The 69,261-nt window shown below is 41.2% G+C and overlaps 7 protein-coding genes across 13 annotated transcripts; 5 read left to right on the forward strand and 2 right to left on the reverse strand.

Annotated features, from left to right (window-relative positions):
• Positions 1 to 13,980: 13,980 nt before the first annotated feature.
• Positions 13,981 to 18,050, reverse strand: cks1b (CDC28 protein kinase regulatory subunit 1B). The gene is made up of 4 exons (XM_069693441.1): positions 17,959 to 18,050; positions 17,659 to 17,725; positions 17,422 to 17,549; positions 13,981 to 16,271 (listed from the first exon to the last, which is right to left on the reverse strand). The coding sequence occupies exons 2-4, from the start codon at positions 17,715 to 17,717 to the stop codon at positions 16,222 to 16,224; spliced, it is 237 nt and encodes a 78-aa protein (XP_069549542.1). The 5' UTR covers positions 17,718 to 17,725; positions 17,959 to 18,050; the 3' UTR covers positions 13,981 to 16,221.
• A 1,578-nt stretch (positions 18,051 to 19,628) lies between these two features.
• pbxip1a (pre-B-cell leukemia homeobox interacting protein 1a) lies at positions 19,629 to 30,750 on the forward strand. Of its 4 annotated transcripts, none has more exons than XM_069693456.1 (10): positions 19,629 to 19,789; positions 20,544 to 20,672; positions 21,825 to 21,909; positions 22,311 to 22,378; positions 23,058 to 23,697; positions 24,930 to 25,163; positions 26,012 to 26,055; positions 26,229 to 26,324; positions 26,482 to 26,662; positions 27,614 to 30,750. In XM_069693456.1, the coding sequence occupies exons 2-10, from the start codon at positions 20,601 to 20,603 to the stop codon at positions 28,654 to 28,656; spliced, it is 2,463 nt and encodes an 820-aa protein (XP_069549557.1). In that variant the 5' UTR covers positions 19,629 to 19,789; positions 20,544 to 20,600; the 3' UTR covers positions 28,657 to 30,750. The 4 variants fall into 4 exon arrangements, with proteins under 4 accessions (XP_069549557.1, XP_069549582.1, XP_069549566.1 ...); XM_069693481.1 differs by having other exon boundaries at positions 19,629 to 19,781; XM_069693465.1 differs by lacking the exon at positions 19,629 to 19,789 and adding an exon at positions 19,822 to 20,039.
• Positions 30,751 to 31,911: 1,161 nt separating this feature from the next.
• s100a11 (S100 calcium binding protein A11) lies at positions 31,912 to 33,609 on the forward strand. The gene is made up of 3 exons (XM_069700067.1): positions 31,912 to 32,007; positions 32,114 to 32,253; positions 33,277 to 33,609. The coding sequence occupies exons 2-3, from the start codon at positions 32,125 to 32,127 to the stop codon at positions 33,409 to 33,411; spliced, it is 264 nt and encodes an 87-aa protein (XP_069556168.1). The 5' UTR covers positions 31,912 to 32,007; positions 32,114 to 32,124; the 3' UTR covers positions 33,412 to 33,609.
• Positions 33,610 to 34,981: 1,372 nt separating this feature from the next.
• On the forward strand, positions 34,982 to 42,785 carry s100u (S100 calcium binding protein U). Its single transcript, XM_069693495.1, has 4 exons — positions 34,982 to 35,252; positions 38,045 to 38,175; positions 38,508 to 38,789; positions 38,826 to 42,785. Exons 2-4 carry the CDS (start codon positions 38,056 to 38,058, stop codon positions 39,090 to 39,092), a joined length of 669 nt encoding a protein of 222 aa, XP_069549596.1. The 5' UTR covers positions 34,982 to 35,252; positions 38,045 to 38,055; the 3' UTR covers positions 39,093 to 42,785.
• Positions 42,786 to 43,012: 227 nt separating this feature from the next.
• Positions 43,013 to 45,825, forward strand: s100s (S100 calcium binding protein S). Of its 2 annotated transcripts, XM_069693522.1 has the most exons (4): positions 43,013 to 43,075; positions 44,213 to 44,259; positions 44,604 to 44,757; positions 45,066 to 45,825. In XM_069693522.1, the coding sequence occupies exons 2-4, from the start codon at positions 44,246 to 44,248 to the stop codon at positions 45,255 to 45,257; spliced, it is 360 nt and encodes a 119-aa protein (XP_069549623.1). In that variant the 5' UTR covers positions 43,013 to 43,075; positions 44,213 to 44,245; the 3' UTR covers positions 45,258 to 45,825. The 2 variants fall into 2 exon arrangements, with proteins under 2 accessions (XP_069549623.1, XP_069549633.1); XM_069693532.1 differs by lacking the exon at positions 44,213 to 44,259 and having other exon boundaries at positions 43,028 to 43,075.
• Positions 45,826 to 50,454: 4,629 nt separating this feature from the next.
• Positions 50,455 to 61,245, reverse strand: LOC138618043 (SH2 domain-containing adapter protein E-like). Its single transcript, XM_069693509.1, has 6 exons — positions 60,565 to 61,245; positions 57,591 to 57,717; positions 55,199 to 55,435; positions 54,433 to 54,751; positions 53,906 to 54,025; positions 50,455 to 52,175 (listed from the first exon to the last, which is right to left on the reverse strand). The coding sequence occupies exons 1-6, from the start codon at positions 61,081 to 61,083 to the stop codon at positions 51,992 to 51,994; spliced, it is 1,506 nt and encodes a 501-aa protein (XP_069549610.1). The 5' UTR covers positions 61,084 to 61,245; the 3' UTR covers positions 50,455 to 51,991.
• A 1,193-nt stretch (positions 61,246 to 62,438) lies between these two features.
• On the forward strand, positions 62,439 to 68,071 carry pygo2 (pygopus homolog 2 (Drosophila)). Of its 3 annotated transcripts, none has more exons than XM_069693574.1 (4): positions 62,439 to 62,636; positions 63,568 to 63,631; positions 64,329 to 64,381; positions 64,547 to 68,071. In XM_069693574.1, the coding sequence occupies exons 2-4, from the start codon at positions 63,580 to 63,582 to the stop codon at positions 66,335 to 66,337; spliced, it is 1,896 nt and encodes a 631-aa protein (XP_069549675.1). In that variant the 5' UTR covers positions 62,439 to 62,636; positions 63,568 to 63,579; the 3' UTR covers positions 66,338 to 68,071. The 3 variants fall into 3 exon arrangements, with proteins under 3 accessions (XP_069549675.1, XP_069549684.1, XP_069549667.1); XM_069693566.1 differs by lacking the exon at positions 62,439 to 62,636 and adding an exon at positions 63,052 to 63,338; XM_069693583.1 differs by lacking the exon at positions 63,568 to 63,631.
• The last annotated feature ends 1,190 nt before the right edge of the window (positions 68,072 to 69,261 follow it).

A 69,261-nucleotide genomic window follows, 5' to 3' on the forward strand; every position in this document is an offset into this window, starting at 1 on the left:
GTTTTCAGTGTGCATAAACAGCTCCTTTATCAAAGTATACACTTGGAAAATGAGCTGTTAATTGAGATACAGAGTGTTTGTATTGGACTGAATACACTAACATCATATCGACCGCAAGACCTTGTTTATGTCACATTTGACTGAGCATGATCAATTCTGTCCTGGCACTTTGATTGATCACCAATATGCTGTCACAGGTATTGATTGGGGCTATGGTTAGAATAATGCCACCATCCTAAATGGGGTGGATGAAGAACATGCTGAGCTGGCCTGATTTGTTTCTGAACGGCTCCTTCTCCTTGTAGATTCTCAATCTGCTTTGCCGTACTCTCGGTTTCAGTTATTGTCAGAGTGTTTTTCTGAATCTCCCCCATTTTTGCATTTCCTCTGCACACAACTCTTCCTCCCCTCTCTGAATTCTCTGCAATAAACTTCCCTTTTGTCTCCCTCTTGGCCTTTGTCTCTCCCCTTTGCACACAAACACACACTTCCTCCACTCTGTCTCTGCTCATTATCCCTTCTTCCCCAACTTTTTGACTTGTCATTTTTCCAAAGCCTCTCCCAGATCTCCTCTGTGCATCTGTGAATTGTCTCTCTCCGTAGCAGTGCCCCTGTACAGCCCAACTCTTCACTCCATCCATCTCTGTCTCTCTCCTGCCTCTCCCCACTCCCCTCATCCATCTCTCCTGCTCCTGTATTCATATCCTCTGAGCTTTCTCTCCTCTCCTCTTTGTTGCGTGTCATGGCAACCAAGTTTCTCCTTGACCCTGTGAATCGAAAGCACATGCACATATTACTGTGAAATGTCAACATGTGAGTACATCGGTTTAAGAGAGTTTTTCAGTTTTATAGTACATTTTAATCCAAAGCTATGTGTGGACTATCAGAGTTTTCAGCCTTGTGTTATCGTAAATTAAATTCCATTAAAATTTCTGGGAGGACACGATTCGCTTCCACTCGGCCACAGAAGCATTTGAGGTTGGCCACTGATGTTGGGAAATGAGGCCTGGCTTGCAGTCATTGTTCATCCCCGAAGGTGTTGGTTGGGGTTGAGGTCAGGGCTCTGAGCAGACCAGCCAAGTTATTGCACACCACACTGGGAAAAACATTTCTTCAAGGACCTCAATTTGTGCTTGAGGGCATTGTGCTGTTGAAACAAGAAATGTCCTTCCCGACAAAATTGGAATAGACCATTTGGTAAAAAAAAAAACTGTATCTTGAAGCGTTAAAGGATAATTCTTGTTTATTTCCCACAAATGTGGTCATTATTTTTCCTTGTGCTAACTTTGCACTTGTCACCTTTGTTCTAGTGATTCGGGCGATATTGGGACAAGCACCACATGTTTTCAGCTACAGCTTTCCAAATAAAGCATGGGTTAGTGCCAGAGAGGTACCCTAAGATTACTTAACTAATAGCCCGAAATACTTCCAACAGGGTCATGAAAAATGTCCTTTACCTTAATTACAGTGGTACAAGTTAGGGTTAAATATTTAGAGATTATGATGGTGGCGATAACTGACTGAATGACAATGACGACCGTCATAAACATCCCTGAAGACTCAGGTGCTATGTAATGGTATGATGGTCTCATGTTGGTGTTCGGCACACCTCTTCAAGTAAAATGTCACCCAGTTTTCTCATTTAACTCTGCAACGAAGCAAAAAATATATTTTGAAGTCAAACTATTCATTTAAATGCTGTACATAAAGAACAATGGTCATTCAAACTGAGATAGCTTCAATTACCATAATACATTGTAAGGCTTAATTATACGGCAGACGTGAAAGATAAACTTAAATTAGAAGTAATAAGTACAGTAACAAAGGTTACATATGTCTGTGGACAAATGCATATACAACAGCTTGCAAGTAGACAAAAGCCCAGTCATTCCTCACGCTTTTCTTCTCCTGGCTCATGTGTCTGTTTCCTCCGTTTCTCGCTTTTCCTCCTTCCCTCCCTCTCCACAGAGCAGGGCCAATTAGAGAACATCCCATGTTCCTTCTTGGCTCAACGAAGACACTCTCCAGGGTTGCTAATTAAACACAACCCTTTCCCCTCTCTGTCTCTTTCTTTCTCTCTCTCTGCACTGTCACCTCTCTCCATCTGCCTCATATCCTCTTGCTCTCTCTCCTCTTCCTCCCTGCAACCTCTTTCCATCAATTCAACCTAGCTTCCCTCTTTTCACAACTCTCGCCTGGCCCTTCATCCCTCGCCCCCTTTGCCTATTTGTCACGGTGGAGGTTTGATATTCACATTGGGACAGTCTTCAGAGTCAATCTGTACAAAGCGCTGGACTTGTTATTCTCTTCTGCTAGTGTTAACCACGCTCCCTGTGACCCCATCTACACTTTAGGAAAATGTCCAGATCTGACAGCGCTGTTCCTTTTTAACAATGTTCCTCCAGAACTACTGTTGGCGGCCGTCCGCAGCTCAGTCCACCGACACTGACAACCAGCCCCGTTAATAGGCCAGTCATCCCTATCATCCTGCTCTCCCCGCCAGTCTCTATTTTTTTTTGCCCCCATCACTTCCTGTCAGAGCACACCACAAAGAAAATATATGCAGCTTCATGGAAACATTCACCTGGCTGGGCAAAGCATTTGTCTGTTCTCACTACATGTTGGCACAGAAAAACAAAGAACATCTGTTGTCCCCATAATTTTATATAAAGGATTTCAACCAAGAGACTTGATTAGGCAAAGATACAATGCAGCCACGGTGTTTATTCCCATGAAGCAAAGATATTTGTTCTAATTTTGGAAGCTATGCAAACTCACGTAATAACCAGGGAGCTAGTTAGCAGTCTTTTATTCTCTCATTTCTTCCTCTTATATTTACACAACTTTGAAGAAAACATCAAACACCACAAATGTTTTGTTATTGTATTGTTTTCTTACCCTCTCATCACAGGAAATAATACCCATTTGACAACTATTTCTATGTTAAAAACTCCCCTGATGCCCTCAATAAAAGGAAAAAAAACCTATATCACAAGAAAATCTTTCATTTCCAAGGCAAAACAGGAGCAACAAGAGATTCCTGCCAACCGCAAAAAGAATAGCTGTACATGCTCATTCTAATTCATGTGCTGCAAACTAGTTTTCTTGTTTTGGACTGACGAAGTATCATGATTTCTAAGAGTGGCCTACCTACAAAAAAATATGAGAAATTTGAATACACTGATGAGGGTGAGTCACACTCCGTTTACTCACAGTTCTATAAGCAGACACAAAAATTAATGTGTGACATTGGCTGCCAACCTATAGGTCAGGACATGATAAATATAGATGTGGATGGCCATGAGATGATTAATGGACTAGTTAAATCTGTTACGTGAAATTTATGTTTTAAGAGATGAAAACATAAAAGACCATTGACTAATGGACAAATGTAAACTTCCTACGGAGGCGGCAAACAAAAAGTCAGAGGAACGCAAAGTGCGTAGCATTCAGTCATTTAAGATCGTCAACATTTTTGCCATACGACCGGTACAGCTAAAACAGTTGGGGAATTACTGATTTTTAGGATTCATGAAAATTCACAATTACAAAATGTTCAATATTTTTGGGGAAAATAATTAGTATTATTTTCTATAGTAACTTATAGCTTTTAAACACTTATTTACAGCTGCATCATTATTTGTAAAAGTGAGCTACTGACTCCAGTGACTGTCCAGTAGGTATACACATACTAGAGGGCTGTAAGTGGAGGGAATGAGAGAGAAAAGCTCCGGGTCTCACTTTGTCAACAATTGATTGATAAGAGGTTTTGTTTTCATGACGCCAACCAGATCACCCAACTCCCTCTCCCTCATTCAATCCCCAGTCCCTGAAGCAAAACTAATCCTAACTAAACTCCCAGGATTCCTCCCATCTCCCATCCCACTCCTCTTTCTCCCACTCCCCAATGTTCTGTCATTCCTGAAGTGGCACTAATCCTTCACCCTTCTCTCTTTTTCATCTCCTCTTTCCTCCCCTTCGTGTTTTTATGATCTGTCGTTAGCAGACCAAAACTAATCTTCCCCTCTCCTCCGTCCCAGTCCTCCTTGCCCCCCGTCTCAGCAGCACTTACCCTTCCTCCTTCCCACTCTGGCTCCCACTTCTTCCCTTTGACACCCTACTGTTATTCACCTCAGACCATAACTGTATTTACCTTCCTGCCTGCTCCCTCCATACCACAGTGCATCTCCTCTCTTCTCCACAAAGTAATATTGACAGTCAAGCCTTTGGAAGGAAAAAAAGGTCTCAGGTGAAAGCTGCCGCCATGTATGTGATGTTCCTCCCCAAAACATCTTACACAAATAGACTTCATCTGACACTTTGTATCCAAGAGCTGTACTAGAAGGAAGAAGATGTACCGTGTAATAGTGTTCTTTCACCTTTCAAATTGGAGACAGTGGCAGTGCAGTGGGAATAAAAGCAGAGCCAAAGATTTTTCAGACATACCTACAGCCTGGTTGGATTCAGACATTTCATTCATAAACTGAGATACACTCACGAATCCTGACATATACACACAAATACTCATGTATCTGTATTGAAAGAGGCCCTCCAATTTTAGCTGTGTTTCAAAGTCCACAGACGGAAAGTGGACGTAGAGGGAGTAGGAGGCTGTCAGCCCATTCTTCACAGCTCTGCTGCAAATGTGTATATCTGCTGTAGCCGCATAATTACAGAGTTATCAGAGCCTTTCTCAGGTCCTCAGCTACCGACAGCATATGAAAAGACCCCAATTAAGCAATTATCTTTAAAGGTAGAGCCTAATTCAGTCATTTGGGCTCCAAAGAAGCATTGAGAAGGAGACCACAGCGGATGACAGCTAATTCAGAAAGTGGGGCTAAAAGCATTAAGGCTCAGATAAAAAATGGAGTGGGCTTGTCATCATGTAACGCTCTGAAAAATTGCTATAACAGCACTGAAATGTCAGACTCTTGTCAGAAAAGATTACAGTTTTTATATGCATGCGGTGGACATTCATGCTACTTTATCACACATGTCCATTCTTCCAGTGGTTTTAATAGCATGGCAGCTCTTATTCATGAAGCTTAATTCACCTAAAACAATCCAGCATGGACATTTTTTTTTTTTTTTTACTTTCCAATGGCTAACGTCTCAATAAAACATCCTTTTTGCAGCATGCCACCTTTTAGTTCTGCTGTTTAATAGTGGCTAAATGCCACTGTCATTTTTACAATTACTCGCTTTCACTCCGTTCATCACTACCGCTGATGTGAGAAGTCCTCCTCCTAAACACTGGTCTGTCGCTGTAATGATCCACACAAATCAGCAAAACACTTAATTCTACGTCCTTTGAAGCAAAATGTGAAAATAGTTACACACGGTCGCAGGTTTTACACCCAAATACCCCTTTTATAAAGATATTTTACACCTGTCTTTATTTTCACTGTGCACAGTTTTATATTTCTTCTCCATGTTGGATCACTTGAGCCCAGTTGTCCATAACTGTTTGGCGTTTTGACGACGTTGGTGCTACAGTCTGCTTTGTTATGTCAAGAGCTTTCTGTGTGTCTCTGCGGTTGTATCAATCTCAATTGTCAGTGTTATACACTTTGTCAATGTGTCTCCTAGACTACGGCAAAGGGAAGTGATACACGACTTGACTACCTTCTCGCCTCTTGATCTTACAATTTATGGGAATGAAACCGACAATTACAGTTCTGCCTTTTCTCATACTTTTTGATATTGTGGCGCATTAGAGTATTTTATTTGCTACACAGAGTGGCTGAAAATGTATATTGTGCCATTGGATGAAGCTGTGCTGAACGTCTTTTCATTTCAACAACAGTCCTTTGGCTCATTCTGACAATAATCAACACAATGATAGCCAGACATACTGTGATGCATTATTCATTTTTTTTTTTCCTGTCTGATTACCCGCAACCATTTGACAACCATCACACTCAAATGTGTTTGGATTACAAGCAGTGAGAAGTGCAAAGGGGTAAAATTTGCTCATCTATTGCCTATCTATCATGCAAAGAGGGTCTTTTGCAGCAGCAGCATGGGAAGTAAACATTCACCGACTCACTGTAGCTATAGTTCTTAGACACTATGCGCTAGTTTGACACAATGTCTATCCTGAGGGAGGATAAGTAGTCTCACGAGTGGTCAATAAATCAGACAGTGCTCCATAAGCCGCAAAGTAATAAATCCACAGTGCCAAGGCAATTCATAACATTTGAGTTGTGTAGGGTCATTTAACCATTTCCATTGATTACTGTCATTTTGGAAATGGTTACTGCCAAGGGCCCCGAATGGAGAGGCTACTTAAAACTCGACGTGCTGATCAATAGTGCAGTCTCCAAGTCCAGACAGCATCTCACACATCACGGCCATGTGGAAATCCTCTCTAGCTCTCCTCCAGCCAGATCAATATGCCATGCATACGCACATGCACTCCATTTGCTCTCTACCCCCCCATCAACAGGTGCGGTTTAATATGCCTCATTTATATGAGCGAGTCATTGAATCACCTCAGATTGAGTCGCCTTGTTCTACATAAAGAGAGCAGTCAGACGCTTCGACCGCCGCTTGCCAGTGCAAGAAATATACTAATGTTTAAAAGACCCCTAAAGGATCTGCCAAGGTTGAAAATCAAGATTAAGCGCTCAGTCGAACCTAAAATTGATTTATAACCGACCTTTCACAAAGAGCTCTTGAAAATACATGAGCCAGTGCCACAGTGTTTAAGGCTGATTTCATTGTGAGTCTTTTCCCTTTGAATAGAGTCTCAGGACATAATCCAAAAATATTGCTGGATAATACCTCTGAGGAATGATGGAGAGGAAACCAAGAGACCCTGAAATGCTGTGTCGTGTGTTTACAGTGCCGCATTTTAAGGACAGGCGGTTTGACCCCTGCTGCTCATATCAACAGACATTACTGATTTTTCTGCTATAGGACGCAGTGTGCCACTAGCAATCCCAAAAGGCCAGCTCATGTAGGAACTCTCGCTGCCAATTTCATTATCTTTTTCAATAGCCCAATTCATAGAACAACACCTACACAAACACACCATGAAGTCCAATGAACAGAGTCTGCCAGCTTAGATCAATACAACTAAGCTGCAATGTGCCCAGGACCAAACTTCTTAAAATCTGTACCACCAGGGGTTCCCTGGTTGCGTCACAGACCAGATCAATGTCTGACCAGTCCATTAGAGGACTTTTTTATCAACAGGAGTGATTGGTGGAAGTGGATGAGTTGGATGAGGCTTTAACCTCTTGCAGTAATGTTTCACTTGCACTTAAGTGGATGAACTCATTTGAGATCTTGGCCAAATTCTTTCTCGTTTACTGACGATGCTTTGAACAAGGTTCAGTGAAAAAAAGACAAGACTGAGCAAGATTTGAACCTCCAGTTGGTCACCCAACTAATTTTAGAGTTCAGGCTGAATATAGTACATTCACAGGACTAAACAGCACATACACGAAGTCAGAGACGAGCTGGTGAACATTGTAGAGCATTATACTTGCCTAGCTCCGCCTGCCTATTGCTCACTAGTCTGGAAACACTGTTTGTATGAAGGTTCACTGAGCCACTATCAGGGACGAAACAAACAGCGACCAGTTGTTAAGCGCAATGATTCTGAAGTCAAGCATCTTTTTCAAAATATACAGTATAAATATTATATATAATAGTTCCAACAGTGTCAGCGAGCTGAAGATGAAGCGATACGGGCAGTTGTGGCAATGCTAGAAAAAAGGTGATGTTGGATGAAGCCAGCTCTCTCCGTCACTGTGAATCATGTCGTAAATGGCAAAGTTTGGTACTGCAAACATTACATAAATGATACCATAGTACTGTTTCAGATCACATAAGTGTCACTGACTTTCCTCACAAGTCTCGGTTTATGTGGTTATCTCTTCCTCGCCTTCTTTTATGACTCTTCCGCGGTTCAATAACAATAATGGGATGTTTAACATGGCTCCTTGGATTCTTAATTCATGTCCTCATTAAGTCTTGCAGCACTAATTCTCAGTAAAACTGGAACTGTTAAACACTGGACTGAATGTATGAGTATTTTAGATCACAAGTTCATGAGACGGTTGCCTGAATAACTGACTTACATCATATTAGATCATGTAGTTTGTCCTACACTTATTGAAACATTGCTGTGACATTTGGACTGTTATTTAATAAAGTGTAAGAACATTGTAATGTGGTTGGTGACTCAATTTTGAATATCCTAATGTGGTGGTTCTCAATTACAGGACCCACATTTTTCTTAAGGGATTCAGTTGCAACCCAAGTGTTTGAAATTTTTTTAGCCAATCAAGTTTTTTTGAATCCACATTAAACTCTATAAAAATATTAAATAAAAAGGCAAACTAATCTTGAATTAAGTAAAAAAGGCAAACGTATCTAATCCTAAACTTGTTTAATGGTGGAATGAGAGCTAACTAGTGATGTGATGTTTGTTTTTGTCTTTATTGTCGTGGCAAGCAGCAGCAAACGGCGACTGCACGTTTACTGCGTCGTGGGCAATGTGTCCTTCAAAATAAAAGGCTCAGCAGTAGAAAATCTGCAGGCTTAAAAATAAATGTTTGAATGTTTTTGTCCCCTCAACATTTTTCTTCCCACAAACATTCATAACCCACTTTTGGGGCGTGACCTGCCCGTTGAGAACCATTGTCCTTCTACAACATAATGTATTCAAAGGGATCTGAAATACAGTGTGTTTTCAAATGTTAGAGCAAAGTGTGACAAGGTTGTGTGAAACTCTGCAGGCGAGCCAAGAAGCTGTCAAAGTGAGTGATGTTCACTTTTTTACTTTTATACTGTGAGGTGCGGGTGGGGAGGACCATGGCATGCAAGAAACACACAGTGGGGTGTTTCATATATTGTATTAAAACCAAAAATAAGTTATTTTCCATTTCTTTTTGTCTCATAATGTGCTCAGCCGCGTGCCTCTGGCGCTGAACAAATCCCACCAGGATCTTTAATTTTAATATATGATGCTCATTTGGCCAAAATTGCCCTTCTAGCCTGAAGGTCTCTTGTCAAGTGTCTTAGGGCGTGAGGCGATCAGTTCATATTTTCATTTTCCTTGACAGTATCAGTCTGAGGCGATCGGTAAATCCTATTAACTAAATTATACATTTTCTGAAATGTATTATTCAAAGATTAATTTATCACAGACAGTTTGTTGTTTCACAGAATATTACCCTTAGAATGACTCACAACTGAGTGAATTTTTTTTTTTTGTGTATACTTTGATAGATTAGTCTGATAAATTATTTCGTGCCGTTCTAAAATTCACTTTTAGACTATGATTCTCTGGACAGTCTAATGGAGCAATTTTGGGCTCTTTGTTCCATCAGCCGTTTTTCAAACATTATCTCTCTTATCTCTCGCACTCTGTATCAAACTTGGCTTCTTTTTAGGTGGTGTCCCACTGCGCTGGCGACACTCAGACATAAATATCCCTTCTCGCCAGGGCAATTTTCATCTCCCCGTCTGACCTTCTTTCTCATCTCTCCCACTTTTTCTGATCTCCCTTTTTGTATTTCTTTTCTTATTCACCTCTCTCCCTCCTTTACCAGCTCCTGTTCAGTTTGGCTGTCTCTTTGTGTCTCACCTCTTTTTTTCAGTGTAAAATGTCCCTCCTCTCGCCCTTAACACAGCACATCTTCACACCCGGTCATCCACATTCACACTTTCCTCTCACTGATTTTCATTTTACTTTAAATTATTCATATATCTGCTGAACTTAATAACAGTTTGGAGCTGTTCAGGAAGTTCTCTTTACTGAATGGAGGTGCAATGTTAGTTCGTAGCAGCAGCCTAGAAGAGTCACACAGAACCAAACCGCTTTGCCATGTTGTGTAAATGTTCATAATTGGGTGTTGTAACCTTGAACTTACAATACTAGACAAAACTATAGCTATAACTGTTTTTGTATAAAATGAATGTCATGTTTTTTTGTTTGTTTTTAAATCAGTGACGAGTAACAGAAAAATTGTGTTTCACTGCCCTCTCTGGGTGAAGGTTTTACCACTGACCACACCCAGCATCCCTGACAGGTACGGATGGGTGTGGACAGGTGTTCTGTTGCGCCTGTAAGCATCACTGTGTTGGGTTTGGGCCGTGGAGCACTCCTGTGCAACGTTACAGCAAAATGAGCAATTAAACCAGTGGAGGTCAGATAAAGCAGGATTTTTGCTGGGTTTTAAATTATTCATTTTCAAATAATCTCTGGATTAAAAATGTAGATTGGGTCAAGACAGCACTGACACAGTACTGGATTATCTTTAATTAGTAGTCATCGGTTGTTTGGACACCGTGTTTGTGTGAATAACCCAACAGCAACAACAAGAAAAATTAAATTATGCTAATCTTTACCCAGTGTTATGAACAATAAGCTCAAGAATTCACTTAAAATTGTAACAGATTTTTTTTGTTGGTTGTACAAATTGATGTGCATACGACATTAAAAACACAGAAGGCAAGACATTATTAACAGACACAAAGAGACATGAAAGCTCAAAATTAACTTAAGTAGATCATAACAGTTTATAATCATACCATATTTTAATTTGGGTAAATAACCCAAAAGCAGTTTAAAAAGGGGTTGGATTGTTTGGCCCATTGAATGAATCTGACTGATGAACAATAATTTCAGACCTCTAAGGCGGTCAAGTTTCAGGTTAGCGAAACTTATTCAAACTGCAGAATAAGATTTAAAGGACACGAAGAAAAATTGAAGTTATTAGGAAACAAATGCTGTCTCAATCTACAAAGGCTAAAGAGATCCTAAGAATTTATGGCCTTGTTTGTAAAAACTTTAGGTTGTGTTTCTCATCTGCAAAAGAGAACCTAATAACTATAAATGAAAACAAAAATGCAGCTTATCAGCCAATGGCTGTTTTGTACATATGCAATAGTCACATTTAATTTCTTCGTCATGTTCAATCATGTTCTTTGGTAGTTGGTCAATATTCTTGGCAAACATGGGAAGGAATCCTGTGGTCGTTTCCTTGTTTTGTTTTATTGTGAACTTCCAGGAGGCCATGACAGATGATGCCAAATTATTTTATCTTTCTAATATTTTGAGTGTGAAAAGTCATATTGAGAGGCAGCATCAACAATCTTTAGACCATTTTTCTGCATAACATGACCAGAAATTTCAAATTAGGCGAAATCAATTTGCCAATTAAAAGATTAGTTGATCATCAAAACATTAATCTACAACTTCTTTGATCATCAACTAAGCTATTTTTCAATAATAATAATTAAAAAAACAACATCTCTCCATCTCCAGCTACTGAAATTGGTATACATGCTGCTTTTCTTGGTCTTACTTCAAAGAGCATGAGATATTTGGGGTTTTAGATGTTGGTCGGAGAAAAACAGGCACTGTTTTCTGACATTTCATTAATGATTAATCCATTATTTGAGCTAAAACTCCAAATCTTATTCAATAATGCAAACAATTGTTGGTTGCAGCTTTAATTTCAACCAATCAGTGTTTGCGTCCTAGACTTTAAATTAAAATGAAATAATCTCTCAACACCACTAAAACTCTCCTTTGAAAATAAGCAATTGTATTAATAATATAATACAATGCTGACAGGTTTCAGTAAAAGGTCATCTGCCTGATAAACTGGTTCCCCATTATATAGTTTAGGTTATTATTCACCTCAAAGTTTCCAGCAGGAGCCAATTTTCAGCCTGAATCACAGATTCCACTGGCACCGGCTCAAGCTTTTTATATTTCCCCACCTTAAAGCATCAAAACATCTTATTCTGCCCACTTTACACATCTCTGAATCTCAGCAGGAGGCTCAGATTGCTGACCATCACAGACTTGTGATTACCTCTGCAACATTTTCCAGAAATTGTCAGAAATCTCCCTGTGATTCACAAAAACATTTTCTTCCCTCCATTACCCGTGACTTCCTAAAGTTGCGTAGTTACTACCGACAGCGTGTGACTGTCACCACGAGCCGTGTGCACCCACTGTTGTTCTGTCTGTATGCATCTGGGACACAGACTAACACCTTTGTTAGTGTGGTTTTTTTTTTTCCCCCAATCAAAGTGTTGCCTAATTACAGAGACGGTTTTACAAATATGAAGCAGACAAACAGAAGATGAGGATTAAGTCTAAATGTGACCGTTTCTGTTTCCTTTTTGTGTTCAATGCAGCATGCAAGCACAAAGCCAGTTGACTTAATGGAAATGAGCTCATTTCTTGCAGTTGTGTTGTACTGCCCTCCACAGACCAAAGGGTGAAACTGTGGATGGCAGCAGAAACGTTTTTATGGGGTGATGGTGGGTATAGTGTTATCATACTACTGTATTATTTTGCATTTGCTACTCAGTGAATGGATTTCATTTGGTCTAACTTCATAACTAAAACAATTCAGCTTTTAGCAACTGGATACAATAGCAGACAACATTAATTGACATTTTCTATGTTCACAGAAAAAAAAACAAAAAAAACAGCCACCAACTTGAATTGGACCACCTAAATGAAAATAACATCATAATCTTTCATTGCTATACTTGTGTTCAACAAAGAATTTATTACACTATTGGACTGCAAGACTATTTAAAAGATAGATATATATTATAACAGTTTCAGCTGTATCCTCTTAGTCAAATGCATAGATATTTATATAACTTCATAGTACTATCACATAAAAAGACGACCTATTGCTTATGTCCCAATGGCAGGACGCTGTGAAGTGACAGATTAACAGGTATCTCTATTTTATATCATGCTGATCTACACTCCGCAAACTTAAGTAGAGTGTCACCTTTTCTCTCAGCAGCCTCCTCCAGCTTCGAGTTCAGTGAACATGGCACCTTCCAGCTTGGGTTTTCACATCATATTTTATGTGACAACCTGGAGGTGTTGAAGCTGAAGCGATTTAAACTACATTAATCAGTGACACCAACTCCCAAAATGCTGTAACTAGACCTGAAACAAATTGAAGTCCACAAATTTAGAGACCAACAAGGGTAAATATTTCAATTCATTGACTCCAACTTCCTAAATGTAAATATTTTATGACTCTCGGTCTTTAATGACAGTATTTATTCAACTATATTTAATTGAAAATGTATCTGGGCTCTAAAAATCGAATAATTTACAAACCAAATTAAAAAGAAATCACCAGATTGATTGCCTTTCATGAAATATTAATGCATCAGTAAACTTTATATTCATGTTGTACAAGGTGTAATTTGTTATCGTTTACCATGTGCATCTATAATGATAGTAATGCACATCTCTCAGTGGAGGCCTTGCGCTCTCACTAAGCAATTGCTGCATCTAAAGTTAACTCGGATAGCCAGCATAATATTTCCTCCAAATTATCCAGCCTCATTTAAACTTTGTTATTGCCTATTTGTTAAAACCCCTGTGCAGCAATAATCCACTCACCTTTTACACACACGGGTATAACTGCTAAATGTGTGACAGATGCTGCGCCTGCCTCTCCCTTTAGGCACGTACACCATCATAACGACATGCCCGCTCAGCAAAACATTTTGTCCATTACGCTGACAGAGACAGCTCCCGCTAGACGAGACCCACATTACACATGGAAGGGGAGAAACTGGAGGCTGATTACATGCAACTAATAAGACAAACAAGAGTCTAGTCACAATGCCAGACAAACAGATGCCGCATCACGGTGGCACTGGATGAACACCGACTGAGCACCATAATATCACACCTTTGTTAGGTCGGCTGTCCGGCAGTCCATTTTGTCGGCTCACACCTTTATCGAGCAGGGCTCGTCACATTAAACTGCGACAGGTAAGGCGATGTACCCCGCCACCCGATTATTATTGCACACGTGGCAAATCTACAGCAGTTTTGCTTCACACTAATTCGTGTCACACATGGTGAGTCGTAGCGGTGCGAACGAGCCGCTGTTCATTTCTCAGGTCAGGCTGGAAAGTACATCGAGTCCAAAAAAAAAAGAACTGTACGTTATAAACCAAAACTAGACTTTACAGTAGATTTATTTTATGGCATCATCAATGGTTGGTCTAGCCAGAAAGAAAGAAAGAAAGAGGGGAATACACACAGAAACATGAAGTACGAACTGTAACGCCAAACACTGCATTTGTAAAGCCAGCGTGTTTGAAGCAAGTTTAAAACATTTGAAAGCATAGGAATCACGCCTGGTTGAATTTCCAAGATGAGCGAGCCCCTTTCACAGATTAAAAAGAAACAAAATTAAATTAAAACGTATACACATACGAAGAGAATAAAATTATTTTTTAAAGGCATCTCATGGCATGTGTGACAGTATGATTCATTCAACTTGCACAGCAGCTCCACGACATTATCATGATTATATGGTATTAACTTTGTGTCCTGCATCATCCTGTGCGGGTCACTTGTGTTAGTGTGATCTACTCACTTGAAAACAGGCGGTTGGGAAGAAGATAAAACCGAGAGGGGCTGATTTAAAGTGTGGGCAACATTTCCTTCATGGAGATATTTTGTGGTGTTTTGTGGACTGGGTGTTTTTAAATAAGACTGATGTAGTTTTCCAGTTATTTTATGTCAGATTTGAAAGCACCGATTGTTTAGATTTAGGGCAGTAAATAACATTTCCATTGATTAATTTTGGTAATTTTCTCAATCAATCAACTCTTTAAAATGTCAGAAGTTCTTTACCACAGTCCAAAGTGCAGATAAAATGACATACTTTGTTCTGACCTGTAATTCACAACTAAAAGATATTCAGTTTATTATAACGGAGAACTAAAAGAGCCAGAAAATATTCACATTTAAGAAGCTGGCAGCAGAGAATTTTAGCATTTTCATGACATAAAATGACTCAAAACAATCAAATAATTTTCTGTCAATCAATGCTTGGGTTAATCAACAAAAGAAATGTAAGCTCTAGTTTCAATACCAAAAAAAAGGGTATCACCAACTCCCCGCTTAATCTGTATTAATATAGTATTCCAAGGGAAATATGAAAATTACCAAAGCCCATCTCAAAATAAAACTACAGGGATGTCAGTCAATACAATTTCAGTGGTTCCATGAAGATGCATCAGGACTTTGCCAATACTGATTTTTTTTCTTTAATAATTTTTAAAGGCAGAAAATCTTCATAACTACACAAGTAATCATAAAAACTAATTCTGTCAAATGAATATTTCACAAAAAGGCACCAAAAACGCATTCAAGGCAACGTTTTGCCTCGGTGAAGACAGAGCAGCTCAATATGTGATAGAAAAGAAGGACAGGCTGTAAACAAACATGTTCGAGTGGGTGAAAGTATTCAGAAGAAACATGACATTGAAAACAAAGTTCCTTAACTCATTCAATACCAAAACATTTGGTCCTCCAACTTCTGATACAATGGTCCGGGTTTATTCCAAAAGTGTCTACCACCTATTTTTTTTTTTTTTTACTTCGATTTCCATGTCAATGTAAAGTGGCTCTGTGTACTGCCAAAACACAAGTCCACAATAAGTTTACATTTATTTCAGAAAGGGCAACACATAAATACTGAGCAGCTCACTGGTACAATCAGACCCATCAGAGAGATTTTGTCTTAAAGCAGGCCAAAACTAATATAATATGCTCATATTAGAACAGGATCAAAACCACTTTCTTTGACTCGGATGCGGATTTTTATGCACATGAAAGAAAAAGAAAAAGAAAAAATAAATTGTTAAATGCCAATTTACAGTGTCATTTAAACCAAGCAGCAACATGTCACTTAAAACCGCAGATCGATGTTTCAGAGTCTAACATAATTTAGGATCCAACTATTCTGTCCGGGTTGTGTTCTGACCCGAGCTTGACCCAGAATGTACTTTGTTAGAATAAAATCCTATATTTGATCAAGTTTCACGCCCAACATCTTATATCAATCACTCTAAAAAGCTGGAATATCCAAGCAGTTTCAGCAAGGTCGGACAGACGGGTTAAGTCAGGAGGACAGTTTAAGATGATTTGAATGTTTGTGGCAGATGGTGTGTCCCTGTTAACACATGCAGAAGTCTTTTCCCCAAGTGAAGGGTGAGCTTTTTTTCTTCTTCTTCAACACATTCCACAACCACTGTTCATAAGTGTGATAGTCCTTCTCAAGGTCCAAGGGAATCAGCCCGAATCACAAGTCACCTACCACACAAAGAGCTCTGTAACCTGCATGTTGTGATGAGTGGATCTGTGGCACGTAGGTACGACTGATCTTCCAAGGACCCAGAGAATCTCCCTTATGCTTTTGGGCTGGGCAGAGGACGCCGGAAGAGCAAGATGTGCGGCTCTGGAAGGCGAAAGAAGAAAAGGACAGAATATTAAGTGGAAATAATCATACTAAAACAATCGTCATGTTTTGACTCTTATGGGGAAACTTGACTCCTGTGGCTCCCATGCTATCATTTTTTTTTTTTTTAAATGGAGGGTGTGACTGGGTTTGACACCTATTCCCCATATGCCACCAAATCTATTGCAGCATTGGCCAATCATCAGCAGCACCACTTGAAAGGTCATACATTAAGCCATGTAAAATTAGACACCCTCTGTAATTGTAAAGGCAGTTTTTATCTTTTATCTTCATAACACAAAAGAGGGCCAACGGGTGTATGATTTAAAAAAAAAAAATTTAAAAAAAAAAGGGCTTTCCATGTCAATTAACTAAATCATTGCAGTTGCCAAGTTAAGTTACAGGCAAATACAGTGTTCTAGATATGAAACAATTAACCAGTCACTTGCTCCAAAGAGAGCAAGTACTTTTTTTTTATAATTATAAGGTTAAGTGATTTATTAAGAACTATTTGATTAGACAATGTGGGGGAAAAAGCAGGAAGGGTTTGCTGCTCTTATATCATTGAGCGTTTCGTAAACTTGAGTTTTGAACTGTTGGTTAGACAACACAGAGGAAGTCAATCAGTCAATAAATGTAAATAACTGATAAACCATAGTGAATCCAATTGATAGTCGTGGTCCATGTCGTGCTCGAAAAGGTGCGTGTGCCTGCTCAACCACCGTTGGTGATATAGAGTTAGTTTAGAGGGCCTACAGGCAAATCAAATATCTAATACAATAAAATCAGAATTTTCCAGTAGTTTATAAAAGGTTGTGTTAACATTGTTGTCAAGATTAGAATCACATTTTCCACATTTGATCATAACCATTGTCTGGTGCTTATTTATTGTGGGACCAGCCTGGTGATACATAAAGTGAAAGTAAGGCAAACATCTACAGCGACAGGTTGTTTTCAAATTTAATGCTCATGTACTCATCAGATCTCTCGTTTTTTATTCTGACGGTCTCCAGTGAGTCACAAGTTCTTTATGCAACACAAGACGTGCTCAAACAACAAACAATATTCGGGACAAGACTCTTTGTTTACTACTAGTATTTTTCCAGATTAGTTGTTGAAAAACATTAAACCCGAGCTGAGATCTAGATACCTGGCTGGTGGATCATGTAATGCACCCATCCCTGGCTTTGCTGCACCCCGAGGTTCCTCCACTCGGTCTCTGACATCAAATGGGTCTTGGGTACACGCTTTGCAATGTCTTTGGGTAGCATTACATGCCTGTAGGGGTTAAAGAGAGGATGCGGTCAGGAGGTATCCACATTTGTTGTTTAATAAAGCTGATACACTGCCAAAGTTAAAGTGCATGTCGTACATGAATTACACCCACCTGTACTCGTATTTGTCATCATCATATTTATCAGAGTAGTAGATCTGTTTGTGAGACATGTCGGAAGCTTGAGGGAGAGATTTTAAACATTAGTTAACATTCAAAATTAAAACCAGGCAAATTCACGAAATATTGGACAAACAGGAAGTTTGAGTTTGTATTGCTAAACTAGTGTTGCTAAGCTAACGTCGTTCACGTTAGCCGAGAACTGTCGTTAATTTCGACAAGTTGTGTAAATGTAAACGCCGAAATTGACATCCCTGCTGTTATGCGACACGAGCACCGAAGTTATAAAGTTACCTTATACAACTGACAAGGTATCCTGATGTGAAACGTCAAACTAATCCAAGTTGCTCGCGTCCAAAAGTGGCTCGATGTCCGCTCGCTCTTTGTTTCCCTCTCGAATGTCTACAAGCCCGCTTTTCACCGTTCAAATAGACCTCGCCTCATCCCATTGGCTGCTCCAGCGGAAGAGCCCTCCTGCCATTGGTCAGTTCCGTCTGTCGCAGGAAGGTGACGTAAACGCCGTCCGGCTTCCTCATTGGTCCAGCACCGCGGAAAGATGATTCATCCTCAAGTCACGCCTGCGATGCAATTCAGTGACAGACTTTAAATGTAATTACATAACCAGCGACGCAGATTGATTCGTGTGATGCTGTTATTTGTATATTTTAAATCCGTTGCGGATTTAACGGTATTTTTATGCAACGAAGAGACAGATAAGTGACGTAATGCTCCAGTATGAGCTCCAGAGTATTCACATCCACTGTAAACAGACGGCTTTACGACGTTTTGCAGCATTTTTGTACTAATTACTAACTAAATAATTGTTTTTGATGATACTCCTAATGTGAAAGTAGGTACATTTGTTTGAGTACAACATTTCGAGGTAGTTTCTGCTCACCCAGGCTGCATTTATTTGAGAGCTTTAGTTACTTTTAAGATAACGATTTGACTCAACAGATAATAAAACAAGCTTTTAAAATACAACACAAGACAAACATTTCGTGGCATAGGAAGCTATACTACAATATACTAGAAGAGCAACACATATCTGCTGAGAAATCAAAGAAAATATATCATGAAATAAAGAAAAGATTCCACCTAAAATATTGTAAGTCAGCTGTCTCAAGGCAGCTGGCCTGTTGTAATCACATAGTGGAGAAAGGCTTCCTGTATTTAAGACAAGTTGGAAATGACTACAATTTGGTCGTCTTTATTTTATTTTTTTTAAATTTTATTACAATTTATTTTGCTAATCCACCTTTATTTTTACACCTCTGCACATATGTGAGAGTTATAAAAAATTAAAAAAAAGTCTGCAGATTAAGAATACATAGCACATAATCATTTTATTAATTGGAATGCATTATTATAGCTTAAACCTCTCTACACGGTTGATTAAAATGTGCTGTTCTTCATCCAGCAGCAGCCACAATGAGTGATATATGATCTATGTAACTCTGACAAGGCCTTTACTTTTTTTTTAAGGAGTGCTTTATTTTCACTTATAAAGCATCTGAATATTGTTTGGTGTGGGGTGTTATTTCATATATGCAGCCGGTGTAAAAGTAAAATAGGCCTATCACGGACAAAACAGTTAACAGACTAATAATAGAGGAGACGGCGTCAGATGATGAAATAAATGTCCACTCTGGAGCAACAGGAGCATGTCCACCCCGGTAACAGTCAAATATAGCTCTGCAGACGTGTCAGTGAGCGGCTGGTCCTCGTAGGCTCTCCCTCTTGTATATATAGGTGTGTGTGTGTGTGTGTGTGTCTGCACACACGCATCTTGAGAGTTAGGTTCACGCATGAAGTTGTATTATCATAAACTGAGGAGGGGAGCTTGTGTCCCATCACCTGCCACTTTTTCACCTGTGGACGTCAATCTTGCTGGGACGTACGACGCTTTCCTTACACGACACTTCCATCTGATTGGTCCGGCTTTGGTTCATGGGCGGGTGCTCCTTGGCCTTTCCTGAAATCCCATTGGACGAGAGGCGACTTGGTTGACGTGACGCAGCTTGGAATTCCCAAAGTTCCCAAGTTCACCGGGAGAGAAGAGCGTCGTTAACTAACGAAAAGCGTTTTGACGGCGGCAAACAACGAGCGGCTGAAGTGTAAGCAGGTGGGGGTAAAACAAAACGTCTCGTCTGGGTTTTATTTGACGGAGCCGAGCCTGTGTTTGAAGCGCCTGCTTAACAGCTGGGCCTGAATGAGAACGCGGAAGAGTGGGAACGTTCAACCTACCATCCTTTGTTTACCATCATGAGTGAGACTTGAAATCGGTTGCTACAACAACCACAGCTCCTAAAAAAAATAATCTTGCCTCTTGCCTGTGCAAAACAGAGCCGTAGGGAGCGTAGCGTTGTCGACAAGTGAGTATCGACCTTTTGTTTGCTGGTTTTTGGATCAATGAAGTGCTCGTGGCTGCGGTTTGACCATGTTTGGTCATATAGGAGCTGCACAGGTTCACTGGATGGATGGATCTGAATGAGATAGCAGCAGTGATGAATACAATCGGGAGATTCCTGTTTTTTTTTTTTTTTCTGAACGGACCCTTTGTTTAACTGCGCAGCGGTGTATTATGGATGCCACCATACCGTTACATAACTTGAATCAACGCCAAGCTGGTATATATATACCGTGTGCGCCATGTATTAGGTCCTACACTGTACGGTTATTGCATAATTGTGTCCTGTTGTATTTCAGTTTACATAATTACCTTCCAAATACTGCATGGCACACTGCATTTTGTGTGTACTTTCATGAACGGTGCATACAAACAATCGAGAGGCACTCAAGATTATTACATCAAGACAATCCCCTACAGAGCACGTTAGGCATGTTCAATGAAGGTATGACGTTTCTGTCATGTGCAGGGTATCGTAAAGCTGAATCTGCCTCCGTGCTGTACCGAGTTGAGCCTGACGAGGGCGATGTCTGACAACAGCAACAGCACAGGCAGCTCTGGCTCCTCAACCAACAGCTGGACCCTCCTCTCCCCCGAGGTAAGACCGGAGGACACTCCGCCTGGAGATCCACCTGTGTGTCTGGACATCATTTGGAGACGGGGTCGTTATCCTGCAGGTTCATGTCAGATATGTCCAGTCTGAATGTGCAACCTCAAACCTCCTAAAATGATAAAGCCGTGGGGGAATGTTTGCAGAGCAGTCAGATCAAATGTCCTGTTTGGATAAGAAACATCTCTTAGACGATATACATTTCAGCAGGCGCTGGCTTGCATATCGTTTTTGAATCAATTTTCTGTTATTCTTTGTGTTTTGTATGTCTGGTCTGTCAGTGTTAAGACTGGCATTTGTGATTGTGATGGATATTTACCACATTTCCACCTTGTGTATAATTCTTAGGGTTTTGAGTGATGTTTGTTTTTATTTTTATTTTTATTGTGTATCTTTGTCTTTTTTTTAAATGTTCCAAAAAACGTCATATATTATATAAAACTAATTTGGCTATTATTTTAACTAATTATACTCAATTAGTTTGGTTGCTTTATTCTCAAAAGTTAACAAGGAAGAACGCTCGTTGCCATTTTTTTTTTTTTTTGTACATTGACCTTCTCATTTGTGATAACTTGCGCTGACTTTTTAGCCAGAAACTCTTCAGTAAATCGACAAGAAGTTGACAGCATAGCCTAAACAGAAAGACAAATATTTGCACAAACCACAATTATGTTACGCTGCAGGTTGTGTTATTCTGATAGGTGTTTCTAATATTTTGCCCAGCTCAATTTGTTGGTGAGGGTAAGACTAAACATGGCTTTGGAGTAAATATCATTATATCAGGAATGGATAATTATCTGTCAACATGTAAAACATTCAAATCTAACAATAATGGCTGTTAAGTTAAATTCAAACTGTAATTTGAATATCAAGTATTTCAGAAATTATAATAGGAGAAATTTGACTTAGTTATGACTTTATCATTAATTAATCCCACTAAATGGCATGCCACAAATGAAAACAAAACCCTGTGACTCACTTACAGTAATGGATGATTATACTGTATAATCTCCAGCTCAGGCATTCGTCTGCGTGGGTGTACTGTAAATGTCAAGGTCAGTGTTACCAATGAGAGCTCTCTAGGTGTTAATGTAAATGCATGTAAGAAGCCTGATCTCATTGGATCTTCTTACTCCACAGGAAGCTGCCATTGAGAATGTCGGGCCCGTGGACGACGGCACTGAGAGCCTGGGCGACGTCCCCAGCCTCTCCGAGGAGCTCGCAGGTATCGACAGGGCAACATGTCTCTCCAGGGGTTACGGTTCTTTTCAACACCACAAGAAAATAATGTTGCACTGGTCATTTCATTCCACAGCACCTGTCACTTTCCATTCATCGTCCAAGCTGTATATATTTACATTTATCTTTATTTTATTTTATTTTATTTGGTTTTTTTTGTGTGTATATAGTCTCTTTGTGTGTTTTTTTTTTAAATTGTTTTAATCTATCTTATTTTGTTTATTTCATACGTATTTGTAAATGTGTTCTTGCTGTGTACATGCTGCTGTGACGACAACATTTCCCCACTGTGGGATTAAAAGAGTCTAATCTAATCTAAATAAAAACCAAAAATTGCTTGTCAGCATGCCATGTTTTAGTGTTAACATTATGTAAATGTTATTTCAGGAGCTGCCGCTGAGTTCAAAACAGGTGATATTCCTGTAGAGACTGTCCTGTCTGAAGAAGGCCATCAGGTTGGTGCACAATTAACATCATTATTAAGTCGACAAAAGTCCTCTTATGAATTATTATTTAACACATACCACTTACAATCTATAATATCAACTTCACAGTGATGAAAATTATTCTAGGAGAATTATAATTGTCGCATTATAGGAGAATTATTGTTCGTACTTTACTCGAGTAAAAGTACTAATACCACACTGAAATTACTATATCAGTAACTATAACATATATCCGAAAAATTCCAACTCAAAATCTCCAGATGTACAGGTTCATAAGAGCATGTTCATTTAGAGTTAGAATGTTGCTTCCATGTTTAAGAAGCATACAGGAAAAAATGTGTCGTGATTTGTAGTAAGACACGGAAGATAGAAAACTCAACATTAAAAGTTACGCTTTCAGTAAAGCAACTAATTTAAAACCGCAACTGCTTTGGGCTTTGCTCAATATATATTGAGAAGTTGAGATCTGTTCTCTTGAAATTGTCACAAGTCATTCTGAGCAACAAAGTCATTAAACAAAAGAGAACTAATACTGTCTCAAGGAAAGTAGATGGCAAAGAACTTAAAATCATTGTACTTTATCACAAAAATACACCTTGATTGCAATGATAATTGTAAAAAAAAAAATTACATGAGAGTGTAAATGTGTTCACAGATAACTTTTTATCCTTATTGCTCTTATCACTAGGTGTGTCAAGAGACCTCCCCAGAGTCCAGTGAGGGACCCATCTCTTCTAGTCCGGTCCAGATGAGCCCTCTTCCACCCAACCCTCTCGATCCTCCAGACCTCGACCCGGAGAGTCAGCCTCCAGTTATCCACGATATCGTAACAAGCTCCCCCGGTGACAATGAGCACCTTGGTGCAATGCCGTTTGTCACCAACATGGATTTGGGCGCTTCACTTGATATCCAAGCTGTTGAAATCCTCCCAGTTGAGCCCGAAGAGTCCTGCTCCCTTCCTTCCATGACCGAAATCCTCGCATCTACAGAAGCTGTGCTGGACAGACCTGCAGATACCGAGCCGATCCCTGCAAGTCCTGCTGAGGAGAGTCACGTCTTTAGTGCTGAGCCTGAGGTTAACATCCCCACAGAGACCCTCACCACCACTGATCCTCCATCTCACGATGGAGCTAAAAGCAGTTTTGTTCCAGACATTACTGAGCCATCAAGCCCACTCCCAGAGAGCCTGGTGACAGAACATCTTCCCGATGAAGGTCCTGCACCAGAGACTGTTGGTTCAGCTGAGGCAGAGGAGGAGGCTGCTGTTGAATGGGAGCCTGCACAGCCACCTGAGACAGTGACACCAGACGAGAGAGAGGACGAAGAAGGTATGGGATTATCCTACAGGAGAGGTTGCTTATTTAAGGGGTTACAAATCAAAGAGGTTGTAAGATCCTGCTCTAATAGACGATATGATACAATCTCTGAGTCTTACACAATTTATTTATGTAACAATTTAACGAGACAAAAGATCTCTACTTTCTGTTTGCTGCCCTGAGACATTTTTTTATATATACCTTCATTGATGGCAATTTGGCCACTAGTTGTTGACATCTTGCTCTGCTCGAAGCCAACCTCAGGTCTTCTTCAGTCTTGTAGTTTGCTAGCACTGTGACAGAGTGACCGCTCAGTTTTTTCTTTCAGATAACCGAAAACAGGGGCCGTGCAGACATGAGTGAGAGTTTGTGACATCACAAACGTCCAAATGTCACAGTTGCTGAATACACGCTGTGTTCATTTCTCTGTGGACTGAGGGTTTTGACACTTTCACATTACTTATGCACCAAAACCTGCTTTATAATCCAAAAAAAGAAATGGAAATCTTTGGGAAATTTTGTCAATATTAAGGCCCTTAATATGTCCATTATTATTGTGCTGTCGTAATTTGTATTCCCAAACACAGTTACAATTGATCATATCACCATAAACCGCCACACAATGAACATGGTGCTTTTGAGGCCTCTGGGGGGGTCTGAGGCCTTGAGGCGGTTAACAGCTTTTCCCAGCTGGTATTGAAGACTCAAGGAAAGTAGGTTCTTTATAGTGCTTTGTAATTAAGTCAATAGAAGAAGAAAATGAGTCCTCTTGCAGAAAAAATTGTTAACATGTTTCTTATCTGTGTCATACTAGCAGCTGGAAAGTAATATATCAGTTTGACAGGGAGGACTACACCCCGCTGAGAAATTGAAGAAACCCCCATGCATGAAATTGCTGTTGTTGTAATTTAGGGAGAAAATGTCATCCATTTCCACAACCAGCGCTGACTTTTTGTCTGACATTTTTCGCATGCTGTTTACACACTGTTGGGTTTTGCAGTTCATGTATTCACTTCGATTCTGGTATTTTGTGTGAGGAAGTCTGCCAGTGGATGATTATGATGTGGAAATAACTCCAGATCTGACATTTTAGTCGCCAAAAATGTCGAGATGATTTGTAGAAGTGACTCAGATCCGCAGTTGAATACATGTGGTTTAGGTTTGGGCACAACATCATAATTTGTCAAAAGTACATTTAAAAATGTAACGACTCCCTGTTGTCTTTCCATTTCTTCCTCTCATAGAGCCCGCCAGCTGTTATGATTTAGGTGACACAAGCAGCTTCGACGATGGACTGAGGAGGAGGAATGTGTCCTCGTTTGAGGCACCAAGACCAAGAACCTCAGATGAGGAAGATGAGGAAGAGGAGGTCGAGTTCAAGCTGGCTGACAAGAAGGAGGAAAAGCCATGGCTCTCCATGAACAAATGCGTTGTGGGTGCTCTGATCCTGCTCTTTTTAGGTTCCCTCTTTCTCTCAGGTGAGTTCCTCTCATGTCTCTTGAAGCCTGCCAGCTTGCTTCTGCTTTTTATGGTCCGAGTCGCAACTATTCCCACCATCACTGTGTGCTGCACAGTAACAGTAAGACTTACAAAAAAAAATTAAAATTATATTTATGACCGAATACTTTTATGTTTACGTTAGAAATACCTTGGAAAGAAAGTTAGTGCTCACCGCACGTCGTCTTTTCACACCTGTTGCATCAGGCAGCTTTAAAAGCTTCTTCTAAATATCATCAGCGTGCTCCGTTGTCACACGTATTTGACAATGACAGTATTCATGTATTAGATAAGAACATTTGTTCACAGTTGTCAGCAATAGTTGAACGTCTGTTTTTAGATCTTGTTGACTAAGCTGCACTGTGTCAACAGGTTTCCTCTCTGACCTGGATAATGGTAGGTCCAGTGCTACAGATAAGACAGCAGTGTAAGCTTCTGCACTCACCGGCTGATGCTCAATAGCTCGTCCAAGCACTTATCTGGCCCGACAGGTCACGCAGCGGCAGCAGAAAAAAGGGCAAATGACATGCATTGTGAATTATACAATAACACTCCTTATCACTTTTCAAGGACTCGCTGGCTGTTTAGAGGGGTTTTGTTGTGGGGAGCATTATTTGTTCTAGGCAGTGTGTTCGGTGAGGCAAAAATATATCATACTTTCAACTTAAATGAAATAATCTGCATCTGTGTACAGGTAGTGGCCTGAGTTTAAAGAATGCACCTCACAACAAAAACATCCTGCGCTGTTGTTAGACGGCATGGCAGCTGTGTGTCAATAAATGCGTGTTTCGTAAGACTTGTGTGAAGGTGTTGTTTTCTTGTCTGACAGGTGACTTTGACGCCTCTGAAGTCAGTGATGGAGAACAAAGCCAGGTCTGTTTCCGCCGCCTCTTTCTTCTCTCACTCATTATCAGTGTCTAGTATGCGTCTGTACAGTATTTAAACAACACGTGTGTTAAAACTTTCAAGAAAAATGCCAAACATAAAAAGATTGAACATTTAAGAAAATTTGTGTTCTATTCATGTGCCAATGATTTTCAATGCAGGACTGGCTTAGCGGTGATCCACAGGATATGAAAGAGCTCTTGGATAAACTGACCCAGGAAAACCAGCAAATCATTCAGCTAGAGGCTCAATTACAGGTCAGTATGGAGTCATATTCATGCTAATATTTCCGTTTTAACCTTCCATTATGTGTGTGTTTTAATACAATAGTAAAGATTTGAATTGTTGCCAAGTTGTGCAGCACCAGATTTGACTCGGGTTTTTATTGTGTCTCTATTCTGCTTTATTTCTTAGTCTCAGGCAGAAGAACTTGACTCAGCGCTGAAGGAAGTGGCAGCAAGTGGTGACAAAACGGGTAAAGCAGATCTGGAACGAGAAAATGCGAAGTTGAAGGAGGAGCTGTCATCTCTGCCTGATCTGAAGAAAGAGCTGGAGACTCTGAGGACCAGGGTGACTGAAGTCAGGCAGCTCACGGGTATAATATGAGAATATTGAATGATATCTGTTCCACTACACATACCTTCAGTTAATATTTATTACGAAGATAGTGCAGATATGAAGGGTGATCAAAATGTTCCCAGACTGTATCTGTTGCACACCAAAGGAGAGCAGCACAGTGATGTGCACGGAGCAGAGGGGAGCTCGAACCTTTGTGAGTGACGGGGAGAAAAGAGAGAAGTCGCACGGAGCCAAGTTCGGCGAGTATGGTGGGAAGTGATGATTGTGTCGTTGCGAGTGCTGCGAGCTGGCCGCGTTGTCACGTTGGAGAACCCAAGTGCCATCGTGCCAAAGTTCAGGTCATTTTCTACCAAATTTTCCTTCAGACATCTCGGAACGTCACAATTGAACTCTTTTGTTCACAGTCTGACCTTGTGGGGCGAATTCCCGGTTCACAGGCATGCAAATGTCAAAGGAAGCCCAGCTGTTTGTGCTCCTGACCTGATAAGCCTTCTTCAGTCTTGGATAGTGACATCCTCTTCCCCTTGAAGCACGAATGCCACTCGGAGCACCTCACCCGGCTCACTGCTTCATTGCCATCAACTTTCTGAAGCATTTCAAGGGGTCTCTGTTGCAGATTTCCTGAGTTTGAGGAATTTTAAATTTGATGTGTGCTCTTGCTTAAATTTCAGGTGCATTGTGAAATCGCAAACGTGCACGTTAACAGTGCTCAGAAAAACAGTTATAACTCAGGTGCTGATGTTGATAAACTGACGTAACTTGGAATATTCACTCATGAAGGTTATTGCTTCCCCTCATGCCCATCACTCTGCTGCGCTCTGTTGGTACACAACAGGAACAGTTTCTGAACTTTGATTATCCCTTCTGGAAATGTACTTTGATATAAAAATGCATTTCTCAAAGCACTGATATCTGTTATAAGTAAATCCCAAATCATTTTAATTTTGATATCTTAAATCCTCCACAGCCGATCAGGAAGTACTCCCAGCTACATCTACTTCATCCTCTCAGCCTGATGACAAACATGGTCAAAATGACCAGAAAGCTGCTGGACCAGAGAGGAGGAAGGACACAAATGAAGGAGGAAAGCTGAAGGAAGAACTCCAGCGGCAGAAGGTTCTTTTGGAGGAGAGCAAGAAAAGACTGCAGGGGATGGAAAAAGATGGAGGTGACGGAAAACGAGTTCGGGATAGCTTGGAGGAGGTCCAGTTGAAACTATCTGAACAAGTAGAGAGGTGGGGCAAGAAGAAGCCACAGGAGTCCAAATGGAAAGGAAACGAAGGCAAAAACAATGAGCGGGACCACTGGAAGAAAGAGGAGGAGAAGAAGGAGTGGAGAGGAGAGAAAGAATGGAAGCACAACAAAGAGGGAGGAGGGTGCAGGGACAAGGAGGAGAAGAAAGAGAAGGAGTGGAAGTCTCAGAAGCAAAACTCTCACAAAGAAGCCTGGAGGAAAGACCAGGACGAGTGGGAGAGGAAGAAAGACGAGCGCCGGACGGACAGAGAGGAGAGGAGGAAGGAGAAACCGTGGCACAGCCGGCCTGGCAAAAACTCCCACAACCTTCATCATCAGCACCAACATCAGCCGCCCCGCCAGCCACACCAGCACAACCAAAACGACTTCTGGAAAGACCAGGAGCAGAAGCTCCAACGCAACGTCCGCCCCCAGCTGGGCTGCACCTCAGTGGACGACTGCGCCAGTAAGGAGGGCCTCTATGCAGTGGAGCTGTCCGAGTTCGAGGAGCTGCTGGAGGGCTACCTGAGCAAGCTCGAAGGGTCTTCATCCAAGAACAAGGACAAGATCAGGAAGCTGACCGCAGACTTCTTCAAGGACGGCGTTTTTATCCACGACCGGGTTCTTTTTAGCGACTTTGCAGAGGATGTGGCGGACATGCTGGAAGACATGGCGGACGTTTTAGATTACAACGGGAAGAAAGACAACGACTCCCTGGAGGAGGAGATGGAGGAGTTTGAACGAGAAGCCCTTTGGAAGTTTGCTGCTACGGCTTAAGAACAGACAGGGAGGGAAGGACTAAAATCCAAGTCGAAGATACAGCACAAGCGGTGGTTTTCTAGGACATTTCTTGCCTACCTTCTCCTCTTCAGAGCTGTAATTGTAGTAGCTTCTGGCACAAAGTGGTTGTGCCTTCCATAAATGTGTCCCTCTGAGTCTCTAATTATAAGCTAGACTTGTATTTGTTATTTTGGACTTAGTTGTTGTTACCTACCTCTGTCAGGTCATGCCTCCTAAAGTGAAGTCCTTCGGTAATGTGTTGTGTGACTTTTCCTCTGCTATTTAGTGCTACACATAGTGCATGTTGCAGTTCGTAATGTAGATTCAAACCGATAACAGTCAGCTCACACAAAAAACAGGGTTTTATGGAAGTGGTATTTACAAATAGGTTTGTTGAGCAACAGATAAATCCAACTCTTCTATATTACATTAAGTTTGACTGTCAAATACTTTTCTGTCATTTGACTTTCTGCCTCGCGTGGGAAAACGACCGATCCAAGCAGGTTAAAACAAATGCGAACACGTATTTCAGACACCGGTTCCACCAAGTCGAGTGGAACCATCCAACTCCAGTGGATGACATCCCAGTTTTCTTTCAGGGATAAGAATCAGATCAGGTCCGACCAGTTTTCTGTCAGCAGCTCTTCAGTAGATTTTGGGCCTGTGCGCACGCAGCGGCCTGTTTTAGAGCCCCAAGTGTTTGATTTCTACATTTTCGAATGACTTTTTCATCCTCCAACTCCCAACTGTCAGTTGACAGCAGATGTGTGGAACACCTAGGAACTAATTTGTGAAACGTCAGCGCTGCTCAGAAAAAGCAATAGGACAAAGTGATCGCCATAGTGAAATTGATGACTGCTAAACCACTTTAGCACTTTGCTCAAACATTTGAGAAACAGCTTTTGTCACATCATCTTGAGTATTTTTTTTTTTTTTTTTTTTTTTTAGACCATTAGTTCTCTGATATTCTTTTGTAATGTAGCCATGGGGACCTCTAACACATGATCTACTTTTACTGGGTATGCCAGTAAAAAAGTATCGAGGTTAGTGATCAGTTTTTATCCCCCCCAAGAGTTTCATTTAGTTAATTTGTTGATTCACCAAAATAATATTGGCCACCAAACCAGTTTGTGTTTGTTTGTTTTTCACTTTGTTCTTATTTTCTTCACAAATAGATATAAATTGATATGCACGCAAGTTAGATATAGATTTTTTGGGGAATTGGAAAAAGAAAACCAAGAAAAAAGTGCTGCATTTTATTTTTATATGTTGAATAAGATAAGTGATGAAACGAGAACAGCACCAAGCAAAGTCCAAAAACTATTGCAGCATTTATTTGATTTTTTGATTTTTCTTTTTTCTTTCATTTTTTTTGATTACAGCCAAATTTGATGTTCCCCTCTTTATGTGGATATGAAGTTGAACTTGTGGTTGTTGGTTCTCATTTATCAGTGATTTAGAGAAGCTTTGAAGTGTTTCATTTTAATTTATTTTGTCACGACACTGCAGCTCTTTATTTTTTACCAAGAAGAGGAATTTTGTGCCAGGGCGTACAAAGTGAATGTGAAACTGGTTTTGCATTATTTTGATTTTCTGAAAATTTAGCTTGCCAGCTCCTGCTTATGTGCCTTTATTATTCTAAATATCTTGGATTGGAAAAGAGATCTTTGATTTAATTTGCATTTGCAAGATTAAGAAGAAAACAAGTTTACATTACTTGCAGTTTTACTGCTGTTTATCGGGCAGAGAATGAATGTTAGAGAGTTTACACGTTAAGTGTTGAACTGGTTTTGTTAAACATTCTCTGCTGTGTAAAAAAATGACTTTTTTTTCTGAAGGTTTCTCGACCAAAGGGATCGAAAGAAAACAGACTATAAAAATATACATTTAATGAAACATGTAAATGAGAGTTTATAAATATTTGAGAAGTATTTTTGTCTTTGTGGGACAACAGTAGGGCTCTGTGCATACTGATAATGTAGGACCTGGCTCAAATGTGGATGTGTTGATCCCTGGACTATTTCTAATTTTCCCATCATCAGTTATGTCCTCTTTTAGGTTCAATAAGTTCAATAAATTTTTCACCATTAAGTATGTAAATAATGTCTTTTTTCATGTCAAAATTTTTGTTGTATTTAAATTATAATGTATATTTATGGGGAAACTCAAAGAGGATCTGTGCTAGTGATAAGTATCAGAGTGGACTGTTTAATGTGGATATTTCAGTGCTGAGTAATTTACAATGATACCCAGCCATGTGTGACACCTGACTCACTCTCTGATGGGAAGTGGAAGCGTTGGCATGACAGGCATCCATTATGACAACAGTGATGCCCGGCTAAAATATTTACGCCCCGATTAGATACTCGGGAGCTCACACGTTCAGAGGCACGCACTCACTTTCGGTTTATACTGATACGACAACCAGCCAGCCATAGACCTGCCATGTGCCCATGTACAATAATGTCAGAAATGATGAGGATCAAGTCGGCCATTATGAACCAACAGAGAGAGCTTGTCATTTCTTGAATTCTACAAACAAGTCAGCATAGAAGTATTTCAGCAGACATCTGTGCTGTTTTATCTTCCTTTCTCAAAGAGAGGGCCTTCAATATGACTTGTTTTTAAACCTCATTTAAATAAAATTGATATCTGGAGCACCTTAAAGTGCAGATTGATCTGCAACTGCAAAATATCTAAATGATATTCTTGGTGCAAGTAAAATTGTCTAAACTTTTGCTAAAATGACATTAAAATGGTATAAAATGTAACCTTTCAGTGGATTTCCACTCTCATTTACTCAATTTACTGCACTTGGAAAGACGCACACATAAGACAGTGCGTGTTTGTCCTCAACGCTGTATTATTTGAGTCATGTTTTGTATAAACCAATTACTGCATAGACATGCATGATTCGGTCGCTTGATTAGAAAGGCCTGATGCTATCACTAAATCCCTCGCTCTGCAAACACACTAAAATGGGATTTGTGCTATCATCAGTACAATTTTGCCCTTTGCTGGACAGACTGGCAGTTTTTCTGTGTGTGTGTGTGTGTGTGTGTGTGTGTGTGTGTGTGTGTGTGTGTGTGTGTGTGTGTGTGTGTGTGTGTTTGTAGCTGTGTATGTGTGCAGTTTTTTGATGTATGCCCTCAGACTGGTGGAAATCAGGCAGAGATGAGGGCAGCCGGTTGGATGGGGGAGCAGAGGGCAGGTTGAGGGTTTTCCGCTGATGTGTGCATCACTGAACAGAGATGAAGCGTATAAATTTAAGAGAGGTGATGGTCAGAGCTGAGAAGTGACAAGGTTCTTGGTACCCACTACAACACGCCACACTTCATCCAAACACAGGTGAGACAACAGGTTTTCTTTTATTTGCAATTCTACATTTGTTCTTGTGTAAAAGATGCATTCAGCTTTGCTGAGGTTTTTGTTTCTCTGTTTATTTACTTTACAGCACAAACCATCATGGAAGCGGCCATCACCACCATGGTCACCGAGTTCAAGGCGCACGCTGGGAAAGACGGATCCTCCAGCACCCTGAGCAGGGATGAATTCCAAAACCTGGTGACTTCTCAGCTTCCCAACCTCGTCAAGGTACGTCTCTGAAGTTGTTTTTTACCCTCTTTGCCTTAACTGCATGAGCAACTGACACACAGACATGAAAGAAACTGTAGTTTATTGTGCAATACTGAGCTGTTTTGGAGCCTAGCACCATGTCACTGTACTGCTGTGACTTAATTACGTTTACATATCACTCCACTGGTGTTTCCCTTTACAACAAATCTATTTTTGATACCAATTAGTTTTACAGACGTTGTCCTGGTTTGCAAATATGAAAAACTCGACATTATCATTGTTTTTAAAGCTACAACATAGCCTACACTTTGCATATAAAAAAAGGCCAAATTCTGCGCACTTTATTTACATTTCCTAGAGTTTTTTTTTTTTAAGTACTGCACGCTCTTAGCACGACATACTAAATGGGGTTGCATGTGACATACCCCATGAGGTATGATTTTTTTTTAACATTTTTAAACAAAAGATGACGGGTATGATTAAAAATTAAAATCTAAACTCAGTATCTTCAACACAAGTTAAAGTCTTACACATGCTGACTTTGTCGGGCCAACAGAACAAAGCTATTCACTTTATAATGGCATTAAATGAGGGAAAGCAAGCTAAGACAATATATCTGAGAAATCACAGCCATTAAATGTAGCTAAAGACGTCTACTTGATAAATGCTAAAATTATCAGCTGTTCAAATTTGTGACAACTGAAATCTTTTATGTATAATGTAGAATTGCTTCTTGTTGTCAGGCAAATTAGTCAAACACTGTATGTTTGTGTGCAAAACATATTAAGTGCACATTTTAAAATGTATATTTACTTTGTACATGTTTTATAAATGCTGTCAACATACATAACATAAATAAGCACAGACTGAATATGTGTCTTTGAAGGCTTTAATCATCAAGGAACCGTAAAATAAGTGTTAGTCAGTGATATTTATTGCCTCACTCAGCCATTAGGTGGCAGGACAGTCTTTCATAGCAGCTGCTGTTGCAGCTCAGAGTGACATTGTAATGCTTAGTGTCTTCTGTGTGATGGTCCGCAGAATGCCAGGGATCCTGGAGCGATTGACCAGCTCATGGGCTCTCTGGATGAAAACAATGACGGGGAGCTGACTTTCTCCGAGTTCTGGCAGCTGATTGGGAAACTGGCGAGCAAACAGGGAGGCTTCAGCCAGTAGAGCTTGCCATCTCCTGTCATGTCGTGGCTTTAAAATGAAGAACTCCATTGAAGGCTGTCCAGCTGTAAACTAATTTGGCACTTGAATTCTTTTATCGCTCCACCAATGCCACATGTGTAACTCCTTAGTTAACCATTTGCTAAATGCAGGGAACTTTGAATTAAAGGCTTCATTGTCTCCAACCCTCAACCACCAACACTCTGCCTCCTGTCATTCATTCACCACATTATATGATGTCCAGCCGCCCACATTTGAGCAGGAGTGTATTACAGCCTTGATTTGGGGCCTGTAATCCTATATGCATTACTGCTGTCACTACACCATCCAGACCATATCTTGTTCCATAGAGCCTAATAATGCACAAAGCTGCCTGTCCAAGCATTGAGCAGCGATGATGCAAAAGCGTAGCCTTGTCTTCTTTACTGCCTGTCAGTGAGGCCTCAGTGGAATGTAGAATGGGAATGTGTGAGACCAATAACATCCCATTGTATTAAAGAGGACTTGTTTTGCATAATTTTTGCTTTTGCAGTTTGCAGTTGCAGTTTTTTTACATAGTGCCTCCGTAGCTGGTAATTCTTAATGTTACGGTCACTTTGTATTAATTCTGATGTCTAGACAGAGTTATGTGCACTGGCATCCTCTCCAGCTGGTTTATGGCCTATAGTCCTGTTTTTAATTTCGTTAAAGAAGCGGTGCTGCTAACTAATTTTGAGATCTTTCTGCTGATAAGTAAATGTGACCTTTGTGTCCAAATTGCACATGTTAAGGTGCCAGTGTGGGAGGAGTGGTGATAGGAAAATGAGTCAGCAGTTGCTTAATGAGAGACAAAATGAGCAGGGCAACCCACAGTAAGGACTGTGTGTACATTGTCTGTATAGAAAAGTCCCCTTGTACAGTAGTTGGCAGTCTTACAGGGAGGTACCAGTTGTGAGATATAATCTGTGGATGGAATTTGAAAAACGAATAGAAAGACTTAAAAACCTTTTTCAAAAATGGAGCAAGACTGCTTTACCTCTTGCACCACATTTGCCACCCACTCTGGTTTTCCTGCAGTATTTTCACTGAAGATTCCTTCACTCTCAAATTTCCAAAGTGTCAGCTGGGAAAAGGTCCGGCCCTCTAACAGACAAATTAAAGTTTTAAACAGTGTTTTATTGCTCCAAAATATTATTTTGCTTGGCACTTTTCATGGGGTACTAAAGGACTGAAATTGTCCCTGTAACACATTTGTGTTGTTAGCTGCCATGCAGATGCGTAGGTGTTCCTCCCTAAGCAGAATGATAAGATTCTGGCTTATGAATATTGCTACTTTCTATTTCAAAGTTGTTCCTGTCTCTTCATTTAAGAAGTGAAATACTTTTGAAAAACGCCTGAGACTTGTGCAGATGAAGTAATCCCACCCGCCCTGTCTCCTCGTCCCAGCATGAAGCAGCTCCAAGCCACAAGCCTGGCGGGTTGGCGTGAAACTGAGCAAATCACACATGACGTGAAACAGCTGGCCCGTGAGCCAAATATAATTCCAATAAAAAAACAAAACAAGTATAAGTGTTTTGATACACTTTAACTCGCTTTTCATGAGCGTTAGGGTCGCGCTCTTCCACATTCCCGGTTCTCTTTCTCTCTCTCTCTCTCTCTCTTCCAGGTACACGCCCTTTGACTTGTGAGGGGGAAAAGTTTTAAGGACAGAAAAAAAAAAAAAACTAAATCACGGAAGAGAATCTGCAGTCCTACTAGTTTGGCAAGTTCTCTGGGCTCAAAGCAACGAAGAAAGGCGGAGAAGAGGGCAGAAACTCAAATTTGCGCACATTTACACACTTCTCTTGTCCCGCAGACGGTAAACGGTGAGTTGAATGCGTCTTTTTGGTTTATATGGGGTTTCTCCTCCGTAGAAGCTGCTTATTTGCTCGTCGTTTTTGCCACGTTTCGATAAACTCTTGCAAGAGCCATCCCATGAAACTTGGCCGCTGTCTGACTGCAGGACGGTTTCAGTGACTCCAGTCCTCCGAAGTTTTGGGCTCAAGTTGCACTTTCATTAAAGTGCAAATCATGAGAGTTGGTCGCTATTTTGCTTTTATTTGCTTTTACTTTTCAGTTTTGTTGGCTGTGCGTGATTGCCATATTCTTCTACGTCTCCTCTTCAGGGAAAGATATGTGATATTTTGATAGAGATCAGTTGTCAAGTTGTCGATCAGTTGCAGACATCGTGTCAAGAACTAAAGTGACTCGAGGTGACAGAGTATTGGGCTTAAACGTTGCACAACCATTGGGCAACCGGGTCGCGCGTAAAAGCGCATTTTTGAGAAAGGTTTTGACCATTTTGAGACAATATGGTATTTAGAAAGAGGCCCACAGGAGTGACAGTCTGGCTTACTGGGTGGATTTGTTGAGTTGTGTCGTGTATAACAACGTGTGTCATTACTGTTTCTCAATATTTAAACCTGTGGCGTGAGTTCTGGCAAACCTGATGCTTATATTGATAATGTCACGCACACGTTTCAACGTTCAGGTGTCTCTATTTTCAAACCTCGCTGAAGAATTGGATGCAAGACGGTCACTGCACGTCTGCTCGCCGCAATTTACAGCCACAACCTAACTTGTTCCTCTGTTAATATTTTATGCCACACTAGCGGTAGTATTGTCATTACTCTGCGCACATACCGTATCACATTCGCCTATTTGGAAACGTAACACTCAATCTCCTTTGGGCTCTGGAGGGAAACGGGAAACCTCTAGTTGTAGGGCTGTATATTTAATTATTTGCGTCGTTGTTTTGGGGGCTTTTAAGGCAAATAACGGAGATTAGTTTGTCTCTCGAGTTGGACAACATGAAGCTCTGACGTGGGACAGTTGAAGTCTTGACTTAATTTGTCTAAATTAGGGCACGCTATCCAAGCAATACCACATTAAGACAGGTCGGTGTCTAAATAATTAATGTGAGAATGGACAGAAATGGAAATCCAAGAATAGAATAAATGTCTTTTGGGGTTGTTATGGGGTAGGGCACACTGAGAGCTGTTGAGGCCCTTGTGTACTCAGGCAGCAGAGGGTGTGTCACTGGTGCAGGAAGAAGTCCCCTAACGTTCCTACAGGACTATGATATAACAAAAAACTGTCATCTAAGGGTGGTAATTAAAAAAAAAAAAAAAAAAAAAAAAGAGGTGCCAAAATAACTTGTATTTTAAAATGCATTCTTAAAACAACCTATTTTCATAATCAGAAATATATGTTCTCACCGTTGCATGCAAACTTGTGGTTGTGGTGTGCTCATGGGGTGGCTCAGTGGGACAGACGGTTAGAAATCACCAGGACACTTGCAAAATCTGAAAGGGGTCGAGTGAAATGTCAGATTATAATGGCCCTATGCTGTCAGAGCTTGTTGTCCCTTAATGAGACTAACAGGCACATGCCCTAATTGGCCACATATCCTATGCTTGTGGTGACTAAATTGCTTACTTGGAGGGTGCTTTAGTGAAATGTGCACTTCAGTAATTGAGATATTGATTTGCTGTCTACAAATTACCAAGTGACACGAGCAAGACGACATTGGTTGTTGGAACAAAGAGTCTATATGGTGCGTTTTCTCGTCAGTGTAACCTCCCTGTTTGCGCTGACGAATTTGAATATTGAAGCTGACAGACGACTACATTTGCCTCAAACATATCCTCTTGCTGCTTTGGGGCAAACTAGCTCGGAGTTGGCCTGTAAATTCCTGTCTAAGTGATCTCCACAGACAGCAATGAATGGAATTCCTACAAACATGTCTCACCTACTGGCTTGTTACAGTTTGAGCAATGTGTGTCGGTTAGTTATACATCCGCCGAGATCTTAACTCTTGATTGTCTCTCTGTCCAAGTCTGGCAGACTCTCAAATATTTGGGCTGTTTGAATGTATTGGGATAAACTGTTGATGTGTAATGATAAACTGGTTAGCTGTAGCCTAACTGTCAGAAACATTAGTGTGTTTGTATACAAGAGTCATTGAGGTCAGTGGCTTGAGAAGAAAAAAAAAAAAAAGAGTAGCCGAGTGAAAACAAGGATGACACAGTGGCAGGTAAAGGAAGAGAGAGTGGCACTGAAAGAGAGAGGCAAGTACAGTTGGCAAGGTAGCAAAGGCAAGACAGAAAGAAAGGAGAGGGAGAGAGGAGCAGACAGGGACTAGGTAATCCCTTGGGTAATCTGAAACCCAGTCCCCTCAGCAGCTTCAGTAGATCAGATGACCTATCAAAGATCAGAACTTCCATTGTGCATCACAGCTTGTCTCTCAATCAGACTCCCTCTCACCCTCCCCACTTATTTCACGTCACCATCCCTCCCTTATTGCGGCTCTAGGCTCAACACCTGAAACGAAAGCCCTCACAGGGACATGAGGAGATCCTCTGTTTCATTTTCCACTGCATGTGCCTGTTACTCAAGTGTGTTTGGAATCCGACTGTCCTGCAATTTCCCCCCTTTACACAGCCCACGACAATGGTTTAATCACCTCAGCCATGATCTATCTATCTATCTATCTATCTATCTATCTATCTATCTATCTATCTATCTATCTATCTATCTATCTATCTATCTATCTATCTAGCTATCTCCCCCTCCCCCCCCTCCCTATCTCACACCTCTTGACTTCTTCTTTTCCCAGAGAGAGGAGTCATGGAGGATGCCATTGCGACCATGGTGAAGGTCTTCATGAAGTCCTCCAAAGGAAAGGAGAGTCTAGGAAAGAAAGATTTCCAAAACCTCGTCACATCCCAGTTCAGCAACATTCTTTCGGTTAGGAAATCTTTATTGAACTTCTCTGAATTGTTGCAAGCACTTGCATTATGTAACCGTCTCACACAACAGCACACAGTAATATTGTAGTATTAGCACTGGCCAGGCTTAACCTGTCCATATTTTTAACATGATTGTGATTGTGACCAGTTACAGTAGGTGAAGGAGGAAAGTGATCCAATATGATAGAATGACATTCATCTACATTATAATGTAAATTGAGCCACTGATAGAGGGTCATTTACTAATCGTGTGTAGTGATTTCACTAATGAGAGTCCAGGTAGAGTTACTCATCACCATTGTCTGATGGTTGTGTGTGCCTACCACCCAGGGCACAGAGAGCAAGGAGGCGGTCAGCAACATGGGCCAGGGACTGGACACAGACCACGATGGCAAGGTTGGCTTCGAGGAGTACATGAAGCTAATCGGCTACCTGGCGTCCTCGCTCAGCGAGCAGCGTGGCCTCGCCAAAGAGGAGCCTGCACAGAACGCTGCATCCGGACAAGTTGCACAGTGCACCCCCGACAAAGAGGAAGGGAAGCCAGAGGCAAAGGAGGAAGCAAAGCCAGAGGCAAATGAAGAGGCAAAGGCAGAAGCAAATGCTGAAGTGAAGGTAGAAGCAAAGGCAGATGCAAAAGTAGATGTAAAGGTAGAAGCAACGGCAGAGGGGGAGACACAGCCTGAAACAGCAAAGGAAGAGCCGGCAGCAGCAGCAGCAGCAGTGCTGGCAGCAGCAGTGCCGGCAGCAGCAGTGCCGGCAGCAGCAATGCCGGCAGCAGTGGAGGCGGCCGCAGCAGCAGTAGAAGAGGTTGTGAAAGAAGTGGAGGAAACGGTAAAGGTGGAAGAGGCTGTAGAGAAGGTGGCTGCTGCAGTGGAAGAAGAAGTGGAGAAGAAGACAGAGGAGGCGACCTCATAGGGGACAATCCATTCCTTCACAAAAAAAAGTCGCACTACACATTTACATTCAACACTACACAAAACACAGCATTAATAATACCAAAATAAGTTTGAAATCCAACAACGATTATTTTATTTTTTTAATATACAACTTTTGAATACAAAATATTGATGAAAGTTCAAACACCACAAACCCAGCTCTGAAAGACCACCACTCATTTTATGAGAAACGATTTGTGTACATACCAGTAGAACTATTGCTTTGTACCAGTAGTTACCACTATGTTCATAATACAGCATGTGCATCCCACTATATAGCACATTTACCTCATTATGATTATATACTATGATAGCATGCAAACGTACACTACCATGTGCATGCCGAATCCCTGTGAAACTTTTCTGCAAACTATGACTTTCCTGCACACGTGACCAAAGTGTTACCGCATCTTAACACACCACTGCAGACAAGGAGTCCTTACTCCTGGTGTTCTCTCTGTCTGGGCCTCTTCCACAGCTGTATCATGCAGCCTTACATCGCGCAGTGCTATAGGTCCTTGATGTGGTATACATTCAACCTGTTCTCATTCCAGGATGTCAATATTGCCGTTTTGTCTCGGCCCATTGGCGTCTCAGAGACACGAACAAGGTGCCTTAGATTCAAGCAACAAAAATGAGGTTTAGGAAAAGATCATGGTTTTGGTTAAATGTGACACAGTTTGGTTAGGGTTAAGCACAAAAACTACTTGGTTAGGGTTTGAAAAAAGTAATTTACATCTTGCAAGGGACTTAAAGGAATAGTTTCACATTTTGGGAAATGCGTCTATTAGCTTATTAGCCAAATGACACTACTCTTATATGCATCCATTGACTGAAGCTACAGCCACCAGCCAGTTAACTCAGCTGAGTATAAAGACTCGAAACAGGTAAACTACTAGCTTAGCATTGTCCATAACATCTACAAGCACCTCTGAAGCTCACTAATTACATTCTTTTTTTGTTTCCTCAAAATTGAGTTTTTGTGGTAAAAAGCAAACAAGATATAAAGAGTTGGTTGGAAAGAGCCAGGCTCACTGTTTCTCTTAGTGTTTATGCATGGCCATACAGATGTGAGACTGGTACAAGTCTTCCCATCTATCTCTTGGAACAAAAGTCAATAATCGCATTTCCAACCATTCTTTTAATGGTTGCATGCAAATCTGACACCAAACCTTTTTTTGTTTTGTTTACATTCTCCCCTTTGAATTCACTGCTATGGAGCTTGCTTAGCATGACAATAAACAAACTGTTTTGATGGAGCTTTGCATTACTTCACATCGCCTTAATTGTGTTCTCAATGCCCCGTCACACCCTCATCTATCTCTTCCTAGTCTACTTTATGGACTCTCTGCTTCTTTCTCTGTGTAAATCCCCAAAAAGTTCATCTGAAGTTCATAGTATATTCTCTTCACTGGTAATCAGCCATAAATTTGGACCTGGAAGATCAGGTGTGACCTTTGGTTAAATAATTAAGGTTTGAGGATGGAATCCACACCAAAGGATCCTTACGGTCAAAAGGGAGCCCACAATAGTCCCATGGGAGCAGGCTGGTGACTAGAGGAACAGGTCAGGGAAGGTTTTCATGCAACCTAATCCACCTGGATTAGAGGTGGAGGAGAAGAACAAGATAACAAAACATCAAGAAGTCAAGAAACCCATAACAGGTGTCACTTGGTGGAAACACTTTTTTTAAAAATTAGTGCCTTTGTTGTTATTTTGCTTTTAAAACCATGGCAGGTTCTACTTACTGACCCGTGCTGGACAGTACATTATCTGGAGTGACCCCGGGTAGCACTGGATAGAAGGGGAGTGACAATAAAGGTCTCAGTAGAAACTTGACCTCTGTTGTGGAGGCTCCCTTTTAAAAATGCTCATTGTTGTTTGTTGTTTTCTGCTAGTTTAGGCATCCGGTTGGTCAGGTTTACGTGTTTGTTTGTCGGTCACACCCTTGTACAGTTTAAAGACCCCGTTTGACCTGCAACTGGATCCTTGTGTAGCAGGCACTGGGAAATTACTGGATTAGGCATTTAATGGGTAACACACCCTGGGACGCAAACAATTACATGAAAGTAATCCCGGGCTCCAGTGATCATGCCCATTAGACCAGGTGGTAGTGTCAAAGGGATCGTTGTCAGACGTTGTACTTTTTTAAGCAAAAAAAAAAAAAAAAAAAAAAAAATACTGAGCCGTCAATATGAATCTTTGTGGTGTTGTCTTTTACAACAGCATAATAATAAGATGTTGCATGCTATCACCATATTTCCTAGATATTATCATTGTATTACCATTAATGTGGCCATTATTTAAGTTCTACTTGGCCTCTTTATATTTAACTTTTAAACCTATACCTAACTCTTGTTTGGACCACTATGGAGATCACTTGAAAATGTGCTTCTTTGTCTCGTTATATGCAATTTGTTAATTACAATTTAATGATTTGTAAATTGTCTCGTCATCAATAATGCAGCCATGAGAAAAAGGCTTGTGTTGCAGGCCTGCTATGTTATAGGTGGCCAGTTGCGGAGTGCACGCGTTTCGGGCACACTACCAAATGTGCACCTTTTGCACTGTCAGAGCACCTGGCACTTCAAACTGCTCCACAGCAAAACGGGCAAGACAAATAAGCTCGAGTCATGTGATCACCTTGCCTCACTGCGACACTCCCATTGTAAATACTCTCATTTACACTTACTCTGCTCAGCCTTTATACTCGCACAACGCTGTGTTTCCTGCATTTGCTATTACTAACAAACTTCTTGCACATTCTGGACCTTTTTAGACTATAATTTCTGTTATTAAAATCTATATACCATTTTTTATATCAGAATACTTTTTCGGGACTTCCTGTGAATAATAGAAACATCAGTCTCTTGCGATATCTGCAGTACATGCATGCAGTATATGTTTATTGGAAAGTCCACCTTTCCATCATAACAACCCCTGTGGTGCTGCTTTAGAGTAGCTGAGTTAAAGTTGCAGTCTGGTGAATCAAACTAAATTTACTTCCCTGGCGGGTTAAAATGACTAAATTCCAGTATTTTAAGTGAGCAGATCTGGATTAAACATCATCCGGAAGTTATTTCACCACAATTAATTTTGTATTTGAACCTGTTTGAAATAGCAGATGGGCTTACAGTACCAGAGCTTGTCGAACTGTCTGCCCTGGCAGTTTTTGTTCACTCTCCTAAAGTGTAAACCCCACCCAGCCTTAACTCGTGTAGATTAAAAACATGCTGGAACCGCGCACAGCAGATTTGCAGCAGGGAGTGTTTGCAGCCAGACTTCTATTACAGCACAATACGTCTCATTCATTCTGACACACAGTAGATGAAGATAAAAAGCCTGTTAGGAATCCTCCCTCCAAGTGAATATATAAAGTGTACCAACAAATATGTGGATGTGCTTTTAAGCCTCATTGGGTCAACATGTTTGTGATTATACGACCACTCCCAGGATATTGTGCAGGCTTTCATCACTCTGCGTAGATGTACTCTGTTTATTTCCTGCCAAGTACTCGAGGGTATGTGTGAGCTTAGCATTTGGACTCGTTTCAGTCCACTGACATGTCCAATAAACTTCACTATGCTAATATTTCAACTTCACATGTATTGCTGTATCATGTTTGCTTATTCTTTGTACACAATATTGAATAAAACTGTGACAGTAACATGTTTGCATTTGTGGCTTTCTCACTTAAAAATCCACATATCACATAATGTGCACGTGTGATGAGGAGAGGAAGGGAGAGAAAACACCTGCAGAGAGAGAGGGGGGGTAGGTAAGAGAAACAGAAGCAGATAAGTGGGTGAAGGAGTTTGGGGGGGGTGAGGAGGGGGAGGAGTTGGAGGGAGAGGGACAGGTGATATTTAAGCCACTGGCAAACTCTCTCCCCCATCCATCTCGGCCTTGGCTCTGTCCCCTGCACCTCTTTAAAGACAAAGGAGGCCCTCCATCAGCACTCAGGTAAGACAGACAACTTGTACGGGTTGCTTCGCTCGACTTTCTCCTCCGCATCTGATCAAGCTTGTGAAGTATTTTATTAGGCTGTGCAACTGCAGGAGAATCAAAAAGCTTTAAAGACACTGGGCAGCGGGCGCTTAGCAGCAGACCTGCTCATTCGATGACTTTGTCTTAACAACGTGCATGCTTTCCATTGATGTGCAAGCTTTGAGAAAAGTTGACAGGAATTTTATACACCAGAAAAATATGGAAACAAGTGAAGCCGATAGGGATTTGTGGCAAAGCAGAGTTAGGAAATGAACATTTACGCAGCTTTAATTTAGAATAAATAGCTGTAATCATACATGCAATACTTTCTGCTCCAAATTTTTTACATTATTCATCACTCATTGTTCCACCACTAAGATTACACCGTGCATATGCATTATTATCATCTGCAATATTGTGTAACTGATAGCATTTTCGTCTCCATGGTTTCCTATTGTATTGTGGCAGACAGTGAGACAGATGACCCCTATAGATTTTCCAGTTAGCCAGCTTTGGTGTCCTCCGGCCTCCTCTTTTGTCTGCCTGCAACTCTGACCTCTCTGGTCCAATGCGCTGCAGCATGATGAGAGGCAATAGCCGCTCACTGACATTCATGTCTCCTTTTGTAATACTTGATGGTGAATAAATCATGCACAGGGAGAATTGCGGATTGATTGTGTCCTTCTGTATTTTGTGTGGATTAATGTCAACGGAACTCTTTGTCCAACTTTAAACCTGAGCATAAAGGTTAAATGTGTCTAAGCAAGTGTGGGAGTAAATACTCTCATCTGTATGTTAGTGTATATCGTGACACCTCAGGTTACTCGCCCCCTTAGTTTCTGAATGTGATCACCAGACGAGTGTTGTGTTTCACTCCTGGTTTTGAATGATAAGACTGTTACACGATCGACAGACATGTTTTACAAGCGTCTTTTCTCTGATACCGCAGTGTCAATCGCTATATGCATTACCAATTCAGCTTACAAGAGTGATAACCTGAGGGCCATAAGAACAATAACGGGTGTGCATGTTTTTAAAGCAATGAGACAGAAAGTCTTCATGCTCAAACTTTGCACCATTGACAGTGACTTATTTGTGTCTGTGTGTGCACAGTCTCTCCACGAGTCCAGCACAAGAAGCTCCAAGATGCCGGACACAATGTGTGTAAGACTGTTCAAAAAGCTTTTCCAAAGCTGTACTCCATCTTTCCATCCAAACCTCTGAAATGTAAAACCCAGTAAGGTCACACACACTTAGTGCCCCAATTAATTAAATTCGGGTCAGTAATAGCCTCTGCACTGCTCGCAGAGTGTTATTCAACCCGTTGTGTAGAAATAGGAAAACATCTCCCTGATTTCCTTCTATCCATCAATCTGACTCTCCAACTATCACTTTGTCTTGGAGGTGGCTTCACCCTTGATTGCTATGTGACCGCACATGCATCATGGGCTGGAGCGGGCATTTTGTGACAGAGTCTGACCTTTTGACCCGATTCCTTTCACAGCATGTCCAAGGAGCCCAGTTCCAACCTGGAGAGTGCCATGCAGATGCTCATAAAGACCTTCCACAAGTATTCGGGGAAGGAAGGCGACAAGTACACTCTGAGCAGGGGTGAACTGAAGGAGCTCCTGATAGAAGAGCTGGGGACTTACTTAGGGGTGAGTGTCAGACTGTGCCAAGAAGCAAATAAGTAGTTGTACACTAACACACTAAGGCAGTTTTCAAAATATGCATCACACAAGCAAAAGTATGCATTCACATACTCAAACACACATGCTGGAACTAGCCTGTGCAGCAATGTATGCCCGCTCACTCACACACACACACACACACACACACACACACACACACACACACACACACACACACACACACACACACACACACACACACACACACACACACACACACACACACACACACAACAGAGAACACATTCTTAACCCTCTCTGTTCCCCACTGACAGAACTCCAAAGATAATGAGGCAGTTGAGAAGGTGATGAACGACTTGGACTCCAACAATGACGGGGAGGTGGACTTCACCGAGTTCATCATTCTGATGGGCGCCCTTACAGTCGCCTGCAACGACTTCTTCCTGGAGTTCAAAACAGATGAGAAACCCAAAGAGGGAGGCGAGTCGGCGGAGAAGAAAGATTGAATCAGTGCAAGAGTAAGAGGGGGGGAAAGAAAAGTGGGCGTTAAAGAGGAGGAAGAGGAGGAGGAGAAATGTAAATCAAGAGAGATAGAGGACAGAAGTGCAACGGCCCTTTGTCTTATGCAATTTGTAAACACTACAACTCCACATGAGGGAAGCGGTCCAGCAGTTAGTTTGTGCAGAACATGGGGCCTTCAGTGGGTGTAGTGTTTTCCCTCTGTTTTTCATACCTCAACTTATCCGGAGCTAGTTGTTGCACTCAAAGTGGTGAGCGACTTAACACACACAACAGGGTATATTTCAACGTCTTTAAACTCAAATTCAGCAGTTTTGTTAGGTTGTTAGGGGTTGTTAGATTTAATAAAGCACTGGAAAGAAGGGGAGTTGAGCATTTCTTGCACATGAATAATTTGTGAACATATATTACGTTACAGATGATCATATTATTGTATGTACTCAGTGTTGAAAAATAGAATATGATTTATCCCCTTTCTTGCACCTATTTTGTAATCTTTTTTTTTGGTAATAACCAATCCATGCTTCAAAATATTAAACATGGCATATAACCGACTGTTAATTGTGGTATATTTTGTTTTACACTCTCAAAAATAAAATTACAGACTTAGAATACAAAATACAAATCCTCATGCTGCATGAGTATTCGTCGACATGTCTGGCATGAATCGCTACACCTGGAAATGCAGTTGAATGGGGAAAAGAGGAACAGTGTCAGCAAACTGAGAGTGTGTGTTGGTGTGTAGGCAACCATGTAACCCTGTGTGTACCTGTTTGTGTGTGTGTGTGTGTGTGTGTGTGTGTGTGTGTGTGTGTGTGTGTGTGTGTGTGTGTGTGTGTGTGTGTGTGTGTGTGTGTGTGTGTGTGTGTGTGTGTGTGTGTGTGTGTGTGTTTTGGGGATTCCCACAGAGTAAACTGCTCCAGCTCACACATCCTGCCAACAATATCCTGCAAGTCTTGTTCCACTAGATATAAGCTGACCCAGATGTTTGACTTGGATCTGCATAGAAAACTTCTTCAAAAAAGGAAGACAGAGAGAAAAGAGGAAGAAAGAGAGTGGGTGTGAGGGAATATAATGAGCGTGTGTGTGTCTGTGCTTGTGCGTGTGTGAATGAAGAAAAGGACAGCAAAGGCAGGGAGTGGATCCAATTTATGAAGTACATCAGTTAAGTATGTGACTTCGAAAGCGGTGGTATAATCACAGAGGAATGCTCAAGTTGCTGTGACTGTGAGCACACTCAGTGTCCCATGCACACGCACAAATGCACACACACGCACACACACAAACCAGTAAATCAACACGTCCTCTTCCCCCTCATTGGCTTTTATAGCTGCTTGTCAGTTTTAAAATGTTACAGAGGAAAAAATGTGAAGCAGATGAATCACAGATCGTCTCCTTTCAACCAGAGGGATTCCTTTTCTTCTGTGCTTAAAGACAGACTGTTAACCACCACCTCTTCTTACCTTCAGCAATATTACGAAACTGATTCCAGGTCTGTGGGCGTGGTTTTTACGCAATCTGCTTTCATGCCTCGGCCCTCCGCCTCCAAAGGTGTTCTCTGATTGGTAGGTTTGAATATTTGAGCTTGGCGTGTACAGCCCACAGACAGGTAACCATTTTAAAACAGTCTCTGCAAATATTAACCCTGTTTTGGCCTGAAGGGAAACAAACATCCTGTTACAACTGTTGACAGCCTTAGTTACCTGCTTCGTCATTCCAGAGGACCAATAAATCACTTGCTTTTGTGTGGGAAAAAAAGAGTTTGACAAAATATTCTGAACAAAACAGGAGATTCAATGCCAATAAGCAACATTTGTAATAAGTTTTAATGCAAGGTCAGATCATTTGTTTCCTAACAGGTGCCTATATGTGAATTACAATTACTGCCTTGTGGTTGTTTGCCTCCACTGACCAGTCAAGTTAAGTTTACATCCATGTCTGTCCAGACTCATATCATACATGTAGTTAAGACTGTGAAGGAATCCTTAATGTGTTCACATGCTTGGCCAATAAAGCTGGTTGACAGGAGACAATGCTACATATATACATGTTCCTGCAACAAAGCTACGAAGTCTAAAACTTGCATGCACAGAGGATTTAACAATCATCACAGGTGGACACCCAAGATTCGTGTCCCTAACTCAGTATCTGACCAAATGTGAAATGTGGTCACAGTCTCCCCTTCTGTTCCTCAGTTATGGTGTTGAATAATGGGCAGAGAAGGGTTTTTGCAGAACATTATGAAGTCACAGTAAAGTTGACCGTTGACCTTTTGGATATAAAATGTCATCACTTCATCATTTTATCCTATTAGACATGTGTGTGTAATTTTGTCACAATTAGCGAATGCCTTATTAAAAGGGCTACAAATGTGTTTTGTGAGGTCAGCGTGACCTTTGACTCCCAAGATTCGATTTAGTTCATTTTTAAATCACATTACTTTACATTTCATTTAGCTGAGGCTTTTATCCAAAGCGACTTACAATAAGTGCATTTCAACCATGAGGGTACAAAACCCAGAACAACAAGAGTCAAGAAAATACAATTTCTTCAAGAAAGCCAAACTACAAAGTGCTATCAGTAAGTGCCATTTTAAGCGCTACTAAATTTCCACTGTCCTGATGTCGTTGGGGAGCTCATTCCACCATCTAGGAGCCAGGACAGCAAACAGTCGTGATTTTGTAGAGTGTTTAGCTCGCAGTAAATCCTTTTAAATAGTTCCTGAAGGTGTTCTGATGTTGCGTTCATGAGCATTAAGTGGACAACCTGAAAACATAATGCCTCTGGCCAATGATGTCCCTGGTGCAGATGCATAATAAGGGAATTATTTAATATCAAAAGAGGAACATTGTCAAAAGTAATGAGACCAAATACAACTAATCTGCACCTCATAATCTGCCCCACATATGATGGACAGTCAGACACTGGAAAAAGTACTCAGATCCTTTACTTAAGTAAAAGTTTAAATATAGTAAATTACAAGTAAAAATTCTGCATTCAATTTACTACTTAAATAAAAGGACTTTAAATACAAATTCAAATACTATCAAAAGTCCTTGCTCTGATTCTGTGATGCTGTATACAGCCTAGTAAAAGAGAGATGGCAGGTGTCTGTCCAGTGAATTATAGGCTGAGGAGTAGCAGCTGTGAATCAGGGTAAGACTGACATCCTCCAAGAGTTATGTTCCACAGCAGTTACTTAATTATCTGTGGCCTTTGCAACCACACAGGGACAAACAATGACTGGACGACATCCTGCAAACAGTATCTAAAGCCACGCCTGACCTTACCAGGTGAGGTCATTCAAACTAAAACACAGCAGTCTGTGCTGATGGATCACACATGGCTGCCGCTGCCTGCGTGAGGAAAGGAGATGAGCAACACTAAGCCGGGCCATGTCACTGGCATCGAGCCTGAAGCATCTGATAAGGACGGCAGGAACACTTCGGTTACCAACACAGCAGGTCAAGCGACACCCAGATGTCAAACTACCATGTCCCTCAGACAGAATCAGTCAGCGATCACGTCAAGCTGTCATGCAAGACGGAGAGTGGGCAACAATTGCATGAGAATAGGATGGCATATACGTAAGAACAAAATGAAATTATTCATTTAAGTATACAGTGGCATAGGTGGCTCCAGGTCTATAGCGTCTGATGATTAATTCCTTTCCAGGTGTCGCTCGCTCTCTCTTGGCTAGAATTTGAGAAGGCTTGCTTTCCTCAGGTTCATGAAATCCATCTTGATAGAAGACCGCAGGGAGACCTTATGGGTGCAGCACACTGCCAGAAAGCAGTCAGGAGACATGTGAAGTACAAAACCCTGGCACTCCACATTCACACAGAACAGGCTTTGAAGTTTTGGGGTACTTTTACTCAACTTTTATGCAATTTTATGTTTTTAAATCCCTACCTTTAAGATTAAGATTTAATATTTAAAAAAACATTGGATAATCTTTACAAATATAACACACTGATTAAGTTCCCAGCGTGAAGTTGGGGCCACTTTCAGATGTCTATGAACTGGCAGCATGTCCACCAAGGAGACATTTCCCCACTAAGCTTCTTTGATGGGTTAATCGAAATAACTCTTCAAAATAAAACAGTTAATGCTAGAGAAGACAAAAGTTTAAAAAAAAAAAAAAAAAGTAAAAAAAAATGAAGTGTAGTGTATTTTTCCTTTTTTTTCCATTCTTTTCACCCCATTAATTATCTCACAACTCCCCATATTTATCTTCCAACCAGAGGTAAACCACCAATAGGTTTCAATCATTGCGTGGGCTAAATTACTGAACAGTGAAGAAGTTAAAACTAGTTCTACCTCAACTTGCTACAGCAGTGAAATGTTGCTCACAGGGATAAGAGCACTTGAAGGGATCATTTTTCTGCAGATTACTTTTACTTTTGGTACTTTCAGTATATTTTGCTCATATTGAAGACTGAAAGTTATCTATAGTTTTAGAGTAAGGAAATCTAACCTGCGGGTCCCGAGCCTTCATAAATTAATGCCCAAACTCTTGGCATCGAATAGAAGCAAACAGGGTTGGTGTCCTCCCCGAGAGTCAAGGAGAAACGGATGATAGACAGATATCAGCCTCGGATAACACGAACAGGGTGAGGGAGGTAAAGGAGAGGGATGAACGATACGTAAGAAAAGGAGGGAAGGAGAGAGGGATGGTGTCAATTGCTTCTTCTTTTTTTTCCTTCACATTAAACGTCCTTGACATGGGTGTAATGATACTACTCTTACTCTTTGTCGGGTTTTAGTGCTGCATTTACCTCAGATCTACACACAGCAGAAGCTGGGGTGCTCATTGCAGCTACGCAAGCAGTTTGTCCTCAACATGATCCTCGACTAAACCTAATCTCCCCACTAGACCTTTCCCCCTCACCTGTTCACTCAAACCTGGAATAATATTCTATCCCTTTTTAAGCAAAACAGAGCGCTAAACTTTCAGACAAATTACCAAACTGCTGAAACCACAATCAATCTCTTTCAGTTAAAGATTCATTAAGCTCAAAAACGCCCTCATTCAGTCATTCCAGCCTCTGTGAAGAGGCTGCTTCCTCAGGGATGAGGAGACACTTTGATGCTTTGATCATTCGCTCTCAGAGCACAAATTACTCTCATATTTTGCCGTTTATGTTGCTGATTTATTGGGATCAAAGAGAGGCTCACAGGGGATCTCCAGCATTGAGATTCAGGACCTTTTATTGTGATCTGTTTTACAATGTTTGAAAAATAGGTCTCCGCATTTCAAAAGACACCAATAAAAAAATGTTTATAGCAGGTGTGTCTCCTCAGATTACCTCTGCTTGAATGCTCGGACAGAAAGTGGCTTCCCTTAAATCTCTTTGAAGAGATATGAAAATGGCAGACACTCAAAATGTATAACATAAAACAAGATTTAACCTTCATAAGACTATACTCGACTGTGAGTCTAAAGGTTAACATCAGCTGCTGATCAAAGTTTGCCAAAATGATTTCCAGCATATCGCTAAATTTTGAGTAAACACACCAAGCTAAAGTTTGATTAGTTACATTTAGAATACGTAAAGAAACATAAGACTTCAGTGAATATAATGTAGTCACCACTTCTCAAATAAGTCTTCTGCCTCTTAGCACCAGGGGGGGCATTACAGCCTGAGGGAAAACAGCATTACTATGACAGCAATTTTATTGAAATATCTACACAGTGTTTTATGTCATTACTTTATATTCCTGAAAATTATTCTACTTAAAGTCCTAAAGAGTGTTGACACAAGACATACATCTTATCATATTTTCTTACCACAAATCACAAGGATTTTCAGGTTGTTTTGCAGATGCTCCCAAGAATAAACAGCCTCATTCAGCTGGAAACTAGAGATAACAAGATAGTCTTAGTTCTTGTCAATAAAAGCTCTTACTATTGTAATGCCATCGCTCCTCCGAGCACATTGCATCAGGGTGAATCATTCGCGCTTCACAGTGCAGATAACACGGTGGAAACAAATCCCTCATTCACAGTAAAAGTGAGGAAATCCTCAAGGGACAGCTGTCACAGAAAACTAACATGAATAAGAGCATAAATTACAGATGAAATAGCTGGTCTTTGTTCTTATCTTTATAAGCAGAATGATATGATTATGTGCATGGTTTTTTTTTTTATCAATTATTAATTTAAGTAAAAAAAAAAAAGTCTGTTGGTAAGTAGGTGCAGTGTACCAGCACGTCCACCAGAGGGAGAAAGAGAGGCACAAACTAAAGTGTCGTCTCCATATGGAAAGGACTTTCTGCTTCACTCAGTCACAAAAATATAATGTATAGGTTTTAATAAAGGCACAGTAGATAATTAAAATATCACATCTGTGTGTGAGTCCTGTTCCAATCCAACTCCATGTCACATTTAATCAGTAAAAGTGTCCCGTCATCTGAGGTGCTTGTTCACATGCAAAACTGCAGCCTGGATGTTTTGCATCAGCTGCACATCAAAGTCAAATAAAGAAAAAGCAGAAGGCACCCAGAGTGAGTCAGAAAACATGTTGATGACCTAATAAAAAAAAGATAAAAACAACACAGATAAATAATAAAGTGTCGCTGTAAATAGAATAGCAGGAGAAGTACACACTGATTGAACATTTCACTGATCGGAGGTGATGGTGTTACTGATTTTTTTTTTTTTTTCATGCATGCCCAAAGGTGTGTTTGTTTTGTATATCTAAGCTGAGTTATGGTGTAGTCAGTGGATGCGAGGCACCGGGTGCAGCAGGGTCATGTGCTCTGCACCGTTGAAAGGCAGACGCTGGGTGCAGTAGTGGTGCACCACCTCTGGGATGCTGGGGAACACGCAGCTGCTCTGGTCCAGGGTGTAGCCATTTTCTTTTGTCTGGGCAACAATGATATGAACGCATCCCTGACTCGTCCTGAGTAACACAGAAAAGAAGAAAGGAGAGAAGAATTAACCAAGTTTTCTCACTAAACAAAACTGAGTGACATAAATTATTCTTTTGGTCTTTACAAATGACACAAAAAGACCATCAATGAGTAAATTTGACGTTCAATATTATTTGACTTCCCAAACTTAACTTAACTGTGAGCCCCGAGCCCATTAAATAGCAATAAAGACCTACATCTTTCAAATTAGTCATAAGATTCTTTGTTTTCATAGTAAACAAACTGCAATGAAATAGTGTATAGCAGCAGTCCTGTAGCATCATATATACAGTTTAAATATATAAACAATATTACAGTTTATAATGGCAACCAAAAATTATCATTAAAATGAGATAATATGTTTATATTTATATACTCACAAATATAGTTTCAATTTGATAAAAAATCCAAGTAATTTCCCAAAGCGGCTGGGTACTTGTCAGTTTTTTCAGAAACAGGACAGAAGGGTAGGATTAACTAAAAATAAACACTATATTTATCATATTAAAAGAACATGTTAGTTTTGTGAAACAGTGTGGGTAGTGGTGTGTTTTTAATTGTCTTGAACAACAGAGCTCTGTGTTACAGAGGAATAAGCTTTTCTAAGGCTCTGGATACACGGGTTGTTATTAGTATACATTTATTATTGGTTTTGGTCTTCTAAAAATATTTCATGATGATAGGAAAAATATATGAAGTATTAACATCTTTATCCTTTAAAGTAAAGTAACATCCAACTTTGCCGCATCGTCACGGCGACGCCCATTGACAAAGTCGAACGAATGTCTCAATGTATCATCAACTACATGTTTAGGTTATTGTGAGCCGACTTTACGTTCATGGGATCAACCAGCTCGACGTAGAATGTGAAAGTATGAAAAGTGTCATTCCCGGTGGCCAACAGGCCCTATTCTCTATGACTATGAGCGAATATTACCACACAGGGGTCTTCAGGGCGGGGCTCTTATAAAGTAACGAAAAGTAACTAGTAACGAAAAGTAATGAGTAACGCAAAAATAAAAAGTAACAAGTAACAAAAAGTGCCGTGACGATCGCGCTCAGAAGTTTCTGCGTTTAAATTTAAAAAATGAAGCTCCGACGTTTCCTTGTGTTACCTGTGCAGGTGTATTTTAAAGCTAAATATCACATTTTACATTTATACACTGAGAGCTCATCACACTCCTGGTTTTATACACCTTAGTTTTTGAACTGTGACTTCTGGTGCTGACTCGTCGATGACCCATAATCCACCTGAAAATCTATCTGCAGCATTACAGGAAGGATTTTAACTGACTTCCTGTGTTCTTTTACATCCTGTGCTCTTAATTTGAAAAAACGTTTGTACCTGATTTGCCCCCTTTATTGTTTCATTAATGTTGCAGTTGGGTAAATATATTTCTGTGACACACTAATCCCTTGTAAAATGGAGGACAAACTGTTTTCTATCTGATTTGATCTGTTTGCTGAGAAAACATCTACTACTACTTAAAGTACTTACTTAAAGTAACGTAGGAACAAAGTAACAAAACATTGGTACGAGGAACGCAAAGAAACGAAAAGTAACGAAAAGTAACGCAAACACGCTACGAACAGATCGGGTCCAGTGTACATCCAGGACATGGTCCAACGTTACATCCCAGCTCGGTGCTCGGTGCTGGGGCTCTAATTATCCAACACCACAGCCCTTGAGACTGCGTGTGCAGTTTCAGATTTCACTCACTTGAGGGCGATGGAGTACTTGCTGTTGTCCGACTCGATGTTCCTGACCAGGAAGCTGGCCTCTCTGCAGGACTGCAGCTGAAACTCTGCCCCCTGGCGAGTCACGCAGCCGTGGTACCAGCTGAGAGGAGAGGGTGGGAAGGAGGGGGGGATTACATTTCATCTGTGATTGATCAAGTTAGTGTAGAAGCTCATTTTGTGCACTCACCTTCCCCCCACACCTGGAAATGAGCATTACTCTTACGTAACACTGAGATTTAATAAACTTCTGGAGTTAGATTTATTGCTGGAATAAGAAACAGATGCACACAGATTCTGACATTTGAATTCCTTTAGAAATACTTTGAGCATTACAGTATCAAATGCCTGAGTTTTATGGGTCTACAGGAAAATTCCCACTTTGAGGTAAAATCACGATATTTGTCTTCTTTCTCATTCTATATTTGTCAGAGATTTAGTCGATGATTTGGATTAACAGAGGTCTATAGTCACTATTCTGGTACATCAAGAACACCAGAACCACCTCACCTCTGTTTTTCTAGGGGCAGGGAGGGGTCCACGCAGCAGGCCTCGGTTTCAGGGCTGCTGCTGGTGGGAGGAGAGGATCTCAGGATCTTCTGGGTCCAGCTTTTCTGCCTCAGATGCTGCTGCTGTTGTTGTTGTTGTTGGTGGTGTTGTTGTTGTTGCTGCTGCTGTTGTTGTTGTTGTTGTTGTTGTTGCTGCTGCTGCTGTTGCTGCTGTTGCTGCTGCTGCTGCTGCTGCTGGGCAGCTGGATGTTGGGGCTGTCTGGTGAGCGTAGGGTGAGGCGTCTCATCTTTGGCAGGGCGATCAGGGCTGTCAAACTGTGCTGCAGGAAGACGAGCAGCAACAGAAGATAAGGATTTATGTAAATATACAAGTGACTCTCTGCATGAGTTTGAACTGGATGGTAAATATAGAATAAGAACACAGCACTTTGATGTTTCATGCACAATGTTATTCAGTATGCTGTTGGTCTGTGCATCTTATAAAATATAAATGTGATGGTAGGCCCGATTGTTTTGTTTTTTTAACAAATATATTTCATATTGATCCAAGGCACAGTAGAGGCAAGGTTGCTACTGTATTACATAAACGCTGGTTACTAGTCCAGCAACTTTAACCAGTAAATAAAGAAATAATAAGGATAAATGATAAAGAATAAATAGAAGTGTGCAGAGAAGCAGAAATTTCCTGACTTTCATTTTTAAGGTTTCCCAGGGTTAGTTTTCACCTTGTTCTCTGACATCATTTAGTGTTTTAATCTCAACTGTACCTGACAGAGTTTTGACAATATGCTCCTTCTTCCACTCCCAGGGCAGCTCGTACTCTGCAGAGGGACGAGGGTCCAGCTCAGGCCGCGCGACTGCCGTCTTGTCGCTGTCGCCACTACCATCATACGGTACATCATAGATCTGTAAGGAAGCAGGCTGACCTTCACCTACGGTCACCTCGCTCCCCTCCATCACCACACACACCTTCAGCAGATCCTTAGATCCCCGACGTCTGATCTCTGGCGGGAAGAAAATGAGGGAGAAAAGATTAAAATCTCTGCTGAGGAATAAGAAGCTCCACCTGGGGAGGAAGACTGGAGCGATGTATCACCTGGTGTGTGGACACGAGCGAAATGATTTAGAAAGCTGTTAATGACAACTTCTAACCCTCTATTCAAGGTGCCTTATGTGAAAGAGACCAGAACTAATGGTCTGTGATGATGAAATTATCAATCAATTAATCCATTTTTATTTACAGTGCAAAATACCCATGGAAGATCGTCCCACTCAACCTTACAGCTACAGTAAATGGAAATATTAGACCACCACACTAAAATATCAGTGTTAAGGAAATGTTAAAACAACATGCGTTGCAGAAAGAGAGCATACCTAGTGGATGGTTCAGGGTTATCCGAGCCAGCCCTTACTGTAATTCCTATCAAAAAGGAAAGTTGTTTGCCTAATCTTAGAAGTTCAGGGCGTGCCTTTGCCTCCAAAATCCAAACTGGGAGATAGTTTCACGGGAGACGGGCCTGAAAGCTGAAGGCTCTGCCTCCCATTGTACTTTTGGAAACTGTAGGAGCCACAAGTAAGCCTGCAGTCTGAGAGTGAAGCACTGAATGAGTCATTTCACCGGCTATTTGATTTACACTCACTAGTCTATTTCCAGTGATACAACTCCCTGCTGCCACCTCTGATGCTGCTGGTACCTCTCGCCATGTCTTTACTGATTAAATGAGGGCTAAAGGTGTAAAAGAAATCTGCCTGCAGTGCAAGAAAAATGTAAATCGTACATGGTTATGGTATAGATTTTAGCACATCAGGCTTTTAAAATGTGTACTATCCCTGCAAACATACAGCTTTGTCCTTTTATTTGCTGATATCTACAGTTCTAATGTGCTTTTTAGTATTTACTTTTGTTTGAATGGTGATCAGAGGACAGAACAGGAAGAACATCATTACACAATGCAACTTGTTATTGGTTTGCATGAGCTTCAGTCATTAATCTTTAATAGTTTCTTAGCCTCTAATATTCTATTTTACTATAGTGTATGGCTGAAAGTCTGAATTAATTACATAATTTCGGGATTTTCTGCACTATTTTACGCCCGAAGTGGACTTCTGCTCACACCATGAAAAGTCAATACACTTTTGTCAAATAAAACAGAAACTTTCAAGGAGAAATAGCAGAGGTGCCATTTCACACAACAAGTGCCATGTATTTTATGACTGTGGCTGTTGTTTAGGGCATCATCTACTAACTAAACTGTCCACAAAGAGCAGGAATTAACAGAGAAGCGTGACGACCGGACTATTGTAATGAATTATGGTCAAACTATGAATACAATCAGTTTAAACTAAAAATCATTATTAAACATGAAATCATTAAAAAAAAAAAAAAAAAAAAAAAAAACTATGGTATTAATGGACATATTATGCCTCTGAAACAGAGTTTGAGTCTGGTAAGTGATGTCAGCTGTTACACAGGGTGTTAATAATGATTCTGACCTGCTCTCATGGCCTTGCTTACTGACTCACAGTGACATCAGACCCCTGCTTACTTCCTCAGTGTGATTTAAGCCTCATAAATTGACTCAGCCACATCATCACATCCTCTGTAGACTTTTCCGAGGAGGCCTGGAAGTAGCATAGGCACTCACTGAACAGCACTGCAATAAAACATGTTCACATTCACAGCAGGCTATTGTGTAACCCTTTCAGTTGAAACAATGGACTGATGGAATGAAAGGTCAGGACAGCATGTGATTGGACGACTGGCCACCAGTCTTCCTCGAGGCTGGGACGTTTGATTAATGGTCGGACAGGTCCATATAGGGGTTTACATAGAGCTGCGTCCGAGATGTGTGTGGTGGTGGGGGGGGGGCACAGAACTTCCTTTTTAGAGAATAGTACCAGGAAACAGAGACAGGAAAGAGGAAGCATGGACAGGAAACTGCACCCATTGTCCAAATGCAACACAGTTGCCGTAGCAACCCCATGGGGTACAGAGAGCACTACGGGAGTGAGTGCATGTTCTCACCGCTCTACCTGGAGGGACTGAAAGTGGGAATTCATTCACACGAGGGCTGTGAGGTCAAACGCTGTCATATATATTACGTCAAATGTCACAGGTGTTCACTCATGCAAATTGTCGTATTCAGGTGAAGGTCTTACCTGTAATCATCTGCTGTGCATCATAAGGCTCCATGTAACCATCGTTCTCCCCGACCCTCTCTGCCTCCCTTTGCTCTCTGGTCTTCTGAGCATCAAAAGGATCTGCGTAATCCTCAAGAATGATCACCTGGATCCACAAATACAGAGAAATCAATATTTATTCCCCAAATATAGGAACGTTTATGTGAAGCCGGTCTTCAATATATTTCTAACCAATAATAACCAGTAAACTACAACAAGCTGACTTCACAGGACACACCTGACTCAGCTGTAACATCAGTACACTTGCTGCAATGAGACTGCGTGGAATCTAGTTAGTGGATAGGTTGGAATAAATGCCTAAAAGTATAAATGGTTGAACTGTGCAGCTTCCGCCATTGCAAGTAGTAATGACTAAACCTACTAAAAAAGAAAAAGAAAAATGAAGAAAACAACATGCTCAAACATTAAACGTCGTTTATCGTGCTAAATATCATCCAAATAGGGCTTCAACTAAGAATGAATTTAATGATTCATAAATCTGCAAATTTCTTTATTCATTCCATCTACAAAATGTCAAAATAATTGAGAAATGCCCATTATATTTTGCCATAGCCCAAAGTGGCATCTTGTTTGTTGGAACAACCAAACCCAAACATATTCAGGTTACTATAACATGTGAACAAAGGGCAGCAGATCTTCACATTTGAAGCTGAAAACAACAAAAGTTTGGCATTTCTTCCTTTTTGATGAATTGTTTGGTTTCAAATGAGGCTGTAGTACATCAGGCAAACAAAGTATAAATTAACTGCAGTAAACAACAGGAAGGCTTCACCTACTTGACCTCTCATCTTACATTACACTTCATTGTAATGTCTATTGTCTCCTCACATTCATTTAACCTCTATTCTACAACTCAGTCATGCCCGACTATCCCGTCATGTTTTCAGTGACGTATCATTTCTTGTTTACTTTACAAGCCACTCAACAAGAGACAATACTAGGTCGTAAAGGTTGTCTCCCTTTAATCACTTCTAGTTGGGTTCCCAAAAACATGCACCTCAGGTCAGGTTACCTGGCGCCGCGCTAGTGGCAGCCTGCTGCAGCATCTCCCCCCTGAGAGCCCCCCTGCTGTAGTGAAGAAATTTCCCCTCGGGGATTAATAAAGTGTATAAAATCAAATCAAAAAAAAAATCCTATGCCAAATAAATGCAGCGTTGGTAGTTGGTGTTTGTCTAAAGTCTATAACTCAGCCTGTAAATCATAACTGAGCACAATAGATGTTGTTGGGATATTTAGTTTAGAGTTTAGGCTTAAATTCTAGACTGAAACACAGGCTTTAGACAAATTTTGCCTTGTTAAAATCGTGCACGGAAAGGACAACACATTATTCATTAACTGGGAGACAAAAGCGTTCCAACCTGGTTGCTGCTGCAAACTTGAATCTGAGACTGGACAGGGGAATTACTCCCTCTCTGAAATATAAAACTTCCATTTTATTCTTCCTCTCTTTTATCTGTCTTTTTTTCTCACCATCTCTCCACTATCGCCTCCCTCACTTCTCTTCTAATTTCTACTTTCTTTTTTTTTTCAAAGCCGACCTGGAGGGGACTTGGGTTAGCGCCTGAGTGTCAGATAACACGTTGCTTTTTTACAACATGATAGCCATCACCAGGGGGGCTGAATGTAGTGAAAGAGAGGGATGAGCCAGAGGGAGGGGCTGAGAGAGGGAGAACACTGAGCCAGATTGCATGCAGGGCGAGAGGAAGGTGAAGGCCTCATGTCTGACCACAGCTTTGTATTCAGGGCAGGGACGATGGGCGTAAAGGCGAGGGGTGAAGAGGAACAGAAAGACGGATAGAAAAGACAGACTGGGAGGAGTGGACACAATGGGCAGCAGAGACAAAGGGGAAGGAGAAAACGAAACAATAATATCATTTTTCAGAGCCTGGATTAGATCCTGGCTACTTCACTGTCAACGAACCTGATGACTCTTCATGTTATTTTTGTTGGATAAGAGTTTGTTTCACTGCTGTGAGAATTAGAGAGAAAGATGCCTGACTACATTTGATTTGTTTGACATGATTTCTGATCAACAGTTAGATATTTAGAAATCATTCAGTAGTGCAAGGTGGAATAAGTATCAGCAGCTTTTACTTAAGTAATGACTGCAATAATAGAGTGTAGAAATAATATATTACAGTGTTTTCACTGCAACAAAAATAAGTAAAGTATTAGCAAAGAAAATGGAGTTACTTTAAGAATCAAAAGTAAAAGCACCTATTAGATATTTCATATTACTGTTGATCATTGATGCATTAATACATTAGTAGTAAGTTAACATAGTAGTTAGCCACATTGGAGCTAATTGTAACTTTTTTATGTTGTTTTATCGTAAGTATTATTTTTTAGACCCACCAGAGGATTTAATTAAATATTAACCTGAAAAGTGACTAGTAAGAGCAACAATATAATATATTGTTGATGAAATTCTATAATTTTGCTAATTATTTAACTAAATTAGGCCTAAAAACTATACTTAAAGAGTAAATATATTTAGTTACTTTCCATCAGTCTCCACAAGGAAATGAACTACTCCATCTAAATTAGCCAATAGTTAGTTATATCTAATGGCCCTTTTAACAAAAATATCCCTATTTTTCACCTAACACAATAAAAGTCTCTTGTAATTGTAAATACTTTTTACAACATCAATACAAAAACCTTCTGATTTGAAAATTAATGTCGATACTCAAATGTGAAGACAGCAAACTAAGTTGATTTTATAGCTGAGAGAAATAATTATAAAATGGGCAAATGAAGTAGGCTAATTTTCATGCCTCAGATATCAGAAGCAATATCTGTTTATGAAATTTAATTTTATTGGGAAAGAACTTACAAGAAGCTTCTCTCTAAAAGCTCTAACTACAACATCGGGATATTGCTGGTGGGGCCTGAATTAAACTGATCTTTAAAGGCTGAGGTTGTGACTCACTGTTTCTGCTTTGCACTGGGCCGGTTTCTCAGCTTCAGGTACCACTGGACTGGTGATGGTACCGCTGTTGAAGTTGGGGCCCTTGTCCTGTTTGTCCACTCGGATCAGGCGGCTGATGTAGGCGTTGGCAGATGGGGAGCTCTTCAGTGGTCTGTGCTGCTCCTCAAACACCGGCTCCGCTTTGGAGTTCTTGCGACTTTTCCCAGACAGGAGGGTGTCCCAAACTTTCCCATCTTTCGGCGAGCTTACGCCGTTTCTACTCAGCTCTACGGCCGAGTTCTTTCGGTTTCTTCCGGACAGGAGAGATCCAACTCCTCCACCTCCTCCTCCTCCTCCACCTGTGCTGTCACTAGAGGAGTTTTTGCGGTGGCCCGTTTTGGAGGCGGTTGTTTTGGTACCAATGCTGGCCACCAGCCCCGCTTTACTGGCTTTCGGTTGTGAGCCTGATTCAGAGGCTGAGCGGATCCTATCGGTACCATTCTTCAGATTCATGGGGAACTCCTTGAACCACTTTGCCATTTTAACTCAGATGGAGACCAATAAACCTCTGTGCCTGCTCCGACACCTTTTAGCGCCATACACGAGGCCCCCAGAGACGCACCTTTAGAAATCACAGCCTTTCTAACAAAAGACTTCCGTTGCTTTATTCTAGGAGAGAGCCTGTGTGTAGACAGGATCCCTGCACATCAGTATAAAGCATGTCATAAAGTTAATGGATCTATCCTTAAACCTCCACTTTAAAAAAATCAAAATAAAAAAAAAAATCGTTGTAGGCTATAAAAAAAATAACAGAGTACATTTGACAAGGGCAAAAAAATAATAATTTAAAAAATTTAAAAAAAATAAAAAAAATAAAAAAATAAAGCTTCTATTTTATCCCATTTGTGTTTTCTTCCACCTGTTCTTTTTTCAGATGAGGAAAAGTTTATTCCCTTTGGATGAAGAGATGCCTTCGGAGTGGGATGATCCGAAAGAAGGCAAAGTTTTTCTTGCTTCTGATTTGAGGTCCCATTCCCAGAGTGGCTTATCTGTCTTTTACAACCGGCCACTGTCGCAGTGAGGCTCCTGACTGCGCCTGGAGTGAAGAGGGGAGGGGGTATCTGAAATTTAGAAGGGGGAGGTAGGACCTGGTGGGCGGTGTTTAAGCCTTTAATAGAGACGCCGTGGTGAAATAATCAAATTGAGATTTCAGAATTCAAGTTGAGATTGATCTGTCCTCAAATAACCTACCAGGAACAATACTTTTAGCTTATGTCTTAATAGGCATGATCAATGAAGTCTCTATTTTATTTTGTAGTATATATTTATAGAGACTAAGTCAAGTAGAATTTTTATTTTTAGGACAAAAATGTGTATGTAGGCCACCTAAACTGCTGGTATGTCAATAAAATTCGCTTGTGCTTCAATAGTTGGCACCACAGGCATTTGTAAAAGGTAGCATGCATTTCCATTCATATAAAAGTTTTTTTTTTCAGATGATAACTTAAATTAAAGCTGACATATATTATAATTTTAAAGTTGCATATTGATTCACTATTAATCATAATTTCACTTGATAATGTACTTAATTGGCTGTCTAATTGATGCCCACCGCGGGTTTAATTGTACATGGCCTCATTGGGAAATGGTCCGTTCTGAGCTGTTCCATATACGCCAGTGTAGGCGGGGTCCTAATTATGTAAGTTAAAGAAATACAGCTGACCGATCGCGATGACGACAGATTTAAAAAATACAGCACGACAACTCGACACGTTATTCAATACATATAGTATTTTAACACCGGATCTTAAAGTGGGTTTTTAAAAAATAACGCACCCGTATACATAACGACACCCCCCCGTTTTGGCGACGAGATGTAACCTTCCATGGTGCGCGATGCTCCTGCTTATCCCTCTTTGTCCGGCTGGCGACAGAAGGCCGTGATAATTATGGCGAAATTTGCGTTTTTGAATGAATTATAGTTGAGTGGTGGGATCAACAAGCACACACCGTGTGAGGACTGGTTTGCTGGGCAAATGACGCACCAGAGAGTTTCAATTTAAAGGACAGCAGAGCGAGCGACGGAGAAAAGGGTACAGTTTGCTTCCAAGACAAGTCTGCAAAGATGGCTAGCTACCTTCAGTGGCATGCTAACGTTAGCTAACCGGCTAATGTTAGCATAGTAAAAAAAAAAAAAAAAAAACAGCAGCTTTCGAAAACTGTTTGGTTTTTTTTTTTGGTTTTTTTTGCCTCATAAATGCTGTGATGAGTGAACTTTAAAAGTGCGTATTGTCACGCCTGAATGTAACGGGAAGATTTACAAAAAAAAAAATCAGCTATCAGCTAACGGAGCTATCCACATTTGAGTAGCGTGGCTAGCTGAGTTAGCACGACTAGCTTCGCGTTAGCCATAGCTGGTCGAAGCTACACATCTGTAAGTGATCACTCCAGAGAGGAGGAGGAGGAGGAGGAGGTGGGGAGGAGGAGGTGGTGGGAGGGGGAGGAGGAGGAGGAGGGGGTGCTCTATAACTTGCTTTGCACTGGCTCGTGAAGCCAGGTAGCAGAAGCAGCCAGTTTCTTTTCCCCCTCAACAAGACGAACTTGTGCTACATGACATGAACCTGCTCGGTTTCTACCTGGCGGTCGTTTGGTGACCAAATCCCGGCGTGACAGAACAACCGTGGCGCAAAAAAAACCCCCAACAAAACAAAACAAAACAAACAACAACAACAACCACCACCAGACCTGCAGACCCCCCCGGGCCGGCGTTAATAACACGAGCTTGTAGTTTTACAGTAAGTGTTGGCGATGCTGTGACGGTAACGGATTTATATATATATTTTTTATTTTTATTTTTATTTTTTAGCGCTACTTGATATGACCTGAAGGCAGATTTCCACCTATTAAAAAAAACAAACTCGTCTTAAAACCTTCCAGACGTCGTCATTTTTTTTTTAACTTTTTTTTTTTTTTTTTTTTTTTTTTTCCTTGCATATGAACGGTGATATGCCACTTCACCGACAGTCATATTAGCTAATGGCTGCCGAATCGGGGAGACTACAGGCGGGACAAGGAAAGCGAAGCAAAGGTAGGACTTGATTTCACCCATATCTCCCCAATCAGATCGGAATCATCCATTACTGCGCTGCAAATGGGCTGCACTGGTGCTGTTAGCAAATATATACCCCCCCCCTCCCTCCCTCCTCCCTCCTTCTCGCCTCCTCTCCTTTCCCCCCCCTCCCCCTCCCCATATGCAAACTTCACGACTGTCTCCGGTGGTGGCTTGTTTCTCACAGAGTGGACCTGCGAGCCGGAGGGGGGGGTTCATTGTCTTATCTTGCTTATCAATGTACCTTCAATTCCGTTTCCTCGTTCTCATGTCTTCGTCTTTTTTTCCTGTCTTCCCTCATTTTGACCTTACCTTTTCTGCCTCTTGTTTTGCGGCCTCTCTCTCCCTCTTTGCCTGGGTCATTTTGGTCTGCCTGGGTCATTCGCAATTCAAGGCTTCATAACCTCGGCGATGATAACGCCTGGATGTTCAGCATCTTGTCCTCATGCCAGTCTATGTCCCATCATTGAATCCATCTCAACTGTTGGACTTGAAAAAAAAAAAAGAGGCCCTTGGTCTAAAGCTGCTCCACTCTGTCACTAAGGGGTATTGGCCAATCCAAATGTGATGCTGCACCTGATTGGTGGTGGACCAATTGCATGACATATGTAGACTACTTTTGCTGTGACTTATATGATCTTTCCCCTCCCTTTCCTCCTTTATTTTACTATTTCAGCTTCACAGATGAAGAGCCCGGAGAAGAAGAAGGCAAGGAAATCCACAACTCAGGTAGTAATCTGATTACTTTGCCACACAGAAGAAGTATGTTGCCAGTAAACGAGTGCACCTCAAAAAGTGCTTGGATTAGAATTTAAATGATATAATCTCATTTAAAGCAATTAAAGAAATAGATATTCACCCCGTGATTTGTTCTCCTTTGGGGTTTTTTTTTAGGCAGCAGGGTTCTCCCACCTGACTGAGTTTGCACCCCCGCCGACCCCCATGGTGGATCATCTGGTCGCTTCCAACCCCTTTGACGATGACTTTGGGCCCCCATCCAGACCTAGTGGGACAGGTGGACCAGGTGGAGCTCAATTTCTGCCCAGCCCAGGTGCCGGCGGAGGAGGTGGGTATGGAGGTGGAGGCAGAATGGGTGGAGCCATGAACTTCATGGGAGGCCCGGGAGGACCAGGCAGCGGCCAGCCTGGACGGAGGCCACCATTCGGCCCTCCATCTAACGCTGGACCCCACCATCAGCTAGGCTTTGGAGGAATGCCTGGCTTTGGAGGTGGAGGTGGGGGCGGCAGTGGGGGAGGAGGAGGTGGTGGTGGTGGGTTTCCTCCTGGTGGCCCTTCTCAGTTCAATATGCCCCCAAATTTCAGTCCACCCATGCATCCTGGGCCAGGATTCAATCCCATGTTGTCTCCAGGAGCTATGGGAGGTCCCGGGGGAGGGGGGCCACCCCACCCTCGGTTTGGTATGCCTCAACAGCAGCAGCATGGACAGGGTGGACACCCTTTCAACAGCCCTCCATTACCTGGTGGTGGAGGCCCAAGAGGGCCCCTGCCTTCCATGGGAGGAGGCATGGGTCCTGGGATGAACATGATGGGTGGTATGGGTGGAGGTCCTGGTGGCAACATGGTAGGAGGGTTGCCAGGTATGCCCCCTCAAGGACAGTTCCCTCCCTCACAGGATGGCCCCTACCCTGGCCCCAGTCCGCCAGGGCCAGGCAACGACGATGGAAAGAACTTTGGTGGAGGAGGTGCCCCACCTGGGCCTCAACAACAGCAGCAGCAGCAGCAGCAGCAACAACAACAACAACAACAACAACAGCAGCAGCAGCAGCAGCAGCAACAACAGCAGCAGCAGCAGCAGCAGCAGCAACAACAACAACAACAGCAGCAACAACAACAGCAACAACAGCAGCAGCAGCAGCTTAACCTAAATCCCAATGGGCCTCCCCCTAACAATACCACTCCTGGTCCTCCTCCTAACTCTGGCCCACCACAGCCTGGGGGAGGCTTCCCTGGCCACCCTGACGTTCAGCAGTCCAATGCCAATACACCTGGTCAGCCTCCATCAGCACCACCACAGCCTAACCCCAACTCCTCTCCTCCTGGTCCCCTGAATGGATCAGGCCAACCCCAACATCCACCACCCAGTCAGCTACAGCCCCCCAGTAACACAAACACCCCTAACTCTAACAACTCTACTCAGCAGCAGCAGCAACAATCCACCCCACCTAACTCTGCACCGGGCTCCACCCCCTACAACCAACAGAACAACACTCCAGGTGCGGGTGGTCCTATGCCAAATGCTGCCACCAATTCGGGTCAGAACAACATGACCAACAACAACGGAGGCAATACTCCCGGCAGCAACCCCAACCCCCCCTCTAACTCCACCTCGACTCCAAACACGCAGTCTCCCCTGCCTCCTGGTCCTGCTGCCCCCTCAACCGGGCCCGGCTCTGGCCCTGGAAAACTTGGTGGCCCTGGCATGGTCTTCCCTTGCGGCCTCTGTATGGCAGAGGTGCACGACGACCAGGACGCCATCCTTTGCGAGGCGTCCTGCCAACGCTGGTTCCACCGTGACTGCACAGGCCTGACAGAACCAGCGTACGGGCTGCTGACTCGAGAGAGTGCTGCTGTTTGGGCTTGTGACTTCTGCATCAAGACCAAGGACATCCAGGCAGTGTTTGTGCGTCAGGGATTAGGCCAGCTGGTGGCAGCCAATGAGAGCTGAGGCGTTGGCGAGAAAGACCAGCATCGAGGTCTAGCGCGTATGGACACGGACACTCTGATCGAGCTGAATGATCTGCGCGTCATGTCGGCCATTTGCCCAACTTTCTCTTGATGAGCCCTTTACTAGTTCACTACACAGAGAAACACACTCATTGACTTTCATGCTTATGTATAGCACCTTGAGTGGCTCTAGGCAAATGATTTTTCTTCCCTCCCCTCCCCCCTCCCTCTTATAGGAGTCAAATCATGATGAATGTTTTAACTACACGGTCCTTCAGATATCTCGTCTGCCAACCAGCAAAGCACTGACACCAACACACTACCTCACACAGTTTGTGACTGACTGGCACGGAAGCTCCCGCACTGACCAACTGTGATCGACTCGCTGCACTCGTGTGTCACATGTGTGTCATAATATTTCCAACACTCGTAAATTCACATTAGTCGGGATATATAAGGTTTAAATATTCCCCAGATGTGTATCGAGACAATGAGATTAGCTAAATGAGAAATTTCAATTGGGAAAAAAAAAAAAAAAAGTCAGTACCCAAAGATCTAAAAGAGTTTCATACATAAACTGATTCACTGCTTAATTTGCTACCAAAATGCTTCAGTCAAGCACTGCCCTATATCACATCGTTAGCCTTTTAACTACAAACAAGTGAATGAAAGCGGAAAAACACATCACTATTTTGCAGTATACAAATCACAGTATCCAGTGAATTGTTGAACATAAATGTCAGTTGGGGCAAACATCAGGTTTTAAGTTGTTTTTACAACTCCTGCGCTCCCACACATGCATACATACACACATTTTGACTCTCGTGTCATTTTGTACCCAGTGCTGATTAATCCAAAGGAGACCTGTGCTGAGGTTTCATCCACACCTCACGGAGAGGATCTTCTACCGCTGAGAAAAAGATGTAAATATTAGGAGGAAACATTTGTCTGGAACTTCCATCAGTTGTGAACACGCCGCGAAGTCAACCAACGAACAAATTGACGAGTTGAACTTGATGTGTCTTGGTTGTATACAGTATGACGTTTTGGTTTTTATACAGTAAACTTTTGAGTCAACCATTTCTTTTTATCTCTGCAGTACACATGAATTGTGAAATCAGTGCTTTTGGATGGTGTTGGCATAGCGAGTAGTGGCATCATGTCATCTCAGATGTGAATAGTCCTTTTTTTTTTTTTTTTTTTTTTTTTTACAAAAGAAAAAAAAACTGGGGAGGGGGGTGCATGTGAACCAATGCAGTAACTGTCTGATCTGTTGATGTTTATATTCTGGTTTCTGCGCTGCAAGACACCTTGAAGTAGACCAAATAACTAAAGAGCGGGAAAAAAAAAAAAAAGCGCCCATTTTTCACATTTCTGTGGCGGTTTAAGGTGTTAATAACTATTCTTCCTTCTCTCTTTTCTTATTTTTCTTTATTCAATGTCCGAGTTGCCTTTATTATTATTATTTTTTTCTTGCTCTCAGCTGTTTCTTTTTATTTTGTACTGGTATTTGTGCTGTGCTCTTGCTTTGCTCTGGTGCCTCCTGGTGGAACCTGGAGGACCCAGAGTCCCACACCAGATGGGGAAGGGAAAAAGGTACTGAACTCTGAAGTAAAGACAGATTTTTTTTTTGTACTTGTCTACGTCTGTTTTTATCCCCATTTTTTTTTTTTTTTTATTTGTTTGCTAATCGTATTAAAATGAGGGTTGGAAAACCCATTGAAACAGGTAATAATGTAATTTCTTTGTTGTAATGCTCAGAGTTATTGGTAACGGTATCTTTTTTATCATCTTTATTCACGGTTTAATATTTCATACATGTTAAATCATCGTCAGTGAGGCTTTCTTCCCTACTCATTGTCCAAGTAATTTGAAAACGACTAGACTATTGTGATTTTTAATGCTGGTGTTTACTTGTAAAAATAGATTAAGGTTTTACTACATAGCTCTGTAAATTCTTAATGTCCTTATAATTTACAAGGAAGTACTGATGGAAAAACATAACAGAATTTGACATTCATTTTAGGGAAGTTTACTTGAATTATTTTGCCCCTAATTAGAACCAATTAGTACACAACTCTTTTTCAGTAAAGCAAAAAATTATTAGATTATTTGGATGTTAACAATAACACTCATTGTCAAAGACTTTGTCCCATACAAAAAAGTATCTCTTCTGTATTTTTCCATGTTGAATCCAAAATCGTTTGCAGAATTTCCCCTTCGTGTTTTATTATCCTCAGCTGCACTTGGAAAAGCTGTGACAAGGAAAATGGAAACTGCCACTGAACACTAAACAAGAGATCTCCGTGAGGCCTACTATAGGTGAAAGTCACACACGTGTACACTTTAGAAGTAAATTACATATTTCCAGTGTCAGCAGCCTTATTTATGAAGATGTAATAGACGCTGGCATTTAAAGAACAGTTTTGAATGCACCGTAAAAATTACTATAAGGTCCTATTTTAGTTTGTGGGACTAAAAAAATTTTTTGAAATGGTTTTGCCCAGGGTCATTTGTGAGTCTTTACAAAGTGAAAACATCCTTGCATTGCATTTCATGTATTTAAGGAAGTTCACTCGGACACATGAATGATCCCTCCATTTATTGAAACAGATGCTGTGCACTTTGATAGGCTTTTTGGTGGCTGATGATGAGAGGTAAAGTAAAAATGTGAATAATGTTGCTTTAAAAAAAAAAAAAAAGTACTGAGTACCTATCAGGTACCCTAAAAGTAAGGATTTTAAACCGCAAACATTTTAATAGAGTGGTTTCAGAGGCTACAGTGTAACAATAGACTACATTTCAGTGTGAACCGACTGGAATAGCCTTGTCAATACTTCATTAGTTCACTATTTCTCCTGACCTGCGTTGGTATTGGACAGCCCAACACCCATATCACAGCTGAAATGGGTCACACTCGTTGTA

The sequence above is a fragment of the Brachyistius frenatus genome, unplaced genomic scaffold (genome assembly GCF_029030835.1).
Source record: "Brachyistius frenatus isolate BFR_SWC_R1_liver_20210118 unplaced genomic scaffold, ASM2903083v1 Contig_2, whole genome shotgun sequence".
Classification (NCBI taxonomy): domain Eukaryota; kingdom Metazoa; phylum Chordata; class Actinopteri; family Embiotocidae; genus Brachyistius; species Brachyistius frenatus.

Excerpts from the sequence above, each read along its gene's own strand:
- pbxip1a (XM_069693456.1), top strand. The coding sequence starts at position 20,601 with ATGTCTGACAACAGCAACAGCACAGGCAGCTCTGGCTCCTCAACCAAC. Across the intron at positions 20,673-21,824 it reads GGACCCTCCTCTCCCCCGAG|GAAGCTGCCATTGAGAATGT; the intron begins GTAAGACCGGAG and ends CTTACTCCACAG. Across the intron at positions 25,164-26,011 it reads AGGTTCCCTCTTTCTCTCAG|GTGACTTTGACGCCTCTGAA; the intron begins GTGAGTTCCTCT and ends CTTGTCTGACAG.
- LOC138618043 (XM_069693509.1), bottom strand. The coding sequence starts at position 61,083 with ATGGCAAAGTGGTTCAAGGAGTTCCCCATGAATCTGAAGAATGGTACC. Across the intron at positions 55,436-57,590 it reads TGCACAGCAGATGATTACAG|AGATCAGACGTCGGGGATCT; the intron begins GTAAGACCTTCA and ends TCTTCCCGCCAG. Across the intron at positions 52,176-53,905 it reads AAGTACTCCATCGCCCTCAA|GACGAGTCAGGGATGCGTTC; the intron begins GTGAGTGAAATC and ends TGTGTTACTCAG.
- pygo2 (XM_069693574.1), top strand. The coding sequence starts at position 63,580 with ATGGCTGCCGAATCGGGGAGACTACAGGCGGGACAAGGAAAGCGAAGC. Across the intron at positions 63,632-64,328 it reads ACAAGGAAAGCGAAGCAAAG|CTTCACAGATGAAGAGCCCG; the intron begins GTAGGACTTGAT and ends TTACTATTTCAG. Across the intron at positions 64,382-64,546 it reads CAAGGAAATCCACAACTCAG|GCAGCAGGGTTCTCCCACCT; the intron begins GTAGTAATCTGA and ends GTTTTTTTTTAG.
- s100a11 (XM_069700067.1), top strand. The coding sequence starts at position 32,125 with ATGGAAGCGGCCATCACCACCATGGTCACCGAGTTCAAGGCGCACGCT. Across the intron at positions 32,254-33,276 it reads AGCTTCCCAACCTCGTCAAG|AATGCCAGGGATCCTGGAGC; the intron begins GTACGTCTCTGA and ends GATGGTCCGCAG.
- s100s (XM_069693522.1), top strand. Across the intron at positions 44,758-45,065 it reads AGCTGGGGACTTACTTAGGG|AACTCCAAAGATAATGAGGC; the intron begins GTGAGTGTCAGA and ends CCCCACTGACAG.
- s100u (XM_069693495.1), top strand. The coding sequence starts at position 38,056 with ATGGAGGATGCCATTGCGACCATGGTGAAGGTCTTCATGAAGTCCTCC. Across the intron at positions 38,176-38,507 it reads AGTTCAGCAACATTCTTTCG|GGCACAGAGAGCAAGGAGGC; the intron begins GTTAGGAAATCT and ends CCTACCACCCAG. Across the intron at positions 38,790-38,825 it reads AAGCAAATGCTGAAGTGAAG|GTAGAAGCAACGGCAGAGGG; the intron begins GTAGAAGCAAAG and ends GTAGATGTAAAG.
- cks1b (XM_069693441.1), bottom strand. The coding sequence starts at position 17,717 with ATGTCTCACAAACAGATCTACTACTCTGATAAATATGATGATGACAAA. Across the intron at positions 17,550-17,658 it reads GATGACAAATACGAGTACAG|GCATGTAATGCTACCCAAAG; the intron begins GTGGGTGTAATT and ends TAACCCCTACAG. Across the intron at positions 16,272-17,421 it reads TTACATGATCCACCAGCCAG|AGCCGCACATCTTGCTCTTC; the intron begins GTATCTAGATCT and ends TTCGCCTTCCAG.